This window comes from Kogia breviceps, chromosome X, assembly GCF_026419965.1.
Source record: "Kogia breviceps isolate mKogBre1 chromosome X, mKogBre1 haplotype 1, whole genome shotgun sequence".
Taxonomy (NCBI): domain Eukaryota; kingdom Metazoa; phylum Chordata; class Mammalia; order Artiodactyla; family Physeteridae; genus Kogia; species Kogia breviceps.
The window spans coordinates 87,555,094-87,627,182 of NC_081330.1; positions in this window are offsets into that span (position 1 = coordinate 87,555,094).

A 72,089-nucleotide genomic window follows, 5' to 3' on the forward strand; every position below is an offset into this window, starting at 1 on the left:
ATTGTAATTCAACAATGTATTAAAAGGATCATACACCATCATCAAGTGGGATTTATCCCTGTGTTGTAAAGATGGTTCAATATCTGTTCATCAATGTGATATACCACGTTAATAAATTGAAGAAAAAAATCATATGAACATCTGAATAGATGCAGAAAAAGCTTTTGACAAAATTCAAAATTTTATAATAAAAACTCTTAACAAAGTTGTTATGAAAGGAACATGCCTCAGCATAATAATGGCCATATATTACAAACCCACAGCTAACATCATATTTAATGATGAAAATCTCTAAGATCATAAACAAGACAAGGATGCCCACTCTCACCACTTTTATTCAACACAGTATTGGAAGTCCCAGCCACAGCAGTCAGACCACAAAAAACAAATAGAAATACAATGAATGCAAATTTGAAATGAAGAAGTAAAACAGTCACTGTTTGCATAAGACATGATACTAAACGTAGAAACTCCTAAAGACACAACCAAAAAACTACCAGAAATCATCAGTGAATTCAGTAAAGTTGCTGGATACAAAATTAATATACAGAAATCTGCTGTGTTGCTAAACACTAACAATCAACTATCGGTAAGTGAAATTAAGGAAACCAGCCCTTTTACAATCATATCAAAAAGAATAAAATACCTGGGACTAATTTAGCTGAAGAGGTAAAAGACCTGAACCTGAAAAACTATAAGACACTGATAAAAGGAATTGAAGTTGTCACAAACAGGTTGAAAGATACATTCTGCTCATGAACTGGAACAACTAATATTGTTAAAATGACCGTACTATCCAAGGCAATATACAGATTCAGGACAATCCCTTTCAAAAGGCCAAAGACATTTCCCCTAGAACTAGAACAAATGATTCTAAAATGTGTATGAAAACAAAAGACTACCATTAGGCAAAACAATTGAAAGAAAGAAGAACAAACCTGGAGGTATCACACATGTTTTAATTACAAAACTATAGTAATTAAAATAGTATGGTCTTGGCATAGAAACAGACACATAGATCAGTGGAACAGAATATAGAGCCCAGAAATGAACCCACACTTACATGGGCAATTAAACTATAATGAAGGAGGCAAGAATATACAATAGGGAAAAGACAGCCACTTTCAATAAATGGTGCTGGGAAAACTGGACAACTATGTGCAAAAGAATTAAACTTGACTAATTTTATCGCATCATATACAAACATAAACTCAATATCTATTAAACACTTAAATGTAAGACCTGAAACCATAAAAATTCTAGAAGAAAACATAGGCATTACATTCTTTGACATCAGTCTCAGCAACATTTTGTTGGATATGTCTCCTCAGGCAAGGAAACAAAAGCAAAAATATCCAAACGAACTACATCAAATGAAAAAGCATTTGCAGAGTGAAGGAAGGTATCAGCAAAACAAAAAGGCCATCTACTGACTGGGAGAAGATATTTGAAAATGATATACCCAATAGGGGTTAATATCTAAAATATACAAAGATCTCATACAACTCAACATCAAAAAACCACCAACCTTATTAAAAAATAGGTAGAGGATATGAATAGATATTTTTCCAAAGAAGACTTACAGATAAACATCATACACATGAAAAGATCCTCAACATCACTAATCATCAGGGAAATGCATGTCAAAACCACAATGAGATATCACCTCACACATATCAGAAGGGCAATTATCAAAAAGACAAGAAATAAAAAAATATTGGAGGAGATGTGGAGAAAAGGAAACTCTTGTGTACTGTTGGTGGGAATGTAAATTAGTACAAACATTATGGAGATTCCTCAAAAGATTAAAAATACAATCCAGCAATTCACTCAAATATTTATTCAAAGAAAAGGAAAACACTAATTTGAAAAGATATATGCACACTTATGATCATTACAAACTTATGCCCAAGATATGGAAGAAACCAAAGTACTCATCAATAAATGAATGAATAAAGATGTGATAGATAAACAAACACACACACAGTGGAATGCTATTCAACCATAAAAATAAATAAAATCTCACCATCTGCAAATTTGGTAAAGTAGCAGCATACAAAATTAATGCATAAAAATCACTTGCATTCCTATACACTAATAATGAAAAATCTGAAAATGAAATTAAGAAAACACTCCCGGGCTTCCCTGGTGGTGCAGTGGTTGAGAATCCACCTGCTGATGTAGGGGACACGGGTTCATGCCCTGGTCCAGGAAGATACCACATGGCATGGAGCGGTTGGGCCCATGAGCCATGGCCGCTGAGCCTGTGATCCACAACGGGAGAAGCCACAACAGTGAGAGGTCCACATACCAAAAAAAGAGAAAACACTCTCATTTACGATTGCAACAAAAAGAATAAAATATCTAGAATAAACCTACCTAAGAAGACAAAAGACCTGTATGCAGAAAATTATAGGACACTGAAGAAAGAAATTAAAGATGATACAAATAGATGGAGAGATATACCATGTTCTTGGATTGGAAGAATCAACATTGTGAAAATGACTCTACTACCCAGAGCAATCTACAGATTCAATGCAATCCCTATCAAACAACTACTGGTATTCTTCACAGAACTAGAACAAAAAATTTCACAATTCGTATAGAAACACAAAATAGCCCGAATAGCCAAAGTAATCTTGAGAAAGAAAAACGGAGCTGAAGGATTCAGGCTGCCTGACTTCAGACTATACTACAAAGCTACAGTAATCAAGACAGTATGGCCCTGGTACAAAAACAGAAATATAGATCAATGGAACAGAATAGAAAGCCCAGAGATAAACCCACACACGTATGGTCATCTTATTTTTGATAAAGGAGGCAAGAATATACAGTGGGGAAAAGACAGCCTCTTCAATAAGTGGTGCTGGGGAAAATGGACAGGTACATATAAAAGAAAGAAATTAGAACACTCTCTAACACCATACACAAAAATAAACTCAAAATGGATTAAAGACCTAATGTAAGGCCAGACACCATCAAACTCTTAGAGGAAAACATAGGCAGAACACTCTATGACATATATCACAGCAAGATCCTTTTTGACCCACCTCCTAGAGAAATGGAAATAAAAACAAAAATAAACAAATGGGACATAATGAAACTTAATAGTTTTTGCATAGCAAAGGAAACCATAAACAAAACGAAAAGACAACCCTCACAATGGGAAAAAATATTTGCAAATGAAGCAACTGACAAAGGAGTAATCTCCAAAATTTACAAACAACTCATGCAGCTCAATAGCAAAAAAAACCAAACAACCCAATCCAAAAATGGGCAGAAGACCTAAATAGACATTTCACTGAAGAAGATATACAGATTGCCAACAAACACATGAAAGCATGCTCAACATCATTAATCATTAGAGAAATGTAAATCAAAACTACATTGACATATCTCACACTGGTCAGAATGCCCATCATCAAAAAATATACAAACTATAAATGCTGGAGAGCGTGTGGAGAAAAGGGAGTCCTGTTGCACTGTTGGTGGGAATGTAAATTGATACAGCCACTATGGAGAACAGTATGGAAATTCCTTAAAAATCTAAAAATAGAACTACCATATAATGCAGCAATCCCACTACTCAGGCATATACCCTGAGAAAACCATAATTCAAAAAGAGTCATGAACCAAAATGTTCATTGCAGCTCTATTTACAGTAGCCAGGACATGGAAGCAACCTAAGTGTCCATCATTGGATGAATGGATAAAGAATATGTGACACATATATACAATGGAATATTACTCATAAAAAGGAACATAAGAAGGAACGAAACTGAGTTATTTGTAGTGAGGTGGATGGACCTAGAGACTGTCATACAGAGTGAAGAAATCAGAAAGAGAAAAACAAATACCATATGCTGCCACATATATATGGAATCTAAAAAGGTAAGAGTAAATGGTCAGAAGAACCTAGGGGCAAGACAGGAATAAAGATGCAGACCTACTAGAAAATCGACTTGAGGATATGGGGAGGGGGATGGGTAAGCTGGGACAAAGTGAGAGAGTGGCATGGACATATATACACTACCAAAGGTAAAATAGATAGCTAGTGGGAAGCAGCCACATAGCACAGGGAGATCAGCTCGGTGCTTTGTGACCACCTAGAGTGGTGGGATAGAGAGGGTGGGAGGGAAGGAGATGCAAGAGGGAAGAGATATGGCAATATATGTATATGTATAACTGATTCACTTTGTTTTAAAACAGAAACTGACACCATTTTAAAGCAATTATACTCTAATAAAGATGTTAAAAAAAATCTTGCCATTTACAACAACATGGTTGGACTAAGAGGGTATTATGCTAATTGAAATAAGTCAGACAGAGAAAGACAAATACTCTATATTTTCACTTGTATGTTCAATCTAAAAAACAAATGACCATAGCTAAATCTAATTAAACAGAAACAGAGTCATATATACAGAGAAAAACCTGGTGGTTGTTAAAAATTAAGGGTGCAGAGGAGTGAAAATAAGTGGGGAAGATAATAGGTACAAACTTCCAGTTATAAAACAACTGAGCCATGGGTATGAGACGTACAGTATGGGTAATATAGTCGATAATTATGTAATATCTTTGTGTGGTGACAGATGGTAACTAGACTTATCATGATGAACATTTTGAAATGTATAGAAGTATTGAATCACTATGTTGTATACCAGGAACTAACATTGTTCTGTAGCTCAATTATACTTCATAACAAACAAACAAACTTGTAGAAAAATAGATCTATTTGTGATTACTGGGAGTGGTGCGTGGATAGAGGGTGAATTGAATGAAAGTAGTCAAAGGTAGAAACTTTCACTTATAAGATAAATAAGTACTCTGGATGTAATATACAATATGATAAATATAATTAACATTGCTATACAGATTTACAGAGTAAATCCTGAGTTCTCACACAAGGAAAAATATTTTTTTCTATTTCCTTAATTTTGTATCTATAAGTGATGATGGATGTTCACTAAATGTATTGTGGTAATCATTTCATGATGTATGTAAGTCAAAACTTCATGCTCTATACATTAAAATTATACACTGCTGTATTGTTTGTCAATTATATATCAATCAAACTGGAAGAAAAAAAGAGTAACCCAAAAAATGCCTAAGTACCCTGCTCTCAAGCCCAGTAAAAACAGAACCCCAGGTTTTGCTCTTTCTCTCTCTCTATTCATGACCTTGCTTTGTGGTCCCTGGTGTTCTGGGTACTCTCCAGGATCTGTAAGTAATAGGCCTTGGCTTCTCAAAGTTCCCTGATGGTTGCTGCTGAAGTGTGTCTCTCAGTAATAATAAGAACCATAAGGGCCAGTCCAGCCACAACATTGGCTCCAAATGGGGAAATATCTGTGGGGGATTACCACATATAGTATGGGCCCAGGTCAGTTCTCCCAGGCATTTCTAGTCAATAGCATAATTATTGATAGGCAAGACCAACTCAAAACAGGAGCCAAGAAGACTCCATAGAGAAATAATACACTTCAAGAAATGATGCTGGGAAAACTGTATATTCACATGCAAAAGAATGAAATTGAACCCCTGTTTTGAACAAAAATTGACTTCACAACAATTGACTTGAAATAGAGTAAAGAGAAACACAAGACCCAAAACTGTAAAACTCCTTGATGAAAACACTGGAAAAAAGCTCCTTGACATTGGTCTTGGCAATAATTTTTTGGATACTTCATAAAAAGCATAAGCAACAAAAGCAAAAATAAACAAGTTGGACTGTAGCAAATGAACAGTTTCTCCACAGCAAAAGTAAAAATCAAAAAACGAAAAGGCAACCCATGAAATGGGAGAAAATATTTGCAAACCATATATCTGATAAGGGGTTAATGTCCAAAATTTTAAGTGTCTCATTTAACTCAATGACAAAGAAAGAAAGAAAGAAAGAATCCAATTTAAAATGGTCAAAGGCCCTGAACAATTTCCAAAGGAGATATACAAATGACCAACAGGTACATGAAATGGTGCTCAACATCAATAACTATCAAAGAAATGCAAATCAAAACCACAATGACATATTGCCTTATACCTGTTAGGATGGCTATTATCAAAAAGATCTTTTAAATTTGTATTCAAGAGATGTGACAAGATTCCATTTTTTTTTTTTTTTTTTTTGTGGTATGCAGGCCTCTCACTGTTGTGGCCTCTCCCGTTGCGGGGCACAGGCTCCGGATGCGCAGGCTCAGTGGCCATGGCCCACGGGCCCAGCCGCTCTGCGGCATGTGGGATCTTCCCGGACCGGGGCACAAACCCGTATCCCCTGCATTGTCAGGCGGATTCTCAACCACTGCGCCACCAGGGAAGCCCAAGATTCCATTTTTTAAAGTTGACAATAGGTTACCTAGTATTGTAGCCTCAGTGTGAATAAACTATAAAAATTCACTTCCATCTTGTGTTTCTAAGATGTTTTGTGTGTAAAATATTTGTGTGGTATATTCCTTTTATTACTTCTATAAATAAAACTATATTCCTAAAAACAAATGATAAGAGGTAACAAGAAATTTGAACCCTTGAATGCTGTTGGTGGAAATGCAAAATGGTGCAGCTGCTATGGAAATTATTATGGAGAGTCCTCAAAAAATTAAAAATGGAGCTACTATACAATTCAGCAATCCCACTTCTGAATATTTATCCAAAAGAATTGAAGGCAGAATATCAAATTGATACTAGCATTCCTATGTTCATTTCAACACTATTTGCAATAGCCATGCTGTGAAAACAACTTAATGTCTATTGACCAATGAATATATAAAGAAAATGTGGTCTATATGTACAATGGGATATTATTCAGTCTTAAAAGAGAAAGAAATTCTGCAATATGTGACACATCATAGATTAACCTTATAGACACTATGCTAAATGAAATAAGCAAGTCACAGAAAGACAATACTGCCTGATTCCATGGACTTGAGGACACGGGGAGGGGGAAGGGTAAGCTGGGATGAAGTGAGAGAGTGGCATGGACTTATATATACTACCAAATGTATAATAGACAGCTAGTGGGAAGCAGCTGCATAGCATAGGGAGATCAGTTCAGTGCTTTGTGACCAACTAGAGGTGTGAGATAGTAAGGGTGGGAGGGAGACACAAGAAGGAGGAGATATGGGGATATATGTATATGTATAGCTGATTCACTTTGTTGTAAAGCAGAATCTAACACACCATTGTAAAGCAATTACACTCCAATGAAGATGTTAAAAAATAAAACTGACAAAAACAAAGAAAAAAATCATGGAATCAAAGAGTGGAATGGTTGTTTCTAGGGGCTAGGTGGAGGGGGGAATAGGGAATTGCTGATAATAGGCATTACATTTCAGTCAAGTAAGATGAATAAGCTCTAGAAATCTGCTGAAAAACATTGTACCTATATCAATAATAATATATAGTACACTAAACATATAAGAGGATAGATCTCACATTAAATGATCTTTCCACAATAAGATAAAGTAGAATAAAAGAATAATGTACAAATAAAATAGAACTAAATGAAAATGGAAATACAATATCAAAATTTGTACAATTCAGTGAAAATTAGAGGGAAATTTATAGGTTTGAATGCATATACTAGAAAGAAAGAAAACACTAAAAATCAATAATCTAAGCTTCTACCTAGGAAACTAGAAAAAGAAGAGTAAATTAAATTAAAAGTAAGCAGAAGAAAATAAAAACTAAAAATTAGAGCAAAAATCTACAACATTGAAAATAAGAAACCAATAGAAAAAAATCAGTGAAATGGATCTTGGAAAAGATCAATAAAATCTATAAGCCACTAGCCAACCTAAGTTTAAAAAAAAGATATGGCTAAGTAGTGTATCTTGCACCTGCTATCTGTCACTGGGCATCAGCACCCTGAACACTGATTACTAATCCCAGGGCAGACTCCAAACGCTTCTGCCCATTGAAACAGAGCAGCCAAGGAAAACACAAAACAGTCAATCACTGGTTGGAACAACACTTTACTTTCATAGAGGAGAGACAGAGCAAGATCAGCTCCAATAATGTATGAGGTTCCCATGTGGTTATTGGGTACTCCCCACCCCAGCAGCTGGGGTAGGACACTTGGCTATGTACACTCCTCTCTTGTTGCATGAAAAGAACCCAATGTTTCCCCTGTGGAATCAAAAGTACTGAAAACTGAGGGTATGTCTGAGGGTCATTGATGCACATGTGTGAGCAAAAAAAAGGAACACATATTGAGCATTAAACTGGGAAAAATATTCCCACACAAGATGGTAAACACAGCAGTGGCACAGCTCTTTATCTCTTGATATGTAAGCATTACATGTTCATTTTTATGTGGTCCAGTGCAGTCAAATGATTGTGCACATGAAACTGCCTTCCCATCAGACACAAAATGCTAATACCATGATGAGGAACATCACAAATAGTCTATGACAGGACAATCAAACTAAGACAGAAAGAAAACAAAAAACAAAATGACATGCCCGCTTTGTGGCAAGCCTTTTCCAATGTGCAATGTGCATCTACATTGTACATTAACGAGACCTCCTTAAAGCAGGAGGATAAAATCAAACTTTGAAAAAACGTTGGACCCTTTACTCAGATACCAGCGTTATAATATTATAATTCTATGATTAATATATATTTTTTCATCTCATACAAGGGGTCCCATTGACCAAAGTCTTGTCTGTACATGCATAACTGGAAAAAAACTTTGTTGATTGAACTATGTGCCCAATGCTAACCTGTCAGTATCCTACATAATTTTTATCTCAAAAATGTATAAAAGTGCATCTCTAACTCCTGATCAATGGAGCAGTTCTCAGGACTTCTCAGAATCTGTTTCCCGAGTTATAATCCTCAGTTTGGCTTGAGTAAAATTATCTTTTCTTTCTTCTTAACTTGATTGTTATTTGACTTTTTATTGACAACCAGAAATTAAAGAAGTCACATTGCGATTCCGTGGGCATCAAAAGGATAATAAAGGAATACTGTGAACAACTCTATGGCCATACATTTGATAACCTAGATGAAATGAACTAAACCCTTGAAAGACACAATCTGCAAAAACTCACACAAGAATAAATAGACAAAAATAAGAGGCTTATATCTATTAAAGTAATTGAACCTATAATTAATATAAGTTCAAAAGATAAGGCACTCAGCCCAGAATTTTTCACTGGAGAAGTCCACCTAACATTTAAGAAAGAAGTTATACCAATTATCTAAAATTTCCTTCAGAATATAGAAGCAGAGGTAATAGTTCCTAATTTATTCTCACAAATTTTGATAAGTTGTACTTTCATTTTCATTTAGTTAACAGGAGTTTTTATTTCTTTTGAGATTTGTTATTTGAACCTTTTTTTTTTTTTTTTTTTTTGCGGTACACGGGCCTCTCCCTGTTGTGGCCCCTCGCGTTGCGGAGCACAGGCTCTGGACGCGCAGGCTCAGCGGCCACGGCTCACGGGCCCAGCTGCTCCGCAGTATGTGGGATCTTCCCAGACTGGGGCACGAACCCGCGTCCCCTGCATCGGCAGGCGGACTCTCAACCACTGCGCCACCAGGGAAGCCCCTGAACCATTTTTTTATTTAGATGTGTGTTGTTTAATATGCAAGTATTTTGATTTTTCCCCCCAAATATCGTTCTGTTATTGATTTCTCCTTTAATTCCATTTTGGATTGAAAGCATAGATTATATGATCTCCATTTTTGAAAATTGTTAAGGTGTGTCTTATAATCCAGTATGTGATCTATTTTGATTACTGTTCCATCTGAAAATGAAAAGAATCTATGTTCTGCTATTGATGGATGAATTAATCAATCAATTGACTGATTGTGCTATATTTAAAATCTTTATTGGAGTATAATTGCTTTACAATGCTGTGTTATTTTCTGCTTTAAAACAAAGTGAATCAGTTATACATATACATATTTTCCCATATCTCTTCCCTCTTGCATTTCCCTCCCTCCCACCCTCCCTATCCCACCCCTCTAGGTGGTCACAAAGCACAGAGTTGATCTCCCTGTGCTATGCGGCTGCTTCCCACTAGCTATCTATTTTACGTATGGTAGTGTATTCATGTCCATGCCACTCTCTCACTTTGTCACAGCTTACCCTTCCCCTCCCCATATCCTCAAGTCCATTCTCTAGAAGATCTGTGTCTTTATTACCATCTTAACACTAGGTTCTTCATGATATATATATATATATATATATATATATATATATATATATATATATTTTAGATTCCATATATATGTGTTAGCATACGGTATTTGGCTTTCTTGTTCTGACTTACTTCACCCTGTAGGACAGACTCTAAGTCCATCCACCTCACTACAAATAACACAATTTCATTTACTTTTATGGCTGAGTAATATTCCATTGTATATATGTGCCACATCTTCTTTATCCATTCATCCGATGATGGACACTTAGGTTGCTTCCATGTCCTGGCTATTGTAAATAGAGCTGCAATAAACATTTTGGTACATGACTCTTTTTGAATTATGGTTTTCTCAGGGTATATGCCCAGTAGTGGGATTGCTGGGTCATATGGTCATTCTATTTGTAGTTTTTAAGGAACCTCCATACTGTTGTCCATAGTGGTTGTAATAATTCACATTCCCCCCAGCAGTGCAAGAGTGTTCCCTTTTCTCCACACCTTTTCCAGCATCTATTGTTTCTAGATTTTTTGAGGATGGCCATTCTGAGAGGTGTGAGATGATATCTCATTTTACTTTTGATTTGCATTTCTCTAATGATTAATGATGATGAGCATTCTTTCATGTGTTTGTTGGCAATATGTATATCTTATTTGGAGAAATGTCTATTTAGGTCTTTGGCCCATTTTTGGATTGGGTTGTTTTTTTATTATTGAGCTGCATGAGCTGCTTGTAAATTTTGGAGATAAATCCTTTGTCATTTGCTTCATTTGCAAATATTTTCTCCCATTCTGAGGGTTGTCTTTTGGTCTTGTGTATGGTTTCCTTTGCTGTGCAAAAGCTTTGAAGTTTCATTAGGTCCCGTTTCTATTTTTTTGTTTTTATTTCCATTTCTCTAGGAGGTGGGTCAAAAAGGATCGTGCTGTGATTTATGTCATAGAGGGTTCTGCCTGTATTTTCCTCTAAGAGTTTGATAGTTCCTGGCATTGCATTTAAGTCTTTAATCCATTTTGAGCTAATTTTTGTGTATGGTGTTATGGAGTATTCTAATCTCATACTTCTACATGTACCTGTCCAGTTTTGGCAACACTACATATTGAAGGGGCTGTCTTTTTGCCACTGTATATTCTTCCCTCCTTTGTCAAAGATAAGGTGACCATATGTGTGTGGGTTTATCTCTGGGCTCTCTATCCTGTTCCATTGATCTATATTTCTGTTTTTGTGCCAGTACCATAGTGTATTGATTACTGTAGCTTTGTAGTATTGTCTGAAGTCAGGGATCTCGATTCCTCCAACTCCATTTTTCGTTCTCAAGATTGCTTTGGCTATTTGGGGTCTTTTGTGCTTCCATACAAATTGTGAAATTTTTTGTTCTAGTTCTGTGAAAAATGCCAGTGGTAGTTTGATAGCGATTGCACTGTATCTGTAGATTGCTTTGGGTAGTAGAATCATTTTCACAATGTTGATTCTTCCAATCTGAGAACATGGTATATTTCTCCATCTATTTGTATCATCTTTAATTTCTTTCATCAGTGTCTTATAGTTTTCTGCATACAAGTCTTTTGTCTCCTTAGGTAGGTTTATTCCTAGATATTTTATTCTTTTGTTGCAGTGGTAAATGGGAGTGTTTTCTTAATTTCACTTTCAGATTTTTCATCATTAGTATATAGGAATGCCAGAGATTTCTGTGCATTAATTTTGTATCCTGCTACACTACCAAATTCATTGATTAGCTCTAGTAGATTTCTGGTAGCATCTTTAGGATACTCTGTATAGTGCATAATGTCATCTGCAAACAGTAACAGATTTACTTCTTTTCCGATTTGGATTCCTTTTATTTCTTTTTCTTCTCTGATTGCTGTGGCTAAAACTTCCAGAACTATTTTGAATAAGAGTGGTGAGAGTGGGTAACCTTGTCTTCTTCCTGATGTTATTGCAAATGGTTACAGTTTTTCACCATTGAGGATGATGTTGGCTGTGGTTTTGTCTTATAAGGCCTCCATTTTGTTGAGAAAATTTCCCTCTATGCCCACTTTCTGCAGGGTTTTTATCATAAATGTGTGCTGAATTTTGTCAAAAGCTTTCTCTGCATCTATTGAGATGATCATATGGTTTTTCTCCTTCAATTAGTTTATATGGTGTATCACGTTGATTGATTTGTGTATATTTAAGAATCCTTGCATTCCTGGAATAAAACTCACTTGACCATGATGTATGATGCTTTTAATGTGCTGTTGGATTCTGTTTGCTAGTATTTTTTGAGGATTTTTGAATCTATGTTCATCTGTGATATTGGCCTGTAGCTTTCTTTCTTTGTGACTTCCTAGTCTGGTTTTGGTATCAGGGTGATGGTGGCCTCGCAGAATGACTTTGGGAGTGTTCCTCCCTCACTTATATTTTGGAAGAGTTTGAGAAGGATAGGTGTTAGCTCTTCTCTAAGTGTTTGATAGAATTCACCTGTGAAGCCATCTGGTCCTGAGCTTCTGTTTGTTGGAAGATTTTTAATCACAGTTTCAATTTCAGTGCTTGTGATTAGTCTGTTCCTATTTTCTATTTCTTTCTGTTTCAGTCTTAGCAGGTTGTACATTTCTATGAATTTGTCCATTTTTTCCAGGTTGTCCATTTTATTGGCATACAGTTGCTTGTAGTAATCTCTCATAATCTTTTGCATTTCTGCAGTGTCAGTTGTTACTTCTTTTTCATTTCTAATTCTATTCATTTTGAGTCTTCTGCCTTTTTTTCTTGATAAGTCTGGCTAATAGTTTATCAATTTTCTTTATCCTGTCAAAGAACTAGCTTTTAGTTTTATTGATCTTTGCTATCTTTTCCTTCATTTCTTTTTCATTTATTTCTGATCTGATCTTTATGATTTCTTTCCTTCTGCTAACTTTGGGTGTTTTTGTTCTTCTTTCTCTAATTTCTTTAGTGGAAAGTTTAGGTTGTTTATTCGAGATATTTCCTGTTTCTTAAGGTAGAATTGCATTGCTATAAACTTCCCTCTTAGAACTGTTTTTCTTGCATCCCATAGGTTTTGTGTCATCATGTCTCCATTTTCATTTATTTCTAGGTATTTTTTGATTTCCTCTTTGATTTCTTCAGTGATCACTTTGTCATTAAGTAGTGTATTGTTTAGCCTCCATGTGTTTGAATTTTTACAGATCTTTTCCTTTTATTGATATCTAGTCTCATAGCATTGTGCTCAGAAAGATACGTATATGATTTCAATTTTCTTAAATTTACCAAGGCTTGATATGTGACCCAAGATATGATATATCCTGGAGAATGTTCCATGAGCACTTGAGAAAAATGTGTATTCTGTTATTTTTGGATGGAATGCCATATAAATTTCAATTAAGTCCATCTTGTTTAACGTATCATTTAAAACTTGTGTTTCCTTATTTATTTTCATTTTGGATGATCTGTCCATTGGTGAAAATGAGGTGTTAAAGTCCCCTACCTTGATTGTCTTACTGTCAATGTCCCCTTTTATGGCTGCTAGTATTTGCCTTATGTTTTGATGTGCTCCAATGTTGGGTTCATAAACATTTACAATCATTATATCTCTTCCATGGATCAATCCCTTGATCATTTTGTAGTGTCCTTCTTTGTCTCTTGTGATAGTCTTTATTTTAAAGTCTATTTTGTCTGATAAGAGAATTGCTACACCAGCTTTCTATTGGTTTCCATTTGCATGGAATATCTTTTTCCATCCCCTCACTTTCAGTCTGTATGTGTCCCTAGATCTGAAGTGGCTCTCTTATAGACAGCATATATATGGCCCTTGTTTTTGTATGCACTCAGCCAGTCTATGTCTTTTGGTTGGTGCATTTAATCCATTTACATTGAAAGTTATTATTGATATTTATATTCATTGAAACCATTTTCTTAATTGTTTTTGGTTTGTTATTGTAGGTCTTTTCCTTCTCTTGTGTTTCCTGTCTAGAGAAATTCCATTAGCATTTGTTGTAAAGCTGTTTTGGTGGTTCTGAATTGTCTTAGCGTTTGCTTGTCTGTAAAGGTTTTAATTTCTCCATCAAATCTGAATCAGATCATTGCTGGGTACAGTAATCTTGGTTGTAGGTTTTTCCCTTTCATCACTTTAAATATGTCCTTCCACTCCTTTGTGGCTTGCACAGTTTCTGCTGGAAGATCATCTGTTAATGTTAGGGGAATTCCCTTGCATGTTATTTGTTGTTTTTCCCTTGATGATTTTGATATGTTTTCTTTGCATTTAATTTTGGATAGTTTGATTAATATGTGTCTTGGTGTGTTTATCCTTGGATTTATCCTGTATGGGACTCTCTGTGCTTCCTGGACTTGATTAACTATTTCCTTTCCAATATTAAGGAAGTTTTCAACTATAATCTCTTCAAATATTTTTTCAATCCCTTTCTTTTTCTCTTCTTCTTCTGGGACCCCTCTAATTCGAATGTTGGTGCATTTAATGTTGTCCCAGAGGTCTCTGAGACTGTCCTCAATTCTTTTCATTCTTTTTCTTTATTCTGCTCTTCAGTAATTATTTCCACTATTTTATCTTCCAGGTCAGTTATCCATTCTTCTGTCCCTGTATTCTGCTATTGATCCCTTCTGGAGTATTTTTAATTTCATTTATTGTGTTGTTCATCGTTGCTTCTTTCCTCTTTAGTTTTTTTAAGTCCTGTTAAATGTTTCTTACATTTTCTCTATTTTATTTCCAAGATTTTGGATCATCTTTAGCATCATTATTCTGAATTCTTTTTCAGGTAGACTGCCTATTTCCTCCTCATTTGTTAGGTCTGGTGTGTTTTTATCTTCCTCCTTCATCTGCTGTGTGTTTTTCTGTCTTCTCATTTCACTTATCTTACTGTATTTGGGGTCTCCTTTTTGCAGGTTGCAGGTTCGTAGTTCCCGTTGTTTTTGGTGTGTGTCCCCAGTGGCTAAAGTTGGTTCAGTGGGTTCTTTAGGCTTCCTGGTGGAGCAGAGTAGTGCCTGTGTTCTAGTGGATGCGGCTGGATCTTGTCTTTCTGGTGGTGAGGTCCACATCTGGTGGTGTGTTTTGGGTTGTCTGTGGACTTACTATGATTTTAGGCAGCCTCTCTGCTAATGGGTGGGGTTGTGTTCCTGTCTTGCTAGTTGTTTGGCATAGGGTGTTCAGCACTGCAGCTTGCTGTTTGTTGACTGAAGCTGGGTGTTCATGTTGAGATGGAGATCTCTGGGTGATTTTTGCCATTTGATATTACATGGAGCTGGGAGGTCTCTTGTGGACCAGTGTCCTGAAGTTGGCTCTCCCACCTCAGAGGCACAGCACTGACTCCTGGCTGAAGCACCAAGATCCTTTCATCCACATGGCTCAGTATAAAAGGGAGAAAAAGTAGAAAGAAAGAGAAAAGAGGATAAAATAAAATAGAATAAAATAAAGTAAAATAAATAAAATTATTAAAATAAAAACTTTTTTTATTAAAATAAAAAAATAATTATTAAGAAAAACATTTTTAAGTGAAATAAAAACAAAAATGGATGGACAGAACTCTAGGACAAATTGTGAAAGCAAAGCTATAAAGACAAAATCTCACACAGAAGCATCCACATACACACTCACAAAAAGTCAAAAAGGGGGAAAAATAATAAATATTTCTCTCAAAGTCCACCTCCTCAATTTGGGATGATTCATTATCATATCAAAGTCCACCTCCTCAATTTGGGATGATTCAGGTATTCAACCAATGCACAGTACCTCAAGTTGTTTGTGGAGATTTATTCCACTGCTCCTGAGGCTGCTGGGAGAAATTTCCCTTTCTCTTCTTTATTTGCACAGCTCTGGATGCTCAGCTTTGGATTTGGCCCCGCCTCTTTCTGTAGGTCACCGGAGGGTGCCTCTTCTTTGCTCAGACAGGATGGGGTTAAAGGAGCAGCTCATTCAGGGGATCTGGCTCACTCATACTGGGGGGAGGGAGGGGCATGCATAGCGGGCCAAGCCTGCAGCGGCAGAGGCCAGTGGGATGTTGCACCAGCCTGAGTTGCACTGTGCTTTCTCCCGTGGAAATTTTCCCTGCATCCCGGGACCTTGGCAGTGGAGGGCTGCACAGGTTCCCTGGAAGGGAAGTGTGTATAGTGACCTGTGCTCGCACAGAGGCTTCTTGGTGATGGCAGCAGCAGCCTTAGTGTCCCATGCCCATCTGTGGTGTCCGCGTTGGTAGCCATGGTTTGTTCCCATCTCTGGAGCTCCTTTAAACAGCACTCTTAATCTCCTCTCCTCGTGCACCAGGAAACAGAGGGAAGAAAATGTCTCTTGCCTCTTCAGCAGGTCCAGACTTTTCCCCGGACTCCCTCCCAGCTAGCGGTGGTGCACTGACCCCTTCAAGCTGTGTTCATGCTGCCAGTCCTCTCCCTGTGATCCAACCAAAGCCCAAGCCTCCACTCCCAGCCCCCGTCTGCCCCAGCAGGTGAGCAGACAAGCCTCTCGGGATGGTGAGTGCTGTTCGGCAATGATCCTCTGGGCGGGAATCTCTCCATTTTCCCCTCTGCACTGCTGTTGCTGCTCTCTCCTCTTCTGCTCCAAAGCTCCCCACTCCACAACCCGCAGTCTCTGTCCACAAATGGGCTTCCTAGTGTGTGGAAACCTTTCCTCCTTCCCAGTTCCCTCCTAATGATACAGGTTCTGTCCCTATTCTTTTGTCTGTGTTTATTCTATTTTCTTTTGTCCTACCCAGGTACGTGGGGAATTTCTTGCCTTTTGGGAGGTCTGAGATCTTCTGCCAGCGTTCAGTGGTTGTTCTGTAGGAGTTGTTCCACATGTAGATGTATTTCTGATGTATCTGTGGGGAGGAAGGTGATCTCCATATCTTAATCTTCTGCCATCTTTCCCCCGACTGATGGTGCTATTGAGTTCCACTGTGCTCTTACTGATTTTCTGTCTAATGGATCTTTCCATTTCTGATAGACAATTGTTGACATTTCCAAGTATAATAGTGGATTCATCTGTTTCTCCTCGAAGTTCTATCAGATTTTTTCTTCACGTGTTTTGACACTCTGTTGATTGGAATGTACACATTAAGAATTGTTATGTCCTCTTGGAGAAATGACCTCTTTATCATTACATAATACCCTTCTTTATTCATATGATTTTACCTGTTCTGAAGTCTTCTTTGTCTGAAATTATAGCCACTGTAGTTTCATTTAGAATAGAGTTGGCATGATATACTTTTCTCCATTTCTTTGTCTTTATATGATTTTTATATGTAAATGTGTTTCTTTTTAATTAAAGTATAATTGACATACAATATCATATATGTTTCACATATATATCTAGTGATTCAATACATATATGCATTTCAAGATCATCACCATTATAAGTCTAGTTACTATCCTGTCATCATAAAAAGTTATCATTGACAATATTCCCTATGCTCCCTATGCTGTTCATTACATCCGCATGACCTTTATTTTAGAACTGGATGTTTGTACCTCTTAAACTACTTCAACTATTTCTCCCACTCCTAACCCCCCTTCCTTTCTGGCAACCACCAGTTTTATTTTCTGTATCTGTGAGTGTGTTTCTGTTTTGTTTTGTGTGTTCATTTGTTTCATTTTTTGTTTTTTGGTTTTTTTGTTTTGTTTTGTTTTTAGTTAGGTAAGTAGTAGATTTATTGAGAGAGATATACACTCCACAGATAGAGTGTGGGCCATTGCAGAAGGCGAGAGGCATGGAAGATACACATTCCATAGACAGAACATGGTCCATCTCAAAATGCAAGAGTGACTCCAAAGTATGGGGTGATTAGTTTTTATGGGCTGGGTAATTTCATAGGCTAAAGAGTGGGAGGATTATTACAACTATTTCTAGGAAGGGGTGAGGATTTCCAATAATAGGGACCCGCCCACTTTTTGGCCTTTTATGGTCAGCCTCTGAACTGTCATGGCACCTGTTGGTGTGTCATTTAACATATGTTAATGTATTACAATAATTATATAATGAAACTCAAGGTCTGCTGGAAGTCAAACCTTCTGCCATCTTGGACCTAATCAGTTCCAACCAGTTTTTATCATATCCATAATGACCATGTCATTTTTTCTTTTTTATTATTTTTATTGGAATATAATTTATTTACAAGGTTGTGTTAGTTTCAGTTGTACAGCTAAGTGAATCAGTTATACATCATTTTTAATATTCCAAGTACTGTCTTTCTATGTCTGACTTATTTCAATTGGTGTAATACCTTCTAGGTCCACCCACATGGACACAAATGGCAGTATTTCATTTTTTATGGATGGTTGAATAGCATTTTATTGTGTATATATACAATGGAATGCTATTCATATCTTCTTTATTTATTCATCCATCCATGGACACTCAGGTTGCTTCCATATGTTGACTATGATAAATAAGTTGCAATGAGCATAGGGGTGCATATATCTTTTCAAATTAGTGTTTTCTTTTTTTTCAAATAAATACCCAGGTGTGAATTGCTGGATTTTATGGTAGTTCTATTTCTAATTTTTAAGGAACATTCATACTGTTTTCCATAGTGGCTGAATTAATTTATATTCTCCCCAACAGTGCATGAAGGTTTCCTTTTATTCACATCCTCATCAACACTTGTTATTCCTGTCTTTTTTATAATAGTCATTCTGACAGAGTGAGGTAATTTCTCATTGTGGTTTTGATGTGCATTTCCCTGATGTTTAGTGATAATTGAGCATCTTTAAATGTGCATGATTGTAACATAGGAAGAACAGAACTAACATCATATTGAAACTGCCTCCCCCATTCTTCAGCTTATGTTTTCTATAACTTTAGCCCTGTACATAAAGAGTTAAATATTAGAAAAAAGTTGTTTGTGTTCACATAGCTCATTAAGTTACCTGAAGAAAGTTTCCATCTCACAGTCCTGGGTTAGATATGGTTACTACTTTTTGTAGATAAGTTCACTTTCAGCCCAGAAATCTTGCTAATAAGCAAAAATAAGAATGGTAAAGTAAAAATAACTGCTAACAACTTGAAGCTTTTGCAGAAGCCTTGAGTGCCAGCCTACATGAGAAACCACAAGAACAAGGAAATGCCATGCTTCCCTTGAAGGCCAGGTGGCTGCAAGAATTCTGCACTTGGCTTTTGCCTTTTAATCTTGAACCTTCCCACTTCCCCTTTCCCTTAACATAAAAGAAGGCTGAATTCTATTCTGAGTTAAGATGTTTCTTTAGGACGTTAGTCCACCGGCTTCTCAGTTTGCTGGATTTCTGAATAAAGTCACTATTCCTTGTCCATATAGGCCTACAGTGTGGTGAACAGTATGAGCTTAGGCTCAGTGACATGATGACAATACATATGTCTTCTTTGGAAAAATATCTATTCAGGTCCACTGTACATTTTCTACTCATTATTTTTGTTGTTGACTTTTTCTTATATTAAGATATATAAGTTCTTTTTAAAATTATTTATTTATTTATTTATTTATTTTGCTGTGTTGGGTCTTTGCTGCTGTGTGCAGGCTTTCTCTAGTCTCAGCGAGTGGGGGTTACTCTTTGTTGTGGTGCACAGCCTTCTCACTGTGGTGGCTTTTCTTGTTGAGGACTACGGGGTGTAGGTGTGCAGGCTTCAGTAGTTACAACACACAGGCCCTAGAGCGTGTGGGCTTCAGTAACTGTGGCTCATGAGCTCAGTAGTTGTGTTGCACAGGCTTAGTTGCTCCACGGCATGTGGGATCTTCCCAGGGATCAAACTCGTGTCCCATGCATTGACAGGTGGATTCTAAAACACTGTGCCAACAGTGAAGTCCCAAGATATATAAGTTCTTTATGCATTTTGTATATTACCCTTTACAGGAGATATGATTTACAAAACCATTCAGTAGGTTGCCTTTTTGTTTTGTTGACAGTTTCCTTCACTGTGTAAAACCTTTCTAGTTTGATGTAGCCCCATTTGTTTATTATTTTATTTTTAATAGCATACAATTTTTTAATCTTTTTAAAACTTATATAAGATTCAGGTGTAGAGAATTATAATTCAACATTGATATACATTACAAAGTGATCACCATCACAAGTCTCGTTGCCATCCATCACCATACAGTCAATCCCCTTCACCCATTTCACCCACCTCCCAATCCCCTTCCCCTCTGGTAACCATTAATTTGTTATCTGTATCTATAAGTTGTTTTTATTTTATGTTGTTTGTTCATTTAAAAAAAATTTATTGGGGTAGAATTTATTTACAAAGTTGTGTTAGTTTAAGGTGTACAGCAAAGTGAATCTGTTGTACATATACATATATCCACTGTTTTTTAAGATTCTTTTCCCATTTGGGCCATTATAGAGTATTGAGTAGAGTTCCTATTTGTTTATTTTTGATATTGTTGCCCTAGCCTGAGGAAAAAGGCCCAAAAATATCACTAAGACTAATGTCAAAGAGCTTACTGCCCATGTTTTCTTCTAAGAGTTTTATGGCTTTTGGTCTTGCATTCAAGACTTTTTTAAAATGTATTTTATTAGAGTATAGTTGTTTTACAGTGTTGTGCTAGTTGCTGCTGTACAGCAAAATGAATCAGTTATACATATACTATACATATATCCCCTCTTTTTTAGATTTCCTTCCCATTTAGGTTACCACAGAGCATTGAGTAGAGTTCCCTGTGCTATACAGTAGGTTCTCATTAGTTACCTATTTTATACATAGTAGTGTATATATATATATATATATATATATATATATATATATATATATCAACATATATACATTCAAGTCTTTGCATACATATATGTATTCAAGTCTTTAAACCTTTTTGAATTTTCTTTTGTATATGGTGTAAGATAGTGGAACCATCTCACTCCTTAACAAGTATGTGTCCAGTTTTCCCAATATCATTTGTTGAAGAGAACGTTTTTCTCCATTGTATATTCCTGTCTCTTTTGCCATAGATTAACTGATCATATGTGCATGGGTTTATTTCTGGGCTCTCTATTCTGTTCCATTGATCTGTTTTTGTGCCAATACCACACTGCTATGATTACTTTAGCTTTGAAGTATAGTTTAAAGTCAGGGAGTGTGATACCTCAAGTTTTGTTTCTCTCAATATTGTTTTGGCTGTTCAGGATCTTTTGTGTTTCCATAACAATTTTTGTATTCTTTATTCTAGCTCTGTGGAAAATGTCATTGGTAAATTGATAGGAATTGCATTAAATTTGTAGATTGCTTTGGGAAATATGGACATTTTAACAGTATTAATTCTACTAATCTAGGGGCACAATATATCATTCTATTTATTTGTGTCATCTTCAATGTCTTTCTTTAATGTCATATAGTTTTCAGAATATGTGTCTTGTACCTCTTTCATTAAATTTATTCTAATGAATTTTATTATTTTTTATGCAATTTAAAATGGGATTTTTCTATTATTTTAAGTTTTGGCCTTTTCTTATCTGCTTAAAAAAGTCCCTTTAACATTTCCTGTGAGGCCAGTTCAGTGATTATAAACTCCATTAATTTTTGGTTGTCTGGGAAACTCTATTCCTTTTTTTCAGTTTTGAATGGTAAACTTGCCAGATAGAGCAATCTTGGTTATGTTTCTTTTTTTTTACTTTAAGTCCTTTGAATATATCATACAACTCCCATTGGCCTGCATAGCTTCTGCTGACAAATATGCTGAGAGTCTTATTGGGATTTCCTTATACATAACTAGTTGTTTTTCTCTTCCTGCTTTTAAAATTCTCTCTTTAGCTTTAAATTTGACATTTTTAAATCATACTATGTCTTGGTGTAGATCTCCATGGGTTCATCTTATTTGGGGCTTTCTGGACTTTCTGGACTTCCATGATTATTTCCTCCCCCAGGTTAAGGAAATTTTAAATTATCATTTTATGTTTTTTAATCCTTTATTAATTTTATTTATTTATTTTTGGCTGTGTTGGGTCTTCGTTGTGGTGAGTGGGCTTCTCATTGTGGTGGCCTGTCTTGTTGCAGAGCATGGGCTCTAGGCATGTGGGCTTCAGTAGTTGTGTCATGCAGCCTCAGTAGTTGTGGCTCACAGGCTCAGTAGTGTGGCTCACAGGCTCAGTAGTTGTGGCTTGCTGGCTCTAGAGCACAGGCTCAGTAATTGTGGTGCATGGGCCCAGTTGCTCTGTGACATGTGGGATTTTCCAAGACCAGGGATCAAACCCATGTCCCCTGCATTGGCAGGTGATTCTCAACCACTGTGCCACCAGGGAAGCCCTAACTCATTATTTTTAAAAATAATTTTTCTACCTCGTTTTCTTTTTTCTCCTTCTGGGACGCTTATCATGGGAATCTTAGTACACTTTATGTTGTCCCAGAATTTTCTTAAACTATCTTACTTGTTTAATTTTTATATTTTTGCTTTTCTGATCAGAAGATTTTCACTATCCTGTCTTCCAGATCACCGATCCATTCTGTATCATCTAATCTGTTGTTGATTCCCTCTAGTGTATTCTTCACTTCAGTTATTGTATTTTTCAGCTCGGATTGGTTCTTACTTATATTTTTTAACTCTTTCTTGAAGTTCTCTCTGGGTTTATCTATTTGACTGATTTCAGTGAACACCTTTATGATCATTGCATGGAATTGTTAATCACATGGATTACTTATCCTTATATATGTAGGGTATTTTCTGAGCTGTTGTAGAGTTATTTCCTTTGAAACATATTTCTCTTTTCCCTCATTTGGCTTGGCTCTCTGTGTTTGTTTCGACAAAACTTCTACCTCTTTCACGCATGAAGGAGCAGCCTGTGTAGGTGATGATACTTATCATTCAAAACTTCCCTATCTCTAAGCTTCTCAAATCTTGGTGGTTGTCTATATCACCTGATTTATACTTATATGGTCCTCTTGTTGAGGGTTTGCCAAGATCTGTCAGTGTTCCAAGGGTATGAATTTTATTTAGCACCTAGTTTCAGACTGATTGAAAGCCAGACCCTCAGACAGCAGCTTTTAAAGTATGCAGATAAAACATAGAAAGACAAGATGGTGGAGTAGAAGGAACTTCAGCTGACCTCCTCTCATTGGCACACCAAAATCACAACTAATTGCTGAATAAACATCAATAAAAAAGACTGAAATCTACCAAAAGAGATATTCTACATCCAATGACATAAAGAAGAAACCACAAGATGGTAGGAAGTATGCACTCACAATACAATCAAATCCAATACTCCCCTGGTGGGTGACACACAAAGTTGAGAATAATTATATCACAGAATTACTCCCACAGGAGTGAGAGCTCTGAGACCCATGTCAGGTTCCCATTCTGGGGATCTGGCATCAGTAAGGGAAACCCCCAGATAATTTCTCTTTGAAGGCCAGTGGGGCTTAACTGCAGAACCTCCACAGGACTGGGGGAAACAGACAATCCACACTTAAAGGGTGCACATAGAATCTCACAGGCACCAGGACCCAGGGCAAAGGCAGTAACTTCTCAGGAACAAGTACCAGACCTACCTGCTGGTCATTAAGTGTCTCCTGGGGAAGCAGGAGGCAGCTGTGGTTCACCATGGGGACATAAACACTGATGGTGGAAATATCAGGGAGTATTCATCTACATGAATTCTCACTGGAGGCTGACATCTTGCACCAGTCACTAGCACCAAGACGTGGCCCCACCCACCAGCTTGTAGGTTCCAGTGCTGGGATGCCTCAGGCCAGACAAGCAACAGGGTAGGAGCACAGACCCACCAATCAGCAGACAGGCTACCTAAGTCTTCCTGAGCCCAGAGCCACCTCTAGGCATGTCCTTTGACATGACGTTGCCAACCAGAGGGCCAAGAGCCAGCTCCATCCACTGGTGGGCAAGCAATGGCCTCTCCCACCAGGAAGCCTACACAAGCCTCTAGACCAGCCTCACCAACCAGGGAGAAGACAACAGTAGCAAGAAAAATATGATCCTGAAGCATGCAGAGCGGAGTCTGCAGACACAGAAATTTAGACAAAATGAGAGGCAAAGGATGTTCCAGAAGACAGAACAAGATTAAATCCCAGAAGAACAACTAAGTGAAGTGGAGATAAGGAATCTATCCAAGAAAGAGTTCAGAGTAATAATCATAAGTATGATCCAAGAACTCAGGAAAAGAATGAATGCAGAGAGAAAAGTTAAAAAAAAATTTAAGAGAAAATGTAAACAGCAACCAAACAGAGTTGAAGAGCACAATAAATGAAATGAAAAATACACTATTCATTCTTCTATTGAAGGAATCAATAGCAGAATAAATTAGGCAGAAAAATGGATCAGTGAGCTGGAAGACAGATTGGTGACAATCACTGCCATGGAACAGAATAAAAAGAAAAAAAGAATGAAAAGAAATGAGAAAAGTTTAAGAGACCTCTGGAACAACACCAAACACATTAACATTTGCATGATAGGGGTCCCAGAAGGTAAAGAGAGAAAGAAAGGGACTGATATGAAGAGATATTAGCTGAAAACTTTCCTAACATGGGAAAGTAAACAGTCACCTAAGTCCGAGAAGCACAGAGAGATCCATACAGGATTAACTCAAGGAGGAATATGCCAAAACATATATTAAAGATATAAAGATACAAAATTAAAGATAAAATTAAAATTGACACAAAATTAAAGATAAATTGACACAAAATTAAAGATAAAAAGAAAACATTAATAGCAACAAGGGAAAAGCAACAAATAACATAAAAAGGAACTTGCATAAGCCTCTCAGTTGATTTTTTTTCAGCAGGAACTTCAGGCCTTAAGGGAGTGGCATAATATCTTTAAAGTGACGAAAGGGAAAAAACTCTACTGAGAATATTCTACCCAGAGATTAGCTCAAGATGGAAGAAAAGAAGGTGTGTGCTCAACCCTTTCCAATGAAAACACCTAAATCACAACTAACTGCTGACTGCCCATTAACAACAAAATGTCTGAACCTACCAAGAGAGATAGCCTACGTCCAAAGGCAAAGAAGAACCCACAATGAGATGGTAGGAGGAATGCAATCAAGATAAAATCATATCCCATACCAACTGGGTGGGCATCCCACAAACTGGAAAACAATTATACCACAGAAGTTATCCCACAGGAGAGAAAGTTCTGAGTCTCATGTAAGGATTTCCAGCCTGGGGGTTTGGCAATGGGTAGAGGAGTCCTCAGAGAGTCTGGCATTGAAGGTCAGTGGTGTTTGATTACAGAATTTCTACAGGACTGGGGAAAACAGAAACTCTACTCTTGGAGGGTATACACAAAGCCTTGTGTGCACCAGGACCCAGGGAATAAAAGCAGTGACCCCATAAGAGACTTGTTCAGACCTACTTGCTAGTATTGGAGGGTTTCCTGAAGAGCTGGGGGCAGCTGTGGATCACTGCAAGGACAAAAACACAGGCAACAGCAGTTCTTGAAGTACCCATTGGCGTAAGCCATCCCTGAGGCTGCCATTAGACACACCAACCAGCCTGTAGGTTGCAGTGTTGAGTCACCTGAGGCCAAATAACCAAAAGCATGGGAACACAGCCCATCCATCAGCAGACAAGTGGATTTATGTCTCCTTGAGCATAACTCTGTCCACCAGATGGACAAGATCCAGCTCCAACCACCACTGGGCAGGAATCAACCCCTCCCATTAGGAACCCTGCACAAGCCTCTTAGAGAGCCTCATTCACCAAAAGAACTACAATCCTGCAGCCTGTGGAACATAAACTGCAATCACAGAAAGTTAGTCAAAATTACACAGCAGAGGAATATGTCCCAGACGAAGGAACAAGATGAAACCCCAGAACAACTAAGTAAAGTGGAGATAGTCAACCTATCAGGAAAAGAATTCAGAACAATGTTAGTGAAGATGATCCAAGATCTGGGGGGAAAAAATGGAGGCAAGAATCAAGATACAAGAAATTTTAACAGGGGGGAAAGAGAAGGTAGCAGAACAGTAAGACATGGAGATCACACTTCCTCCACACAAATACATCAGAAATACATCTACACGTGGAACTGCTCCTATAGAACACCCACTGAACACTGGCAGAAGACCTCAGACCTTCCAAAAGGCAAGAAACTCCCCACGTACCTCGGTAGGGCAAAAGAAAAAAGAATAGACACAGACAAATGAATAGCGACTGGACCTGCACCAGTGAGAGGGAGCTGTGAATGAGGAAAGGTTTCCACACACTAGAAGCCCCTTCACAGGCAGAGACTGCAGGTGGCAGAGGGGGAAGCTTCAGAGCCATGGAGGAGAGCATAGTAACAGTGCGGAGGGAAAAGTGGAGAGATTCCCACACAGAGGATCGTTTCCGACCAGCACTCACCAGCCCGAGAGGCTTGTCTGCTCACCTGTTGGGAAGGACGGGGGCTGGGAGCTAAGGCTTGGGCTTCGGTCGAAATGCAGGGAGAGGCCTGGTGGCACGAACACAGCCTGAAAAGGGTTAGTGCACCACAGCTAGCAGGGAGGAAATCCAGGAGAAGCCTGGAGCTGCAAAAGAGGCAAGAGACTTTTTCTTCCCTCTTTGCTTCCTGGTGCACAAGGAGAGGGGATTAAGCATGCCACTTAAAGGAGCTCCAGAGATGGGCATGGAGCTGCCAAAGAGACAAGAGACGTTTTCTTACCTATTTCTTTCCTGGTGCTCGAGGAGAGGGGATTAAGTGCACCACATAAAGGAGCTGCAGAAACGGACGGGAGCCACAACTATCAGCACAGACAACAGAGATGGGCATGAGACGCTAAGACTGCTGCTGCAGCCACAGAGAAGTCTGTGTGCAAGCACAAGTCACTCTCCACACCTCCCCTCCTGGGAGCCTGTGTGGCCTGCCACGGCTGGAGTCCTGAGATTCAGGGACAACTTCCCCAGAAGAACGCATGGTGAGCAACAGACTGGTGAAACGTCATGCTGGCCTCTGCCACTGAAGGCTCAAGACGCATCAGTAACCCTCCCAACCCGCAGCCTGAGTGAGCCAGAGCCCGCGAATCAGCTGCTCCTTTAACCCTGTCCTGTCTGAGCAAAGAGCAGACGTCCTCAGGCGACCTACATGCAGAGGCGGGGTCAAATCCAAAGCTGAACACCTGGAGCTGTGTGAACAAAGAAGAGAAAGAGAAATCTCTCCCAGCAGCCTCAGAAGCAGTGCATTAAAGCTCCACAATCAACTTGATGTACCCTGCATCTGTGGAACACCAGAATAGACACTGAATCATCCCAAATTGAGGAGGTAGACTTTGAGAGCAAGATATATTATTTTCCCCCTTTTTGTCTTTTTGTGATTGTGTATGTGTATGCTTCTGTGTGAGATTTTGTCTGTATAGCTTTGCTTTCACCATTTGTCTTAGGGTTCTGACTGTCCCATCTTTTTTTCTTTATAAAAATTTTCTTCTTAGCAATTCGTATTTATTCTAATAACTTTATTTTATTTTATACTACTTTATTTTATCCTCTTTTTTTCTTTCTTTCCTTCCTTCCTTCTTTCTTTCTTTCTTTCTTTCTTTCTTTCTTTCTTTCTTTCTTTCTTTCTTTCTTTCTTTCTTTCTTTCTTTCTTTCTTTTTTCTCCCTTTTTACTGAGCCATGTGGATTAAACACTCTTGGTGCTCCAACCTGGTGTCAGGGCTGTGATTCTGAGGTGGGAGAACCAACTTCAGGATACTGGTCCACAAGACATCTCCCAGCTCCATGTAATATCAAATGATGAAAATCTCCCAGATATCCAGATCTCAACACCAAGACCAAGCTTCACTCAAGGATCAGCAAGCTACAGTGCTGGACACCCTATGCCAAACAACTAGCAAGACAGGAACACAGCCCCATCCATTAGCAGAGAGGCTGCGTAAAATCATAACAATCCTACAGACACCCCAAAACACACCACCAGTCATGGAACTGCCCACCAGAAAGACAATATACTGCCTCATCCACAAGAACACAGGCACTAGTCCCCTCAACCAGAAAACGTACTCAACCTACTGAACCAACTTTAGCCACTGGGGACAGACACAAAAGCCCATGGAAACTGCGAACCTGCAGCCTGCAAAAAGGAGATCCCAAGCACAGTAAGTTAAGCAAAATGAAAAGACATGAAAACACACAGCAGATAAAGGAGCAAGGTAAAAACCCATCAGACCTAACTAATGAAGAGGAAATAGGCAGTCTACCTGAAAAATAATTCAGAATAAAGATAGTAAAGATGATCCAAAATCTTGGAAATAGAAGACAAAATGCAAGAAATATTTAACAAGGACCTAGAAGAACTAAAGAGGAAACAAACAATGATAAACAACACAATAAATGAAATAAGAAGACTCTAGAAGGGATCAGTAGCAGACTAACTGAGGCAGAAGAATGGATAAGTGACTTGGAAGATAAAATAGTGGAAATAACTACTGCAGAGCAGAATAAAGAAAAAGGAATGAAAAGAACTGTGGACAGTCTCAGATACCTCTGGGACAACATTAAATGCACAAATATTCGAATTATAGGGGTCCCAGAAGAAGAAGAGAAAAAGAGAGGGACTGATAAAATATTTGAAGAGATTATAGTTGAAAACTTCCCTAATATGGGAACAGAAATAGTTAATCAAGTCAGGGAAGCACAGAGAGTCCCATACTGGATAAATCCAAGGAGAAACACGCCAAGACACATATTAATCAAACTATCACAAATTAAATACAAAGAAAAGATATTAAAAGCAGCAAGGGAAAAACAACAAATAACACACAAGGGAATCCCCATAAGGTTAACATCTGATCTTTCAGCAGAAACTCTGCAAGCCAGAAGGGAGTGGCAGGACATACTTAAAGTGATGAAGGAGAAAAACCTACAACCAAGATTACTCTACCCAGCAAGGATCTCATTCAGATTCAATGGAGAAATTAAAACACTTACAGACAAGCAATAGTTAAGAGAATTCAGCACCACCAAACCAGCTTTACAATGAATGCCAAAGGAATTTCACTAGGCAGGAAACACAAGAGAAGGAAAAGACCTATAACAACAAATCCCAAACAATTAAGGAAATGGTAACAGGAACATACATATCGGTAATTACCTTATACATAAATGGATTAAATGTTCCCACCAAAAGACAAAGACTGGCTGAATGGATACTAAAAGAAGACCCATATATATGCTGTCTACAAGAGACCCACTTCAGACCTAGGGACACTTACAGACTGAAAGTGAGGGGATGGAATAAGATATTCCATGCAAATGGAAATCAGAAGAATGCTGGAGTAGCAATTATCATATCAGACAAAATAGACTTTAAAATAAAAACTATTACAAGAGACAAAGAAGGATACTACATAATGATCAAGGGATCGATCCATGAAAAAGATACAACAATTGTAAATATTTATGCACCCAACATAGGAGCACCTCAATACAGAAGGCAAATACTAACAGCCATAAAAGGGGAAATCGACAGTAACACAATCATAGTAGGGGACTATAACACACCACTTTCACCAATGGACATATCATCCAAAATGAAAATAAATAAGGAAACACAAGCTTTAAATGATACATTAAACAAGATGGACTTAATTGATATTTATAGGACATTCCATCCAAAAACAACAGAATACACATTTTTCTCAAGGGCTCATGGAACATCCTCCACGATAGATAGTATCTTGGGTCACAAATCTATCCTTGCTAAATTCAAGAAAATTGAAATCGTATCAAGTGTCTTTTCCAACCACAATGCTATGAGACTAGATATCAGTTACAAGAAAAGATCTGTAAAAAGTACAAACACATGGGGGCTAAACAATACACTACTTAATAAGGAAGTGATCACTGAAGAAATCAAAGAGGAAATCTACAAATACCTAAAAACAAATGACAATGGAGACACGACGATCCAAAACCTATGAGATGCAGCAAAAGCAGTTCTAAGAGGGAAGTTTATAGCAATAAAATCATACCTTAAGAAACAGGAAACATCTTGAATAAACAACCTAAATTTGAACCTAAAGCAATTAGAGAAAGAAGAACAAAAAACCCCTAAATATTGAAGAAGGAAAAAACTCATAAAGATCAGATCAGAAATAAATGAAAAAGAAATGAAGGAAACAATAGCAAAGATCAATAAAACTAAAAGCTGGTTCTTTGAGAAGATAAATAAAATTGATAAACCATTAGCCAGACTCATCAAGAAAAAAAGGGAGAAGACTCAAATCAATGGAATTAAAAATGAAAAAGGAGATGTAACAACTGACACTGCAGAAATAGAAAAGATTATTAGAGATTACTACAAGCAACTGTATGCCAATAAAATGGACAACCTGGAAGAAATGGACAAATTCTTAGAAATGCACAAGCTGCCAAGACTGAACCAGGAAGAAATAGAAAAAAGGAACATTCAAATCACAAGCACTGAAATTGAAACTGTGATTTAAAATCTTCCAACAAACAGAAGCCCAGGACCAGATGGCTTCACAGGTGAATTCTATCAAACATTTAGAGAAGAGCTAACTCCTATCCTTCTCAAACTCTTCCAAAAGATAGCAGAGTGAGGAACACTCCCAAACTCATTCTATGAGGCCACCATCACCCTGATATGGAAACCAGACATAGACGTCACAAAGAAAGAAAAATACAGGCCAATATCACTGATGAACATAGATGCAAAAGTCCTCAGCAAAATATTAGCAAGCAGAATCCAACACACATTTAAAGGATCATACACCATGATTAAATGGGTTTATTTCAGGAATGCAAGGATTCTTCAATATACGGAAATCAATCAACGTGATACACCATATCAACAAACTGAAGGAGAAAAACCATATGATCATTTCAGTAGATGCAGAGAAAGATTTGACAAAATTCAACACCATTTATGATAAAAACCCTGCAGAAATTAGGCATAGAGGGAACTTTGCTCAACATAATAAAGGCCATATATGACAAACCCACAGCCAGCATTGTTCTCAATGGTGAAAAACTGAAACCATTTCCACTAAGATCAGAAACAAGACAAGGTTGCCTACTCTCACCACTCTTATTCCAGATAGTTTTGGAAGTTCTAGCCACAGCAATAAGAGAAGGAAAAGAAATAAAAGGAATCCAAATCGGAAAAGAGGAAGTAAAGCTGTCACTGTTTGCAGATGACATGATACTATACATAGAGAATCCTAAGGATGTTACCAGAAAACTACTAGAGCTAATCAATGAATTTGGCAAAGTAGCAGGATGCAAAATTAATGCACAGAAATCTCTGGCATTCTTATACAGTAATGATGAAAAATCTGTGAAATTAATTAAACACTCCCATTTAACATTGCAACAAAAAGAATAAAATATCCAGGAATAAACCTATCTAAGGAGACAAAAGACTTGTATGCAGAAAACTATAAGACACTGATGAAAGAAATTAAGGATGATACAAATAGGTGGAGAAAAATACCATGTTCTTGGATTGGAAGAATCAACATTGTGAAAATGACTCTACTACCCAAAGCAATCTACAGATTCAAAGCAATCCCTATCAAATTACCACTGGCATTTTTTACAGAACTAGAACAAAAAATTTCACAATTTGTGTGGAAACACAAAAGACCCTGAAAAGACAAAGCAATATTGAGAACAAAAAATGGAGCTGGAGGAATCAGGCTCCCTGTCTTCAGACTATACTACAATGCTACAGTAATCAAGACAGTATGGTACTGGCACAAAAACAGAAATATAGATCAATGGAACAGGATAGATAGCCCAGAGATAAACCCACACACATATGGTCACCTTATCTTTGATAAAGGAGGGAAGGATATATAGTGGAGAAAAGACAGACTCTTCAATAAGTGGTGCTGGAAAAACTGGACAGCTACCTGTAGAAGTATGAAATTGGAACACTCCCTAATACCACACACAAAAATAAACTCAAAATGGGTTAAAGACCTAAATGTAAGGCCAGACACTATCAAACTCTTAGAGGAAAACATAGGCAAAACACTCTATGATATAAATCACAGCAAGATACTTTTTGACCCATCTCCTAGAGAAATGGAAATAAAAACACAAATAAACAAATGGGACCTAATGAAACTTAAAAGCTTTTGCACAGCAAAGGATACCATAAACAAGACCAAAAGACAACCCTCCGAATGGGAGAAAATATTTCCAAATGAAGCAACTTACAAAGGATTAATATCCAAAATTTATTAGCAACTCATGCAGCTCAATAACAAAAAAACAAACAACCCAATCCAAAAATGGGCAGAAGAACTAAATAGACATTTCTCCAAAGAAGATATACAGATTTCCAACAAACACATGAAAGAATGCTCAACATCATTAAACATTATAGAAATGCAAATCAAAACTACAATGAGATATCATCTCACACTGGTCAGATTGGCCATCATCAAAAACTCTAGAAACAGTAAATGCTGGAGACGGTGTGGAGAAAAGGGAACACTCTTGCACTGCTGGTGGGAATGTAAATTGATACAGCCACTATGACGAACAGTATGGAGGTTCCTTATAAATCTACAAATAGAACTACTATACGACCCTGCAATCCCACTACTGGGCATGTACCCTGAAAAAACCATAATTCAAAAAGAGTCATGTACCAAAATGTTCATTGCAGCTCTATTTATGATAACCAGGACATGGAAGCCACCTAAGTGTCCATCAACAGGTGAATGGATAAAGAAGATGTGGCACATATATACAATGGAATATTACTCAGCCATAAAAAGAAACGAAACTGAGTTATTTGTAATGAGGTGGATAGACCTGGAGTCTGTCATACAGAGTGAAGTAAGTCAGAAGGAGAAAAACAAATACCGTATGATAACACATATATATGCAATCTAAGAAAAAAATGTCATGAAGAGATTAGTGATAGGATGGGAATAAAACACAGACCTACTATAGCATGGACTTGAGGATATGGGGAGGGGGAAGGGTAATCTGTGACCAACTGAGAGAGTGGCAGGGACATATATATGCTACCATATGTAAATTAGATAGCTAGTGGGAAGCTGCAGCATAGCACAGGGAGAACACCTCTGTGCTTTGTGACCACGTAGAGGGGTGGGATAGGGAGGGTGGGAGGGAGAGTGATGCAAGAGGGAAGAGATATGGGAACATTTGTATATGTATAACTGGTTCACTGTGTTGTAAAGGAGAAGCTAACACACTTGTAAAACAGTTATACTCCAATAAAGATGTTAAAAATAATTTAAAAAGGACACCACCATGAAAAATTTTGAACCCACAGAGAAAGACAGCAAAAGAAGATGAGAGGAAAAAGGAAACACAAAAGAAACAGAAAACCATAAGATAGCTTTAGTAAGTCCTTGCATAGCATAACTAATTTATTTTTTAATGTTATTTTATTGTATTTTATACAGCAGGTTCTTATTAGTTATCTATTGTATACATATTAGTGTATATATGTCAATCCTAATCTCCTAATTCAATCCAGCACCACCATCACCTCCCCCCGCCCCCGGGTTCCCCCGTTGGTGTCCATATGTTTGTTCTCTACATCTGTGTCTCATTTCTGCCTTGCAAACTGATTCATCTATACCATATTTCTAGATTCCACATATATGTGTTAATATACAATATTTGTTTTTCTTACTTGCTTCACTATGTATGACAGTCTATAAGTCCATCCACGTCTGTATAAATGACCCAATTTCATTCATTTTTATAGCTGAATAATATTCCATTGTATACATGTAGCACTTCTTTATCCATTTGTCTGTCGATGGACATTTAGGTTGATTCTATGACCTGGCTATTGTAAATAGTGCTGAAATGAATATTGGGGTGCATGTGCTATTTGAATTATGGTTTTCTCTAGGTATATGCCCAGTAGTGGGATTGCTGGATCATATGGTAATTCTAATTTTAGTTTCTTAAGGAACTTCCACACTGTTCTCCATAGTGGCTATATCAATTCTGTTGATGCCCATTTTAACCCATATGAGGTGATACTTCTTGAACTTTTGATTTCCATTACTCTAATAATTAGTGATGTTGAGCAGCTTTTCATGTGCCTCTTGGCCATCTGTATGTCTTCTTTGGAAAAATGTTTATTTAGGTCTGCCCATTTATTGACTGGGATTTTTGTTTTTTAAAAAATATTGAGCTGCATGAGCTGTTTATATATTTGGGAGATTAATCCTTTGGCTCTTGATTCATTGGCTAATATTTTCTCCCATTCTAAGGGTAGCCTTTTCATCTTGTTTATAGTTTCCTTTGCTGTGCAAAAGCTTTTAAGTATTATTAAGTCCCACTTGTTTATTTTGCTTTTATTTCCATTACTCTAGGAGGTGGGTCAAAAAAGATCTTTCTGTGATTTATGTCAGAGTATACTTCCTATGTTTTCCTCTAAGAGTTTTATAGTGTCCAGTCTAACATTTAGATCTTTAATCCATTTTGAGTTTATTTTTGTGTATGGTGTTAGGGAGTGTTCTAATTTCATTCCTTTACGTGTAGCTGTCCACTTTTCCCAGCACCACTTATTGAAGAGACTGTCTTTTCTCCATTGTAAGTCCTTGCCTCCTTTGTCATACATTAGTAGACCATAGGTGCATGGGTTTGTCTCTGGGCTTTCTATCCTGTTCCATTGATCCTTATTTCTGTTTCTGTGCCAGTACAATATTGTCTTAATTACTGCAGTTTTGCAGTATAGTCTGAAGTCAGGGAGTCTGATTCCTCCAGCTCCATTGTTTCCCCCAAGCTTCCTTTGGCTATTCGGGATCTTTTGTGTCTCCATACCAATTTTCATATTTTTTGTTGTACTTCTGTAAAAATACCATTGGTAATTTGATAGGGATTGCATTGAATCTGTGGATTGCTTTGAGTAATATAGTTGTTTTCACAATATTTATTCTTCTAATCCAAGAACATGGTATATATCTCTATCTGTTTCTCTCATCTTTGATTTCTTTCATCAGTGTCTTATAGCTTTTGGGGTACAAGTATTTTACCTCCTTAGGGAGGTTTATTACTAGGTATCTCATTCTTTTTGTTGCAGTGGTGAATGGGATTGTTTCCTTGATTTCACTTTCTGATATTTCATTTTTAGTGTATATGAATGCAAGAGATTCCTGTGTATTAATTTTGTATCCTGCAACCTTACCAGATTCACTGATTAGCTGTAGTAGTTTTCTGGTGGCATCTTTAGGATTATCTATGTATAGTATCATGTCATCTGCAAACAGGGAAAGTATTACTTGTTTTCCAATTTGTATTCCTTTTATTTCTTTTTCTATTCTGATTGCCATGGCTAGAATGTCCAAAACTATGTTGAATAGTAGTGGCGAGAGTGAACATCCTTGTCTTTTTCCTGATCTTAGACAAAATGCATTCTTTTTTTCACCACTGAGAATACTTGCTGTGTGTTTGCCATATATGGCCTATATTATGTTGAGGTTGTTTCCCTCTATGCTGACTTTCTGGAGTTTTTATCATAAATTGGTGTTGAATTTTTTCAAAATCTTTTTCTGCCTCTATTGAGATGATAATATGGTTTTTATTCTTCAGTTTGTTAATATAGTGTATCACATTAATTGGTTTGCATATATTGAAGAATCCTTGCATTCCCTGGGATAAAGCTGAGTTGATCATGGTGTATGATACTTTTAATCTGTTGTTGGATTCTGTCTGTTAGTATTGTGTTGAGGATTTTTGCATGTATATTCTTCAGTGATATTGGTCTGTAATAATGTTATTTTTGTAGTATCTTTGTGTGGTTTTGGCATTAGGGTGATGTTAACCTCATAGAATGAGTTTGAGAGTGTTCTTTCCTCCTCAATTTTTTTGGAAGAGTTTGAGAAGGATGGGTGCTAGCTCTTCTCTAAATGTTTGATAGTATTCACCTGTGAAGCCATCTGATCCTAGACTTTTATTTGTTGGAAGGTTTTAATCACAATTTCAATTTCATTACTTGTGATTGGTCTCTTCATATTTCCTATTTGTTCCTGGTTCAGTCATAGAAGGTTATACCTTTCTAAGAATTTATCCATTTCTTCCAAGTTGTCCATTTTATTGGCAGAGAGTTGCTTGCAGTAGTCTCTTAGGATGCTTTGTATTTCTGTGGTGTCCATTGTAACTTCTCCTCTTCCATTTCTAATCTTATTGATTTTGGTCCTCTCCCTCTTTTTCTTGATGAATCTTGCTAAAGTTTTATCAATTTTGTTTATCCTCTCAAAGAACCAGCTTTTACTTTACTGATATTTGCTATTGTTTTCTTTATTTTTATTTTATTTATTTCTGCTCTGATCCTTATGATTTCATTCCTTCACTACTTTGGATTTTGTTCGTTCTTCTTTCTTTAGTTCCTTTAGTTGTATGGTCAGATTGCTTATGTGAGATTTTTCTTGTTTCTTGATGTAAGATTGTATTGCTATAAACTTCCCTCTTAGAACTGCTTTTGCTGATTACCATAGGTTTTTTTTTTTTGCTGATTACCATAGGGTTTTTTTGTTTTGGTTTTTTTTGCTGATGACCCATAGGTTTTGGGTCATCATATTTTCACTGTCATTTGTCTCTAGATATTTTTTGATTTCTTCAGTGATCTCTTGGTTATTTAGTAACATATTGATTAGCCTCTATGTGTTTGTATTTTTTATATATTTTCCCTGTAATTGATTTCTAATCTCATAGTGTTGTGGTCAGAAAAGATGCTTGATATGATTTCAACTTTCTTGAATTTACTGAGGCTTGATTTGTGACCCAAGATGCAATCTATCCTGGAGAATGTTGCATGTGCAGTTGAGAAGAAATTGTAATTTGCTGTTTGCAGATAGAATGTTTTATAGATAACAATTAAATCTATCTTCTCTATTGTGTCATTTAAAGCTGTGTAATGAAAAAGACTAAATACTGAGAGGCGAGAAGATGGTGGAAGAGTAAGACGCGGAGGTCACCTTCCTCCTCACAGATACATCAGAAATACATCTACACGTGGAACTTCTCCTATAGAACACCCACCGAATGCTGGCAGAAGACCTCACACCTCCCAAAAGGCAAGAAACACCTCACATACCTGGGCAGGGCAAAAGAAAAAAAAATAAACAGAGACAAAGAATAGGGACGGGACCTACATCAGTGGGAGGGAGCCGTGAAGGAGGAAAGATTCCCACACACTAGAAGCCCCTTTGCGGGCAGAGACTGCGGGTGGCGGAGGGGGAGCTCCAGAGCCATGGAGGAGAGCATAGCAAAAGAGTGTGGAGGGAAAAGCAGAGAGATTCACACAGAGAATCGGTGCCGACCAGCACTCACAAGCCCAGGAGGCTTGTCTGCTCACCGGGAGGGGCGGGCGTGGGCAGGGAGCCAAGCCTCGGGCTTCAGGCAGATCCGAGGGAAAGGTCTGGATTTGGCAGAGTGAAAACAGCTTGAAGGGGTTAGTGCACCATAGCTAGCCAGGAGGGAGTCCGGTTGAAGTCTGGAGCTGCCGAAGGGGCAAGAAACCTTTTCTTCCCTCTTTGCTTCCTGGTACACGAGGAGAGGGGTTTAAGCGCATTGCTTAAAGGAGATCCAGAAACAGGCGCGGAGCTGCCGAAGAGACAAGAGACTTTTTCTTGCCTCTTTGCTTCCGGGGGTGTGAGGAGAGAGGAATAAGGGCACCTCGTAAAGGAGCTCCAGAAACAGGCGCGAGCCGCGGATGTCGGCAAGGACAGTAGAGACGGGTGTGGGATGCTAGGGTTGCTGCTGCTGCCACCAAGAGGCCTGTGTGCAAGCACAGGTCACTCTCCACACCACCCTTTCCAGGAGCCCATGCAGCCCGCCACTGCCGGGGTCCCGGGATCCAGGGGCAGCTTCCCTGGGAGAACGCACATTATGCCTCGGGCTGGTGCAACGTCACAACGGCATCTGCCACCACGAGCTCACCCCACATCCGTGCCCCTCCCTCCCCACGGCCTGTGCCAGAGCCCCTGAATCAGCTGCTCCTTTAACCCCGTAATGTCTCAGCAAAGGGCAGACGACCTCGGACGACTTACACGCAGAGACGGGGACAAGTCCAAAGCTGAACCACAGGAGCTGTGCGAGCAAAGAGGAGATGGGGAGGTCTCTCCCAGCAGCCTCAGGAGCAGTGGAATAAAGCTCCACAATCAACTTGAAGTCCCCTGCATCTGTGGAAAACCTGAATAGACAGTGAAATATCACAAGTTGAGGAGGTGGACTTTGGGAGCAAGATATACTATTATTTTCCCCCTTTTTCTTTTTGTGAGTGTGTATGTGTGTGCTGCTACAGCATGATCAAGTGGGGTTTATTCCAGGAATGCAAGGATTCTTCAATATATGCAAATCAATCAACGTGAAACACCATATCAACAAACTGAAGGAGAAAAACAATATGATCATCTCAATAGATGCAGAGAAAGCTTTTGAAAAAATTCAACATCCATTTATGATAAAAACCCTACAGAAAGTAGGTATAGAGGGTACTTTCCTCAACATAATAAAGACCATATATGACAAAACCACAGCCAGCATTGTTCTCAATGGTGAAAAACTGAAACCATTTCCACTAAGATCAGGAACAAGACAAGGTTGCCCACTCTCACCACTCTTATTCAACCTAGTTTTGGAAGTTCTAGCCACGGCAATCAGAGAAAAAAAAGAGAAATAAAAGGAATCCAAATCGGAAAAGAAGAAGTAAAGTTGTCACTGCTTGCAGATGACATGATACTATACACAGAGAATCCTAAGGATGCGACCAGAAAACTACTAGAGCTAATCAATGAATTTGGTAAAGTAGCAGGATACAAAATTAATGCACAGAAACCTCAGGCATTGTTATACACTAATGATGAAAAATCTGAGAGTGAAATTAAGAAAACACTCCCATTTAACATTGCAACAAAAGAAAAAAAATATCCAGGAATAAACCTACCTAAGGAGACAAAAGACTTGTATGCAGAAAACTATAAGACACTGATGAAAGAAATTAAAGATGATACAAATAGGTGGAGAAATATACCATGTTCTTGGGTTGGAAGAATCAACATTGTGAAAATGACTCTATTACCCAAAGCGATCTACAGATTCAATGCTATCCCTATCAAATTACCACTGGCATTTTTTACAGAACTAGAACAAAAAATTTCACAATTTGTATGGAAACACAAAAGACCCCAAATAGCCAAAGCAATCTTGAGAACGAAAAATATAGCTGGAGGAATCAGGCTCCCTGTCTTCAGACTATACTACAAGGCTACAGTAATCATGACTGCATGGTACTTGCACAAAAACAGAAATATAGATCAATGGAACAGGATAGATAGCCCAGAGATAAACCCACACACATATGGTCACCTTATCTTTGATAAAGGAGGGAAGGATATATAGTGGAGAAAAGACAGACTCTTCAATAAGTGGTGCTGGGAAAACTTGACAGCTACCTGTAAAAGTATGAAATTAGAACACTCCCTAACACCACACACAAAAATAAACTCAAAATGGGTTAAAGACCTAAATGTAAGGCCAGACACTATCAAACTCTTAGAGGAAAACATAGGCAGAACACTCTATGACATAAACCACAGCAAGATCCTTTTTGACCCATCTCCTAGAGAAATGGAAATAAAAACAAAAATAAACAAATGGGACCTAATGAAACTTAAAAGCTTTTGCACAGCAAAGGATACCATAAACAAGACCAAAAGACAATCCTCAGAATGGGAGAAAATAGTTGCAAATGAAGCAACTGACAAAGGATTAATATCCAAAATTTATAAGCAACACATGCAGCTCAATAACAAAAAAACAAACAACCCAATCCAAAAATGGGCAGAAGAACTAAATAGACATTTCTCCAATGGAGATATACAGATTGCTAAGAAACACATGAAAGAATGCTCAACATCCTTAATCATTAGAGAAATGCAAATCAAAACTACAATGAGATATCATCTCACACTGGTCAGATTGGCCATCATCCAAAACTCTAGAAACAAAAAATGCTGGAGAGGGTGTGGAGAAAAGGGAACACTCTTGCACTGCTGGTGGGAATGTAAATTGATACAGCCACTATGGAGAACAGTATGGAAGTTCCTTCAAAAACTACAAATAGAACTACCATACGACCCTGCATTCCCACTACTGGGCATATACCCCGAGAAAACCATAATTCAAAAAGGGTCATGTACCAAAATGTTCATTGCAGCTCTATTTACGATAGCCAGGACATGGAAACCACCTAAGTGTCCATCAACAGATGAATGGATAAAGAAGATGTGGCTCATATATACAATGGAATATTACTCAGCCATAAAAAGAAATGAAACTGAGTTATTTGTAATGAGGTGGATAGACCTGGAGTCTGTCATACAGAGTGAAGTAAGTCAGAAGGAGAAAAACAAATACTGAATGCTAACTCATATATATGGAATCTAAGATAAAAAATGTCATGAAGAGATTAGTTGTAAGGACGGGAATAAAACAAAGACCTACTAGAGCATGGATTTGAGGATATGGGGAGGGGGAAGGGTAAGATGTGATGAAGTGAGAGAGTGGCAGGGACATATATACACTATCAAATGTAAATTAGTTAGCTAGTGGGAAGCTGCCGCATAGCACAGGGAGATCAGCTCAGTGCTTTGTGACCACGTAGAGGGGTGGGATAGGGAGTGTGGGAGGGAGTTTGATGCAAGAGGGAAGAGATATGGGAACATATGTATATGTATAAGTGATTCACTTTGTTGCAAAGGTGAAACTAACACACTACTGTAAAACAGTTATAGTCCAATAAAGATGTTAAAGAAAAAATTAAATAAAAGACTAAAAAAAAAAGCTGTGTATCCTTATTAATTTTCTGTCAGGATGATCTGCCCATTGGTTTAAGTGAGGTGTTACAATCACCCACTATTACTGTGTTATGGTTGATTTCCTCATTTATAGCTGTTAGCATTTTCCTTATGTATTGAGGTGCTCCTGTGTTGGGTGCATATATATTTATAATTGTTATATCTTCTTCTTGGATTGATCCTTTGATCACTATGTACTGTCCTTCTTTGTCTCTTATAATAGTCTTTATTTTAAAGTCTATATTGTCTGATATGAGAATTGCTACTCCAGCTTTCTTTTGATTTCCATTTGCATGGAATATATTTTTCCATACACTCACTTTCATTCTTTATGTGTCCGTAGGTCTGAAGTGGGTCTCTTGAAGACAGTGTATATGGGTCTGGTTTTTGTATTCATTCATCCAGTCTGTGTTTTTTGGTGGGAGCATCTAATCCACTATGTTCCTATTACCATTTTCTTAATTGTTTTGTATTTGTTATTTTAGTTCTTTCCCTTCTCTTGTGTTTCCTACCTAGAGAAGTTCCTTTAGCATTAGTTGTAAAGCTGGTTTGGTGGTGCTGAATTCTGTTAGCTTTTGCTTGTCTGTAAAGTTTTAAATTTCTCTGTCGAATCTGAATGATATCCCTGCTGGGTAGAGTAATCTTGGTTGTAGTTTCTTCCCTTTCATTACTTTAAATATATTGTTCCTCTCCCTTCTGGCTTGTAGATTTTCTGCTGAGAAATCAGCTGTTAACCTTATGGGAGTTCCCTTGTATGTTATTTGTCATTTTTCCCTTGTTCCTTTTAATAATTTTTCTTAGTCTTTAATTTTTGTCAGTTTGATTACTATATGTCTCAGTGTGTTTCTCTTTGGGTTTATCCGCCTGGCACTCTCTGTGCTTCCTGGACTTGGGTGGCTATTTCCTTTCCAAAGTTAAGGAAGTTTTCAACTATAATCTCTTCAAATATTTTCTTGGGTACTTTCTCTTTCTCTTCTCCTTCTGGGGCCCCTATAATGTGAATGTTGGTTCATTTAATGTTGTCCCAGAGGTCTCTTAGCCTGTCTTCATTTCTTTTTATTCTTTTTTCTTTATTCTGTTCTGTGGCAGTGAATTCCACTATTCTGTCTTCCAGTTTACTTATCCGTTCTTCTGCCTCAGTTATTTTGCTACTGATTCCTTCTAGTGTATTTTTCATTTTAGTTATTGTAAAGTTCATCTCTTTTTTGTTCTTTAATTCTTCTACCTCTTTGTTAAACATTTCTTGCATCTTTTCAGTCTTTGCCTCCATTCTTTTTCTGATGTCCTTGATCATCTCCACTATCACTATTTTGATTCTTTTTCTGGAACTTTGCCTATCTCCACTTCATTTAATTGTTCTTCTGGGGTTTAATCTTGTTCCTTAATCTGGTACATAGTCCTCTGCCTTTTCATTTTGTCTGTCTTTCTTTGAATGTGGTTTTTGTTCCACAGGCTGCAGAATTGTAGTTATTCTTTCTTCTGCTGTCTGCCCTCTGGTGGATGAGGCTTTCTAAGGGGCATTGCACATGCAACCTTCCTGATGGGAGGGACTTGTGGTTGGTAGAGCTGGTGTTGCTCTTGTGGGCAGAGCTCATTAAAACTTTAGTCCACATTTCTGCTGTTTGGTGGGGCTGAGTTCCCTCCCTGTTGGTTGTTTGGCCTGTGGTGACCCAGAACTGGAAGCTACAGGCCCTTTGGTGGGGCTAATGGTGAACTCTGGGAGGGCTCATGTCAAGGAATACTTCCCAGAACTTCTCCTGACAGTGTCCCTGTCCCTGCCATGAGCCACAGACACCCTCTGCCTCTGCCAGAGACCCTGTAACTCCAGAAGCTAGGTCTGGTTCAGTGTCCTATGGGGTCACTGCTCATTTCCCCTGGTTCCTGATGCACACACTACTTTGGGTGTGCCCTCCAAGAGTGGAGTCTCTGTTTTCCCCCGTCCTGTCAAAGTCCTGCAATCAAATCCCGGTAGCCCTCAAAGTCTGATTCTCTGAGATATCCTCCTCTCATTGCTGGAGCTCCAGGTTGGGAAGCCTGACATGGGGTTCAGAACCTTCATTTCAGTGGGTGGACTGCTGTGGTATAATTTTTCTCCAGTTTGTGAGTCACCCACCCAGCAGTTATAGGATTAGAATTTATTGTGATTGTGCCCCTCCTACCATCTCATTGTGCCTCTCCTTTGTCTTTGCTTGTAGGGTATTCTTTTTGGTGAGTTCCAGTATCTTCCTGTAGATGATCGTTCAGCAGTCAGCCATGATTCTGGTTCTCTCACAAGAGGGAGTGAGCACATGTCCTTCTACTCTGCCGCATAACTTCTTTAAATGTAAATGGATTAAATTATACAATCAAAAGGCACAGAGAGGCCAAATGGTTTAAAAAAAAAAAAAAGACATCTATATACTGCCTACAAGAAACTACTAAAACTTTAAGGACACACATAGGCTCAAGGTGAAAGGATGGAAAAAGATTTTACCTGAAAATGGAAAAGAGGAACTGAATAGACACTTTATACCAAAGAAGATATACAAATAGCCAACAGGTACATGAAAGGTGCTCAGCATCACTAATCATCAGGGAAATACACATCAAAACCACAATGAGATATCACCTCACACCTATAAGAATGCCTATCATCAAAAAGACAAGAGGTAAGTGGGTGAGGATATAGAGAAAAGGGAAACCTTGTGCACTGTTGGTGGGAATGAAAATTGGTGCAGTTACTATGAAAAACTGTATGGAGGTTCCTCAAAAAATTAAAACTAGAACTACCATATGACCCAGCACTTCCATTTCTGTGTATATATCGTAAAAATAATGAGAACAAGATCTTAAGGACATATCTGCATTTACATATTCATTGCATCATTATTCACAGTTGCCAAGGTATGGAAACAAATGAAAAAGTCCATCAGTGGATGAATGGGTAAAGATGTAATATAAAATATATATATGTATATATACATACATACATATATATATAATGAAATATCATTCAACCATGAGAAAGAAGGAAATTCTGCCATTTTGGGCAACATGGATGGACCTTGAAAGCATTATGCTAAGTGAAATAAATCATACACAGAGAGACAAATGCTGTATGTTTTCACTCATATGTGGAATCTAAAAAGGCTGTACTCAAAGAAACATAGAGCAGAATGATGGTTGCCTGAGGTTAGAGGGTGGCAGAAATAAGGAGATGGTTGTCAAATTGTACAAAGTTCCAGTTATAAGATGAATGAGTTTTGGGGATCTAGTGTTCAATATGGGTACTATGATTAACAATACTGTATTATATACTTAAAAGTTGTTAAGAAAGTAAATATTAAAAGTTACCACTGCTCCAGAAATGGTACTAATGTGAGGGGATGGAGGTGTTAACTAACTTTATTGTGGCAATCATTTCACAAAATGTACATGTATCAAATCATCATGTTGTCCACCTTAAACTTACATGTGTTATATTTCAGCAATAACTCAATAAAGCTGGGAAATATTTTTAGGAGAAAATAATAGAAGATATACCATTTCAAAACTAGTCAAAGAAAGCTGGAGTAGTTATATTAATATTGGGCAAAATTGACATCTGTCTTAGTCCATTCACACTGCTACAACAAAAATACCAAAGACTGGATGGCCTAAACAACAAACACATATTTCTCACTATTCCCAAGGCTTGGAAGTCCACAATGAAAGCACCAACAGATTTGGTGTCTGGTGAGGGCCTGTTTCCTTCTTCACAGATGAACGTCTTCTCACAGTATCTTCACACAGGGGAAGGTACAAGGGAGCTCTCTGGGGCCTCTTTTATAAGGGCACTGCTACTTTGTGAATTTTTGTGTCCCTCCCGAATTTGTATTTTGAAATTCTAAGGCTCAATGAGATGATATTAAAAGTTAGGTCCTTTCAGAGGTGATTAGTTTATAAGGACAGAGCCTTCAGGAATGGAATTAGTGCCCTTATAAAAGACGCCCAGAGAGATCCCTTATCCCTTCTGCCTTGTGAGGATACAACGAGAAACCAGCTTTTTGCAACCCAGTAGAGGATCCTTACCAGAACTTGATCATGCTGGCACCTTGATCTTGGACTTGCAGTCTTCCAAACTGTGAGAAATAAATTTCTATTGTTTACATTCACCCAGACTATGGTATTTCTGTTGTGTAGCATTAATAGACTAAGACAGGCACTAGTCACTCATAAAGGCTCTCCCCTAACAACCTATTCACTTCCCAAAGGCCCCACCTCTAAATGTCATCAAATTGGGAATTAGATTTAAACATAAATTTGAGGAGGAACACAGTAATTCAGTCTAAAGCATTTTGCACCTGGTCCCCCAAAATTCATGTTCTTCTTACATGCAAAATACATTAATTCCATCTCAAGAGCCCCCAAAATCTTAAATCATTCTGGCATTAGTTTTAACACCTAAGTGCACCTTTTTTTCCCTATTCTACCATCACTGAGCTACCCAGGAGCCCAAGGGGAGAGCAGTGCAACCCCAGACCCTGCCCAAGCTCACATGGCCATTACACTCAGAAGGGATCCCACCAGGCAAAGCCCCATATGCCCCCAGAATCACCCACCAGGAGACTGGGCTATACTACAAGAAGTTCCAAGCTTATCCCTGGATCTTGACCATCATATGGCCAGAGAAATTGAGCACATGGATCAGGCAAAAGGTCAACAGGAAGCAGGTGAGGCTACAGCTGTGATTTCCTTTGGGTCGATGATCCCTACTCAACAGAGACCAGAGCTTCCCCTCGTCTTTCAGCCCTGTTGTCCTGTGAGTTTTCACAGCACCTCAGCAAGTCAAGAAAGGACAACCTGCCAGAACCAAGGATAGAGTGGGAAGAGTCAAGATGGCAGAATAGGAGAACATGGAGGTCATCTCTCCTCACAAGCAAATCAGGAATACATCTACAGAGGGAGATGACTGAGTTTAGCTGCATGAACACAGACTGAAGAGGGCTAGTGAGCCACAGCTGGCTGGAAGGGAGTCCGGGAAAAAGTCTGGAACTTCTAAGAGGCAGGAGACCATTGTTTCATGGTGTGTGAAGAGAGGGGACTCAGAGCACTGCCTAAATGAGCTCCAGAGACAGGTGCAAGCTGCAGCTATCAGCACGGACACCAGAGAATGGCATGAAACACTAAGGCTGCTCTTGCAGCCATGAAGAAGCCCATGTGCAAGCACAGGTAACTATCCACACTTCCCCTCCTGGGAGCCTGTGCAGCTTGCCACTGCCAGGGTCCCGTGATTCAGGGACAACTTCCCCGGGAGAACACATGGCATGTTTTAGGCTGTTGCAACATCATGCCTGCCTCTACCGCACCAGGCTCACCCTGCATTCCGTGCCCCTCATTTCCCCCAGGCTGATTAGGCCAGAGCACCCTAATAAACTGCTACTTTAACCCCATCTTGTCTGGGCAGGGAACAGATGCCCTAGGGCAGCCTACACTCAGAGGATGGGTCAAATCCAAAGCTGAAGCCCAGGAGCTGTGCAAACAAAGAAGAGAAAGGGAAATTTCTCCCAGCAGTCTCAGGAGCAGCAGATTAAACCTCTACAATCAGCATGATGTATCCTGCCTCTCTGGAATACTAGAATAGATAAGGAATCATCCCCAAATTGAGGCAGTCTACTTTGGGAGCAACTGTAGACTTGGGATTTATATCCAGCATCTAATTTGTTTCTGGTTCTATGTTTATCTTAGTTTAGTATTTAGAGCTTATTATCATTGGTGGATATGTTTATTGGTTTGGTTGCTCTCTTCCTTTATATATATATATATATATATATATATATATATATATATATATATATATATATATATATATATTGTTTTCTTCCTTTTCTCTTTTTGTGAGTGTGTATGTGTATGCTTCTTTATGTGATTTTTGTCTGTATAGCTTTGTTTTACACATTTATCCTAGGGCTCTATCTGTCTGTTGCTTTTTTTTTCTAGGTTAGTTTTTATTGCTTGGAATCATTGGTGGATTTCTTTACTGGTTTGGTTGCTCTCTTCTTTCATTCTTTTTTTTTCTTTTTTATCCCTTTTAAATTTCTGTATTTTTAATAATATTTTTTATTTTGTTAACTTTTTATTTTTTATTAATTTTGTTTTTTCTCCCTTTTCTTCTGAGCCATGTGGATGACAGAGTCTTGGTTCTCCAGCTAGGTGTAAGGTCTGAGCCTCTGAGGTGGGAGAGACAAGTTCAGGACATGGGTCCACCAGAGACCTCCCAGCCCCATGTATTATCAAACAGTGAAAGGGCTCCCAGAGATACCCATCTCAATGCTAATACCAGTTTCCACTTCATGAACAGCAAGCTACAGGGATGGACATCCCAAGCCAAATAAATAGCAACAGGAACACAACCTCACTCATTAGCAGAGAGGCTGACTAAAATCATAATAAGTTCATAAACACCCTAAAACACACAAACGGATGCAGTCTTGCCTACAAGAAATACAAGATCCAGTCTCATCCACCAGAGCACAGGCACTAGTCCCCTCCACCAGGAAGCCTACACAACCCACTGAACCAAAATTAGCCACTGGGGGCAGACACCAAAAAAAAAGGGAACTAGTAACCTGCAGCCTGTGAAAAAGAGACCTCAAACACAGTAAGTTAAGCAAAATGGGAAGACAGAGAAATACACAGCAGATGAAGAAGCAAGATAAAAACCCACAAGACCAAACAAATGAGAATGAAATAGGGAGTCAACCTGAAAAAAGAATTCAGAGTAATGATAGTAAAGATGATACAAAATCTTGGAAATAGAATAGAGAAAATACAAGAAATGTTTAACAAGGACATAGAAGAACTAAAAAGCAAACAATAATAAACACAATAAATGAAATTAAAAATACGCTAGAAGGAATCAATAGGAGAATACCTGAGGCAAAAGAACGGATAATTGACCTGGAAGATAAAATAGTGGAAATAAATACCGCAGAGGAGAATAAAGAAAAAAGAATAAAAAGAAATGAGGGCACTCACAGAGACCTCTGGGACGATATTAAACACATGAATATTTGAATTATAGAGGTCCCAGAAGAAGAAGAGAAAAAGAAAGGGACTGAGAAAATACATGAGGAGATTATAGTTGAAAACTACCCTAATATGGGAAAGGGAATAGTCAATCAAGTCCAAAAAAGCAACGAGAGTCCCATACAAGAGAAAACCAAAGAGAAACATGCCAGGGCATATATTAATCAAACTATCAAAAAATAAATACAAAAACAATTAAAAGCATCAAGGGAAAAACAACAAATATCATAAAAGGGAATCCCCATAAGGTTAATAGCTGATTTCTCAGCAGTAACTCTGAAAGCCAGAAAGGTGTGGTAGGACATATTTAAAGAGATGAAAGGGAGAAAACCTGAAACCAAGATTACCCAGCAAGGATCTAATTCATATTTGATGAAGAAATCAAAACCTTTACAGACAAGCAAAAGCTAAGAGAATTCAGCACCCACAAACCACCTTTACAACAAGTACTAAAGGAATTTCTCTAGGCAGGAAACACAAGAAAAGGAAAAGACCTACAATAACAAACCTGAAACAATTAAGAACATGGTAAAAGGAACATACATATGGATAATTACCTAAAATGTAAATGGATTAAATTCTCCAAGCAAAAGACACAAATTGGCTGAATAAACAAACAAAAAAGATACATAAATATGCTGTCTACAAGAGACCAACTTCAGACCTAGGGACAGATACAGACTGAAAGTGAGAGGATGGAAAAAGATATTCCATGGAAATGGAAATCAAAAGAAAGCTGGAGTAGCAATTCTCATATGAGAAAAATACTCTTTAAAATACAGACTGTTACAAGAGACAAAGAAGGACAGTATATAATGATCAAGGGATCAATCTAAGAACAATATATAACAACAGTAAATATTTATGTGCCCACAAAGGATCACCTCAATACATAAGGCAAATACTAACAGCCATTAAAGGGGAAATTGACAGTAACAGAATAATAATGGCGGACTTTAACACCGCACTTTCAAAAATGGACAGATCATCCAAAATGAAAATAAAGAAGGAAACACAAGCTTTAAATGATACAGTAAATAAGACGGACTTGACTGATATTTATAGGACATTCCATCCAAAAGGAACTGAACACACTTTCTTCCCAAGTGCTCATGGAACATTCTGTGGGATAGAGCATATCTTGAGTCAAAAATCAAGCCATTGTAAATTTAAGAAAATTGAAATCTTTTCAAGTATCTTTTCTGACCAAATGCTATGAGACTAGATATAAATTACAGGAAGAAATCTGTAAAAAATACAAACACATGGAGGCTAAAAAATAAATTACTAAATAACCAAGAGATCACTGAAAAACTCAAAGTGGAAATTAAAAAAATACCGAGAAACAAATGATAATGAAAACATGACGACACAAAACCTATGGGATGCAGCAAAAGCAGTTCTAAGAAGGAAGCTTATAGCAATACAATCCTGTCTCCAGAAACAAGAAAAATCTCAAATGAACAACATAAACTTACACCTAAAACAATTAGAGAAAGAAGAAATAACCCCAAGGTTAGCAGAAGGAAATTAATCATAAAAATTAGACAGAAAGAAATGAAGAAGAAATTTTAAAAAACAATAGCAAAGATCAATAAAAGTAAAAGCTGTTATTTGAGAAGACAAAAAAAATTGATAAACCATTAGCCAGACTCACCAAGAAAAAAAGGGAAAAGACTCAAATCAAAAGATTTAGAAATGAAAAAGGAGAAATAAAAAGTGACATGGCACAAATATAAAGTATCATAAGAGATTGCTACAAGAAAGTATATGCCATTAAAATGGACAACCTGGAAGAAATGGACAAATTCTTAGAAAACTACAACCTTCTAAGACTGAACCAGAAAGAAATAGAAAATATAAACAGGCAAATCACAAGAAGTGAAATTGAAACTGTGATTAAAAATCTTCCAACAAACAAAAGACCAGGACCAGAAGGCTTCACAGGTGAATTCTATCAAACACTTAGAGAAGAGCTAACAATTATCTTTCTCTAGCTCTTCCAAAATATAGGAGAGGGTGGAACACACCCAAACTCATTCTACGAGGCCACCATCACAATGATACAAAAACCAAAACTGTGACCAAAAAAGCACACTACAGGCCAGTATCACTGATGAAAATGGATGCAAAAATCCTCAAAAAACTATAAGCAAACAGAATCCAACAGCACAGTAAATGGATCATACACCATCATCAAGTGGTGTTAATCTGAGGATTGCAAGGATTCGTCAATATACGCAAGTCAATCAATGTAAAACACCATATTAACAAATTGAAGGATTAAAACCATATAATCCACTCAATAGATGCAGAAAAGGCTTTTGACAAAATTCAACACCCATTTATGATAAAAAAAAAAAAAAAACCTCCAGAGAGTAGGCATACAGGGAACTTATCTCTACATAATAAAGGCCATATATGACAAACCCACAGCCAACATCATTCTCAATGGTGAAAACTGAAATCAATTCCTCTAAAATCAAGAAGAGGACAAGGGTGCACACTCTCACCACTATTACTCAACACAGTTTTGGAAGTTGTAGCCACAGCAAGCAGAGAAGAAAAAGGAATAAAAGAAACCAAATCAGAAAAGAAGTAGTAAAACTATCACTGTTTGCAGATGACATGATGCTATTCACAAAGAAGTCTAAAGATGCTACCAGAAAACTACTAGAGCTAATCAATGAATTTGGTAAAGTAGCAGGATACAAAATTAATGCAGAGAAATCTCTGGCATTCCTATACACTAATGATGAAAAAGCTGAAGGAGAAATTAAGAAACATTCACATTTACCATTGCAACAAAAAGAATAAAATACCTAGGAATAAACCTACCTAAGAACACAAAAGACCTGTATGACACTGATGAAAGAAATTAAAGAGGATACAAATAGATGGAGAGTTATACCATATTCTTGTATTGGAAGAATCAACACTGTGAAAATGACTATACTACCCAAAGCAATCTACAGCTTCAACGCAATCCATGTCAAATTACCAATGGCATTTTTTACAAAACTAGAAAAAAAATTTTCACAATTTGTGTGGAAACACAAAATACCCTGAAGAGCCAAAGCAATATTGAGAAAGAAAAAAGGGGCTGGAGGAATCAGGCTCCAGACTTCAGACTATACTACAAAGCTAGGGAAATCAAGACAGTATGGTACTGGCACAAAACCAGAAATATAGATCAATAGAACAGGATAGAAAGTCAAGTTTTAATCTCACACACACATGGTAACCTTATCTTTGATAAAGGAGGCAAAAATATACAGTGGAGAAATGACAGCCTATTCAACAAGTTGTGCTTGGAAAACTGGACAGCTACTTTTAAAAGAATGAAATTAGAACACTCCCTAACACCATACACAAAAATAAACTCAAAATGGATGAAAGACCTAGTGTAAGGCCAGACACTATCAAACTCTTAGAGGAAAAAATAGGCAGAACACTCTATGACATAAATCACAGAAAGATCCTTTTTGACCCACCTACTAGAGAAATGGAAATAAAAACACAAGTAAACAAATGGGACCTAATGAAACTTAAAATCTTTTGCACAGCAAAGGAAAACCTAAACAAGATGAAAAGACAACCCTCAGAATGGGAGAAAATTTTTGCAAATGGAACAACTGACAGAGGATTAATCTCCAAAATTTACATTCAACTCATGCCGCTCAATATCAAGAAAACAAAGAACCTAATCCAAAAATGGGCAGAAGATTTAAAGAGGCATTTCTCTATCTAATATATACAGATTGCCAACAAACACATGAAAGGATGCTCATCATCAGTAATCATTATAGAAATGCATATCAAAACTGTGATGAGGTATCACCTCACATCTGTCAGAATGGCCATAATCAAAATTCTACAAACAATAAATGCTGGAGGGGGTGTGAAGGAATGGGAACCCTCTTGCACTGTTGGTGGGAATGTAAATTGATACACCCAATATGGAGGTTCCTTAAAAAAACTGAAAATAGAACTACCATATGACCTAGCAATCCCACTACTGAGCATGTACCCTGATAAAACCATAATTCAAAAAGAGTCATGTACCACAATGTTCATTGCAGCACAATTTACAATTGCCACGACATTGAAGCAGCCTAAGTATCCACTGACAGATAAATGGATAAAGAAGATTTGGTGCATAGGTACAATGGATTATTACTCAGCCATAAAAAGAAAGGAAATTGAACTATTTGTAGTGAGGTGGATGGACCTAGAGCATGTCATGCAGAGTGAAGTACATCAGAAAGAGAAAAATAAATACCACATGCTAACATATATATATGGAATCTAAAAAAAAACCCCAAAAGTTTCTGAAGAACCTAGGGTCAGGACAGGAATAAAGACATAGACTTAGAGAATGGATTTGAGGACACCGGGAGGGGAAAGTGTAACCTGGGACGAAATGAGGGAGTGTCATTGACATATATACACTACCAAATGTAAAATAGATAGCTAGTAGGAAGCAACCACATAACATAGGGAGACCAGCTCGGTGATTTGTGACAACCTAGAGGGGTGGGATAGAGAGGTTAGGAGGGAGATGCAAGAGGGAGGGGTTATGGCATATATGTGTTCGTATAGCTGATTCAATTTGCTTTACAGCAGAAAATAACACAACAATGTAAAGCAATTATACTCCACTAAAGATGTTTAAAAAGTAAAAAATAGAACTACCCATGTGAGCATAGTCAAAACTGACCATCCGCAACATTGTGATCAAATAAGTGTTTGTTGTTATAAGAAAAAAAAAAAACCCACAGATACGTTGAGTCTAAACAATATGTTACTAAATAATCAATGGATCACTGAAGAAATCAAAGAGGAAATCAAAAACTACCTAGAGAAAAATGACAATGAAAACACAAAAAAATGAAACCTATAGGACACAGGAAAAGCAGTTCTAAGAGGGAAGTTTATAGCAATATAATCCTACCTCAAGAAACAAGAAAAATCTCAAATAAACAATCTAACCTTACCCCTAAAGGGGCTAGAGAAAAAAGAACAAGCCAAACCCATAAACAGTAGAAGGAAAGAGGTCATAAATATCAGAGCAGAAATAAATGTAATAGAGTTGAAGAAAACAATAGCAAAGATCAATAAAACTAAAAGCTGGTTCTTTCAGAAGATAAGCAAAATTGACAAACTTTTAGCCAGATTCATCTAGAAAAAAAGGGAGAAGTCTCAAATCAATAAAAGTAGAAATGAAAAAGGAGAAGTTACAATGGACACCACCGAAATTCAGAGGATCATAAGAGACTACTATTAACAACTATGTGGCAATAAAGTGGACAACCTAGAAAAAATGGATAAATCCTTAGAAAGATAAAACTTTCCAAGGCTGAACCAGGAAGAAATACCAAATATGAACAGACTAATCACAAATACTGAAATTGAAATTCTGCTTAAAAATCTTCCAACAAACAAAAGTGCAGGGCCACATGGCTTCATAGGCGAATTCTATCAAACATTTAAAGAGTTAATACCTACCTTTCAGAAACTCTTCCCCAAAAAATTGCAGAGGAAGGAATACTCCCAAGTTCATTCTATGAGGCCACCATCACCCTGATACCAAAAGCACACGAAGATACCACAAAAAGAAGAAAATTACAGGCCAATATCTCTGATGAACATAGATGCAAAAATCCTCAACAAAATACTAGCAAACAGAATCCAACAACATATTAAAAGGATCATACATCCCAATCAAGTGGGACTTATCCCAGGGATACAATGATTCTTCAATATACATAAATCAATCAATGTAATACACCACACTAACAAACTAAAGAATAAAAACCATATTATCACCTCAATAGATGCAGAAATAGTTTTGACATAATTTAACACCGATTCATGACAAAAACTCTACAGAAGGTGGGCTCAGAGGGAACCTACCTCAACATAATAAAGGCTGTATATGACAAAACTACAGCTAACGTCATACCCAATGGTGAAAAGCTGAAAGCATTTCCTCTAAGATCAGGAATAAGACAAGGATATCCACTCTCTCCACTTTTGTTCAATATAGTTTAATAAGTCCTAGCCATGGCTACCAGAGAAGAAAAAGAAATAAAAGGAATCCAGATTGGACAAGAAAAAGTAAAACTGTCACTGTTTGAATATGACATGATACTATACGCAGAAAATCCTAAATATGCTATCAGAAAACTATTAGTGTTCATCAATGAATTTGGTAAAGTTGCAGGATACAAAATTAATACACAGAAATCACTTGCATTCTTATACACTAACAATGAAAGATCATAAATAGAAATCAAAGAAACAACCCCACTTACCATCACATCAAAAATAATAAAATACCTAGGAATAAACCTACCTAAGGAGGCAAAAGACATGTACTCAGGAAACTATAAGATACTGATGAAAGAAATCAAAGATGATGCAAACAGATGGAGAGATATACCATGTTCTTGGATTGGAAGAATTAATATTGTCAAAATGACTATACTACACAAAGCAATCTGCAGATTCAATGCAATCCTTGACAATTACCAATAGCATTTTTCACAGAATTAGAGCAAAATTATTTACATTTTGTATGGAAACACAAAAGACCCTGAATAGTGAAAGTAAACTTGAGAAAGAAGAACAGAGCTAGAGGGATCAGGTTCCCTGACTTCATACTATACTACAAAGCTACAGTCATCACAAGTGTATGGTATTGGCACAAAAACAAATATAGATCAATGGAACAGAACAGAAAATCAGAGATAAACCCATTCACATATGCCCGCCTGATCTATGACAAAGGAGGCAAGAATATACAATGGAGGAAAGAGTCTCTTTACTAAGTGCTGCTGGGAAAACTGGACAGCTACATGTAAAAGAATGAAATTAGAACACTCCCTAACACCATACACACAAAAAAATCCCTCAAAATGGATTAAAGACTTACATGTAAGGCCGGATGCTATAAAACTCTTAGAGGAAAACATAAGTACTCTTTGACATAAATCATAGCATGATCTTTATCGATCCACCACCTAGAGTAATGAAAATAAGAACAAAAATATACAAATGGGACCAAATTGAACTTAAAAGCTTTTGCACAACAAAGGAAACCATAAACAAAATTAAAAGACCCCTTAGAATGGGAGAAAATATTTGCAAACAAAGCAACTGACAAGGGACTAACTTCCAAAATATACAAACAGCTCATGAAGCTCAATATCAAATAAAACAAACAACCCACTCAAAAAATGGGCAGAAGACCCAAAGAGACATTTCTCCAAAGAAGACATACAGATGGCCAACAAACATATGAAAAAATGCTCAACATCAGTAATTATGAGAGAAATGCAAATTAGAACTACAATGAGGTATCACCTCACACCAGTCAGAATGGCCATCATCAAAATGTCTACAAATGATAAATGTTGGGGAGGGTGTGGAGAAAAGGGAACCCTCCTACACTGTTGGTGGGAATATAAATTGGTACAGCCACTATGGAGAACAGTATGAAGGTTCCTTAAAAACTAAAAATAGAATTACCATATGACCCAGCAATTCCACTCCTAGGTATATATCCATAGAAAACCAGAATTTGAAAAGATGCATGAACCTCGATGGATAATGGGCAATGTAGGGGCCTCCTTTGTACACCAGGCCCCTTCCCCACCTGCCCCCTTGAGAAGCACTGGGTCCTAATATACCCTCCCCAAGGGACCTGTACCCTCCTCAGTCTCCCCCTTTTTCTGAGGTTGACCGAGGGGACAGTGCCACCATCTCATCCCAGGGGCACCATCTCATAGGGGCCACAGGAATGGGCATTTCTGACAGAAATGAGGGCCTGAGAAGGAGGAAGGAAGGGAGTGGGGAGGACATGTGTTTCCCTATCTAGTAGTTTCCTATTAATGATGTAACAAATTTACAACAAACTCAGTGACTTAAAACAACACAAATGTATTATCTTTCAGTTCTGGAGTTCAGAAGTCTCACAAGGTGTCCTCAGGGCTGTGTTTCTTCTGGGCCTTCTGGAGGCTCTCAGGGAGAAATCATTCCCTTGCCTTTTCCAGCGTCTAGAGGTGGCCTGCAGTCCTTGGCCCCTTTCTTCCATCTTTAAAGCTCAGCAATAGCCAGTCACATCTTTTCTCACATCAAATCACTCTCTTTCTTTCCTGCCTTCGTCTTTCACTTACAAGGACCCTCGTGATTACAGTGGGCCCAACCAGATAATCCAGGACAATCTCCCCATCTCAAAATGCTTAAATTTAATCATATCTGCAAAGCCCCTGTTACCATGTAACGTGGCATATTCCAGGTCCTGTGGTTTAGGACATGGACATCATTCAGGAGCCATTATTCTGCCTATCAAACACACCCTCTTTCACCAGGCCTCTATGGTGACTGCCAGTGACCCCACCCTGGAGCCACAGAGGTGGACAGATGGGGCTTACCTTTGAAGGGAGCAAGGTGCCCACCCCACGGGGGAGTAGAGCATGTCAACAGTTAATTAAGACTGAGTGATTCTTGTAATAATAAAAATAACTATACCATCAGCATTAACCTCGCAGTTACTCTGTGCCAGACCCTGGCTGATCATTTTACATGAACGGTGCTTTTCTCACACCAACTGCACCATGTAAATTCAACTTTTATCACCAGTGTACAGGTGGGCAAACTGAAACCCTGAGTGTCCATGTTTTCATCAGCCCTGAGCCCAGTCCTTTGCAGAGGCCTTCCTGATCTTCCTCTCCCTCCTTCTCCTCATTACTAGGCCCAGTATCTTGATCTCACAGTGACCTCTGCTCTCTGTTCTGAGCTCTCAGCCCTCAGCCTGGCTGTTACTGGACCACATCCTACAACCTCCCCACTTCCCGTCTGGATGTCTGTGGTGCAGGGTGAGCCCAGGTCCAAACCTGAGCATCCTGCTAAGTTAAATCAGCATTTTCCTTTCATTCATGGAATCCTGACTGAAGCCTTGGCCCCATGGGAGGTTTTGGTGTCACCAGGCACAGCTCAGCCACGCACTGTCCATGTTACAACGATACCTGCCTTTGCCAGCAGGGGCATCTCATCTCCAAGTCTGGGAAGGTTTCAAAAAAGACAGAGGAGTGACAGAGGCTTTAACATTCACACCTGAGAGGGTCACAGGCCTCTGGGTGCGTGAGCCCCCAGCCTGGGTGTCCCTTGGAGGCTCCCTCTCTGTGTGTGGACAGCTGGGGGTACCTAGGGTCAGCTCTGCCTGTTCCTCCTGGAGGACCCTGGTCTAAGTTCAGGGTCTTCTGTAAATGCCTTCCTCTCCCTCCTGCTCTACTGCCTCCTACCAGAGGCTCATTTCCAGGGCTAAAGGAAGTTGTCATAGTTTTAATCTTCTTTTTCTCATTGAAAGTTTGCATCATATGCTTTTTTCCACCAAGACAGACTGGCTCTGCAGCCTGGATACTGGGGCAGGTTCGGCTATAGCCGGAAGGCACAGCCACAGATGCTGAAGACACTGGGGGAAGCCCCAATAGAGCCTGGGGTTTAGGAAAAGGCCCCCAAGTCCCCATTCAGATCCTGGCCAGCTGCCAGCTCTACCTCCACCCAGTCCCCTCCCTGGGCCTGAATGCTGGTCTAGAACCCCTGGCTGGGGTGAGTGGAGCTCCAGGGCTGCTTGTCTGGGGAGACACAGGCCTGGAGGGAGAAGCAGCAGAAAAGCTCCCTGTGGCTTGAGGGGATGCACTGCTGCAGGGCGAGGACAAAACCTACAACCTGCCTGCTGACCTTCTGTGGGGCTGCAGGCTCAGCCCCTGACCTCTCTGGGCCTGTCTCCTCACCTAAACAGCAGGCAGTATTACACTCCCAGTGTAATGCAGGTGGTGCTCATGAATGAAGGGTGATCTGTAGAGATGAGAGAGCAGATTTGCCCAAGAGCAGGAAGAGAAGGGGGTCAGAACTGGTGGGGCAGGACTGAAGTGGCTGCCTCAGGCCTGGCCCAGGGCTGCCTTCCTGGAAATGTTCAGGGCAGGCAGGAAAGTGCAGAAGCTCTGAGATCAGAACCCTGGACCAGGACCCGTTGAGGCCCTCTCTGGAGTGCTCTGGGGCAGCCAGCAGCCTGTGTCACAGGCTCCTTCCTGTTTGTCCTCATCTCTGCCCTCGGGAGCCCCAAGATGAGCTCAGTGAGCTCCCTGCCCCAAAGGTTACTGGGACCCATCTGCAGCCTCAGGGACATGAGCCATCACCACAACAGACCCTGGTGAGCACTTGTGTAGCTTATCCAAACAGTGGCTCACAGATTTTGAAGTGATTTTGATGATGTGCCATCATCTATTATAGCCAGAGTGTATTCAGTCATTCCCAATTGAGTGGTTAGGTAGTGTTTGATTTACTTTCTTGCCATCTTATACTAGCTGTGGTGAGCATTCTTGCACATGCATGTAAACCTGGGAGATATATAGGAATGTTCATGTAGTAAAACTATTTTTAGTAGTAAAAAACCTGGAAACAAGCCAATTATACATCAATAGGAAATGCATAAATAAATTGTGTTATATGGATACCATGGAATACTACACAATTATGAGATGGAATGAACTAAACCACACAGACAAAATGTTAAGTGAAAGAAGTCAGACACGAGAGGACATAACTTAGGATTCCCTTTATATGTAGCTCAAAAGAAAACAGAACTACTCTTTAGGCATACGTACTCCTGTGTTAAAACAGTCTTACAGAAAGCAAGGATTCTCACCTGCTTGATTGACAAAGTCTTAAAAATTTATTTAAAAAAGAATCATACAGGGATTTCCCTGGTGGTGCAGTGGTTAAGAATCCACCTGCCAACGCAGGGGACAGGGGTTCGAGCCCTAGGCCAGGATGATCCCACGTGCCACGGAGCAACTAAGCCCGTGCGCCACAACTGCTGAGCCTGCACTCTAGAGCCAATGCTCCACAACAAGAGAAGCCACGGCAGTGAGAAGCCCGTGCACCACAACGAAGAGTATCCCCCACTTGCTGCAACTAGAGAAAGCCCGCACAGCAACGAAAACCCAACGCAGCCAAAAATAAATAAATAAATAAATACATTAACTTAAAAAGATCATACAGTAAAATTGACCTTGGGGGTTCTGCGAGTTTTAACCCATGTGTGGATTCATGTAAACACCACCGCATTCAGGATACATGACTGTCCCATCACCCCACAGAACTCTCTTGTGCTGTGCCTTCATAGTCACACCTTCACCCACAAATATGACCAATTGATATTTTACAAAAGTGTATCTATCCCTTTGCCAAAACTACACTGTCCTGATTATCGTAGCTTTATAGTAATTCTTAAAATCCATGTTAGTCCTCCAATTTTGTTCCTCCTTTTCAAAATTATTTTGACAGTTGTAGTTCCTTTGTTTTTTCACATACATTTTATTCTTTATTTTTTATTAATTAAAAAAAAAATTTGTCTGTGCTGCTCGGCTTGCAGGACCTTAGTTCCCCAATCAAGAATTGAACCTGGGCCCTCAGCAGTGAAAGAGCAGAGTCCTAACCACTGGAAAGCCAGGGAATGTCCTCCATATACATTTTAGAATTAATTATTCTGTATTTACAAAAAAATTCCTACTGGGATTTTGATTGGAATTGCATTAAATCTAAAGATCAATTCAGGGACAATTGACGTCTTAACTACATTGAATCTGTCAACCCATGAACACTATATTCATTTATTTAGGTCTTCTTTTATTTCTTTCATCATCTACTTGTAGTTTTGAACATCCACAGATCCTGTACTTGTTTTGTTAGATTTTTTGAGGAGCTGTTGTAAAATAGTATTGCGTGTGTGTTTTTAAATTTTGGTTTTGATTGTCTACTGCTAGTATAAAGAAATAAGCTTTATTTTTGTGTGTTGAACTTATATTCTGCAATGTTGCTAAATTTACTTATTAGCTCTAATATTTTAAAAATTAATTAATTTATTTATTTTTGGCTGCATTGGGTCTTCGTTGCTGCATGGGCTTTCTCTAGTTGTGGCAAGTGGGGACTGCTCTTCGTTGCAGTGTGTGGGCTTCTCACTGCAGTGGCTTCTCTTGTTGTGGAGCATGGGCTCTGGGCTAACGGGCTTCAGTAGTTGTGGATCGTGGGCTCTAGGCGTGCAGGCTCAATAGTTGTGGTGCACAGGCTTAGTTGCTCTGTGGCATGTGGGATCATCCTGGGCCAGGGCTTGCACCCATGTCCCATGCATTAGCAGGCGGATTCTCAACCACTGCACCACCAGGGAAGCCCTCTTCTTATTATTTTTAATCTCTATAACTCATTCACTTCTGGTTTTGTGAACGAAAAATTATATATGTTTTCTATAAGAATTATAGATGTTTTAGTATTTTCCCACAGGTCCTTGTTTTAGTATTTTCCCACAGGTCTGTTTATTTTTTTCTCTTTTTTTTTTCAGAAATGTTCAGATTGACTAATTTCTATTGATCTATCTTCAAGTTCACTATTTTCTCATCCCCATTCTGCTATTGAACCCATGCAGTAAGATTTTTATTTGGTTATCATATTTTTCACTTCTGAAATTTCCATCTGTTTCCTGAAATACTCCCTCTCTATCTCTCTCTCTCTCTTTGCCAAGACTTCCTGTCTTTACATTTACTTCAGAAGTGTTCATGACTGATTTGCTTAAGAAGTTTTTTTAACAACAGCTACTTTAAAGACATTGCCAGATAATCCTGGCATCTTAGTCTTTTCTGCATTGTTGTCTATTGATTGTCTTTCCCATGTGAGCTCAGATTTTCCTGTTTTTTCATATTTTGAGCAATTTTTTCACTTAAAAATTTTAATACAATTTTTAAGGTTATTTTCCATGTATAGTTATTACAAAATATTGGTCATATTCCCTGTGTTGTAAAATACATTCTTGAGCCTATCTTGTGCCCTACAGTTTGTACTTCCCACTCCTCCACCCCTATATTGCCCCCTCCCCCCACTGGTAACCACTAGTTTGTTCTCTGTATCTGTGAGTCTGCTCTTTTTTTGTTGTATTCACTAGTTCATTGCATTTTTTAGATTCCACATATGAGAGGTATCATACAGTATTTTTCTCTTTCTGACTTATTTCACTTAGCATAATGCTCTCCAAGTCCATCCATGTTGTTGCATTCCTTTTTATGGCTAATCAGTATTCCACTGTATATATAGCTCACCTCTTCTTTATCCATTCATCTGTTGGGGGACACTTTGGTTTCTTCCATGTCTTGGCAATTACACACAATGCTGCTATGAACACTGGTGTGCATGTATCTTTTCCAATTAATGTTTTTGTTTCTTTTGGATATATACTCAGGAGTGGAATTGCTGGGTCATACGGTAGTTCTATTGTTAGTTTTTTGAGTATTCTGAGTAATTTTGAATCATATGTTGGACATTTTGAATATTAGGTTCTGAGGCCTGGTCTTATGCAAATCCTATGGAGTATACTGTCATTTCGGTTTTAGCAGGCATTCTACCTGGTTTCACAGGCAGCCACCACAGCCCTTGTCATAGTGGGGGCTGGGATAATGGAAAATGGTGGGCCACAAAGGGGAGACGGGCAGTTGAAAGTTGGGAGAGGCTTGGGGGAGTTACTTGAGGTATCTGAACCATGGAGGGACCAGAACTGCAGATGAGTACAGATGCGGGAGTTCTCTGTGGGGTCCCGTGGAGGGTGGGGAAACCAGCCTATGCAGCACACACGAGATGCAGTGCTCATGCTCAGGGCTGCGTGCTTTCCTGTTGGTCCGTGTGCAGCATGTGCAATGTGGTCTGTGTGCGGAGCTGTGGACATCACGTCTTAGCATCTCTGTTCTTTCTGCCTGGCTGAGACTCACCAGGTAGGTCCACAAATCTGTCCTGCTTGGAGTTTAAGTGTGTGTGTGTGTGTGTGTGTGTGTGTGTGTGTGTGTGAAGGGGAGCCCAGTGGGCTTCATGCGGATCAGGCAATGTGATCTATGGTCTCTGAGGAGGAAGGTCCTCGAGGTCGTCATCCTTCTCTGGTCTTCTGTCACAGCCAACGTAGCTCTCGGTCCTGGTGGCAGCAAAGGGAAGGCGGTGGGTGGCGGACCTCAAGGGGGTCAGATGAAGGTAGAGCAAGTCATGGGGGCATTATATGCAGTATCTGGGTCCTGGAGTCCCTGGAACTGCAGACAGAGCACAGAATGTGGAGTCTGCAGTGGGGCCCGGGGCATGAGGGCGGGGCGGGAGGTAAAGGAAAGGCCTAGAAAACCTAAGACAGCTGTGGGGTTGTAACTTCCATCCCGAGATTTGTAGTGCCTGGAACAGGGTGCTAAGGAAGGAGAGCGCCTCATAACAGTCTTTATTGCAGCCGCTCAATTCTGCAAGTGCAAAAATAGCCGTAGACAGTGGGTGAAGGAGTGAGTGTGGCTTTGTGTTCCAATAAAATTTTATTGGGTGGAGGGAAGGGCTTGGCAAATGAGAGCGTGATGAAAGCAAGTCACTCAAGTTTTAAATTTCCAGTAGTATTTCACTAAATGTCTTCATAATGGTGAATCAAGTTGTGAATCCAAAACTCATCAGAAATGTGTTCTTGTCTTTTACCATGTGTTTTAAGGTGATTTTTCTGTCAGCTTGGCCATGACATAAACAATTGCTTTTGCAAGTTGCCAGATTTGGTGTGATTGGAAAGCACACACAATTAAATTACCTTGAGACTTATTTTGAAAATGTGTTCAATATTACAAAAATAGCCTACATCATCATTTGGCCATGGAAGCATTCAAATATATTTATCGTCCTAAGTGCATTTTCCAAATGACAATGTTCTGTTTGCAGTGGGAAATATGAGATGTAGAATAAAGTCAACATACAGACCTAAAGAAAGAGGTTATGATCAAGGCTATCCCAGGGCAGTTGGGCCTGTGGTTGTAAGTGTTTTAACATTTGATGTTTTTTATTAGTAGAAATTAATTTTTGTGAAAATGTTGTTGAACTAATATAGATACAGTGATAAAGGTCTTCCATGTGATAAGGAACATTGATCCAGGAGGATTACATTCTGGTGTTGCCTGGAAGAATGCTGTTATGCTCATGGGGAATTTGACTGATGACTACCTTCTCATGCTTATTAACAGATTGCACACAGCCATCCCGACATAGATTAAAATAGCTTTCAATGTCCTTGTGGGTAACTGTTTTCTTGGAGTAGCCTCTCCGTGGGAAGAGTAACTTTATTAAGAATAAGTATGCTGGGAGCTCGAGGCTTTTTAGGGCATGAGCCACCTCATCTCCTTGCATGGCCTTGCAATACAACTTTGTTCCAAAAAAAAAAGAATACGTGTACTGAATAGTATTGGAAAAATGTCTTTAGATATACTTATGATCAAATGTATCTTTGCATTTTGTATATTTATATTGTTGACATGTATTAGTGACAAAACTTTTCATTTGCACACACACACGCATAGTTCCAGCAGCCCCGTGATAAGCAACCTCAACAAGAGAAGCCACTTACTAAAAGTCAGGACATCACACCTGGTCAAGAGAAAAAGGATGAAGGAGCATCTTCAGTTCAAGGTTAAGGGAAAGGGAAGAAGAATGCCTGTTGGGTGTGCATATGTGTGTGTGTATGTGATGTCTCATGCATTATGATATACCAGTAAGAGAAGGAAAGAAAACAATAGAAATGGATCTCAAACATGGCTTGAAAATTGGCTGCAGAAGTGAAGAGAGTATAATTTGCAGCTTAGGGCAATCCCTCACTATAATAAATTTTCCCCATTTTATGGATGAGAAAATTGAGGCTAAAGGATTGGGTTTATCAAAGAGCACCTGAATTTTGAATACAAAATGTGTATTTCACTCCAAAGCTTGGGTCTTCCTACCATGAATGTTGCTGTAAAAAAGGTGAATGATTTTGCTCAAAACTCATATGTCTGTACTGTAATGTAGCTCAGTATTGCCCCAGTTCAATGTAGTAGGATAAAGGCTCCAGAAATGAGTCATGCTTGATGGCCATTGTTTCTGTAATTGATATTTTTACATGGAAAGTTTGATAAAAGCTGGATAGTTCAGGATACTGGCATACAGGTAGCTGGTTTAGTATGATATTTTTTAAGTGGTTTTTAAAAGGTGATTAAATCCTTCTATAGTTAGGAAAATCAAAAGAATAATTATTCTAAGATTAACATGAAACACACATTATTTCTCCTGGATATATATAGTATTTTGAAGCAAAACCTTTACATAACTCAGGCCACTTTTAAAGGTTTGTAGAATATGACTGGCAACAATGCCCTTTCATTTCTTTCTACCCTACTTCCTTTATTCTCATTGTATACTTGACTGTTATTCATAAATAATTTTGCTGTTATTTTTGGTACTTTGTTTTACATAGGATTTGCTTATGGAAAATTACATATAGGACCTTTAGACCTAAACATAACCTTTGTTTATTTTAACAAAATAAGTTTCTGGCTACCCCAATAGACGGTGGGTGTCACAACTATAAGATTTGTCATGGGCCTGCAAATCCACTGAGCTAACCCTTCAGAAAATTACATTTTAATTGTAATTGAAATCCTATACATGGTGTAGACTTCAGGCTTTGTAAATAGCTGATGCTCGCTGCTTCTAGTACACTATAGCAAAATATAGAAATTATACATTTATTATGGTTTATGCATACATCATTTAAAATAAAGGTTTCATAATACAGGAAAACAAATATGTAAAATCCATTCCTAGTTCCTGCTAATGATGCAAAAATTACCCCTTACTGAACTGTACACTTAAAAATGGTTAAGACAGTAAGTTTTATTTATTTATTTATTTTTATTTATTTATTTTTTAACATCTTAATTGGAGTATAATTGCTTTACAATGATGTGTTAGTTTCTGCTTTATAACAAAGTGAATCAGTTACACATATACATATGTCCCCATATATCTTCCCTCTTGCATTTCCTTCCCTCCCACCCTCCATATCCCACCCCTCTAGGTGGTCACAAAGCACTGAGCTGACCTCCCTGTGCTATGTGGCTGCTTCCCACAAGATAGCTATTTTACGTTTGGTAGTGTATATATATCCATGCCACTCTCTCACTTTGTCCCAGCTTACCCTTCCCCCTCCCCATATCCTCAAGTCCATTCTCTAGTAGGTTGGCATCTTTATTTCTGCCTTGACCCTAGGTTCTTCTGATCATTTCTTTTCTTGGTTTAGATTCCATATATATGTGTTAGCATACGCTATTTGTTTTTCTCTTTCTGACTTACTTCACTCTGTATGACAGACTCTAGGTCCATACACCTCACTACAAATAACTCAGTTTTGCTCCTTTTGATGGCCAAGTAATAGTCCATTGTATATATGTGCCACAACTTCTTTATCAATTCATCAGTTGATGGACACTTAGGTTGCTTCCATGTCCTGGCTATTGTAAATAGAGCTGCAATGAACATTTTGGTACATGACTCTTTTTGAATTATGGTTTTCTCAGGGTATATGCCAAGTAGTGGGATTGCTGGATAGTATGGTAGTTCTATTTTTAGTTTTTAAGGGACCTCCATACTGTTCTCCATAGTGGCTGTGTAATTTACATTCCCAGCAACAGTGCAAGAGGGTTCCCTTTTCTCCACACCCTCTCCAGCATTTATTGTTTCTAGATATTTTGATGATGGCCATTCTGACTGGTGTGAGATGATATCTGATTGTAGGTTTGACTTGCATCTCTCTAATGATTAATGACGTTTGAGCATTATTTCATGTGTTTGTTGGCAATCTGTATATCTTCTTTGGAGAAATGTCTATTTAGGTCTTCTGCCCATTTTTGGATTGGGTTGTTTTTTAATATTGAGCTGCATGAGCTGCTTGTACATTCTGGAGATTAATCCTTTGTCAGTTGCTTCACCCCACTACTGGACATATACCCTGAGAAAACCATAATTCAAAAAGAGTCATGTACCACAGTGTTCACTGCAGCACTATTTACAAGAGCCAGGACATGGAAGCAACCAAAGCATCCATCAACAGATGAATGGATAAAGAAGATGTGGCCCATATATACAATGGAATATTACTCAGCCATAAAAAGAAACGAAATTGAGTTATTTGTAGTGAGGTGGATGGACCTAGAGTCTGTCATACAGTGTGAAGTAAGTCAGAAAGAGAAAAACAAATACCATATGCTAACACATATATATGGAATCTAAAAAACAAAGAAACGAAATGGTCATGAGGAACATAGGGTCAAGACAGGAATAAAGATGCAGACCTACTAGAAAATGGACTTGAGGATATGGGAAGGGGAAGGGTACGCTGGCACTAAGTGAGAGAGTGGCATGGACATATATACACTATCTATCAAATGTAAAATAAATAGCTAGTGGGAAGTGGCCGCATAGCAGGGAGAACAGTTCGGTGTTTTGTGACCACCTAGAGGGGTGGGATAAGGAGGGTGGGAGGGAGGGAGATGCAAGAGGGAAGAGATATGGGGATATATGTATATGTATAACTGATTCACTTTGTTATAAAGCAGAAACTAATACATCATTGTAAAGCAATTATACTCCAATTAAGATGTTAAAAATATAGTGACTTCAAATCAGATATTTAAAAAGTATTTTCAATTCTCAGTTTTACTTAATCTGGTTCTGTTGCATAGAATACAAAGATAAGGTGGTTTATGTGATTTTGTTTATCATAAATCATCAAATCCTGACCTGAGTCAAATTACATTTGAATTGAGTTTTCATCACTACTAAGAAAATGAACTAACACTTTGCTTGACGTTTGTTTTTCTGTTGGAGTTCTGAATGACTGTCCTCAGATTCTGTTGAATTCTGAATTCTCTGGCTCTTAAAGAACAATTGCATTTTATTTTTTCTTCCAGTTTTATTGATGTATAATTGACAAAAATGTGAATAATTGCATTTTAAATCCTTTCCTGAATGAAGCCTCAGATGACTGAATAATAAAATATCAAGAGACAGTCTAGTTTCTAGTTTTTGTGGCTGATCAAGTAGAGAGAGTGCATGTAGTCAGTGATGCTCAAGGTGACTGTTAGTAAGATAACTATGCTGAGCATGCTCCCTGTCCCCACTGTCAGTCTTAGTGAGCTACTGTTCCTAATAAAATGTGGAGAGCATGATATAATCACCTCTAACCATGTCAAATGCATGAAAATTTTGCACCTTGAGGCATCAAATTGGTAAGATTGAATTTCAAAGACCATAACTGAAGTACCTCCTGAGTAATCAATTTAAGTGTGTTTTACATGCGTGTTTTCCAAATTACTGACAAGTAATCACACAGCTTCTGAATTTAAAGGAAGCACTTGATGTTTAGAGAAGAAATTACCCTGCATTAGTCTTCTAAGTATTTTCACTTTACATTCCTGGTCCATTCCAGACTCTACATTAAAAGATAGTTTTCAGGCTACTCTCAGGAACCTATTGAACATGGCTAAAATGTACTCATAGGAAGATCATAGCCTTAAATATATATGCTATTAAAAAAGATAATAAAAGTACATGAGTATCCAATATAAAAAAATAATAAAAAGGCAACAAAATAAATCTAAGGGAAAAGGAAGGGGATTCATAATAAAAGACAGGTATGAGTCATTAGGAAAAGGAAAAATAATACAACTAATAAATCAATGAGATTGCTCTTTTAGAAAGTATTTGTGAGTAGAAGATCCACTAATTTAAACAATCTTGCACAAAACAGACCAAAGTCTAAGTATACACAGTACAAAGGAACATTACTCAGCCATAAAAAGAAACGAAATTGAGTTATTTGTAGTGAAGTGGATGGACCTAGAGTCTGTCCTACAGAGTGAAGTAAGTCAGAAAGAGAAAAGTAAATACTGTGTGCTAACAGATATATATGGAATCTAAAAAAAAATGGTCTTGAATAATAACCAGCAAGACAGGAATAAAGACACAGACCTACTAGAGAATGGACTTGAGGACATGGAGAGGGGTACGGGTAAGCTGGGAAAAAGTGAGAGATTGGTAGTGTATATATGGACATATATACACAACCAAATGTAAAATAGATAGCTAGTGGGAAGCAGCTCATAGCACAGGGAGATCAGCTCGGTGCTTTGTGACCACGTAGAGGGGTGGGATAGGGAGCGTGGGAAGGAGGGAGATGCAGGATGGAAGAGATATGGGGATATATGTATATGTATAACTGATTCACTTTGTTATAAAGCACAAACTAACACAACATTGTAAAGGAAGTCAATAAAAATATAAATAAATAAATAAATAAATATACAGTGAAAAAAAGACACTAACAGATATTGACTATATTATCTATCTAGATATTTGGCTTTCCAGGTTTTTTTTCCTTTCTCTCCACCCTGCTTCTGTCCTTTTTATTCTTCCAAACTGTGAGACATGGTACTATTTTCCTTCACAATGTGATGTTACTTTTGATGGTAATGGCTTAAAACTAGTGTAACCGTATAATTTATTATACAAACTGGAATGCTTTTAGGTGTGTAGAGAGTCACTATCCATAATTATAGCAGGAGTATGGATGAAAACAGGGACAAACGGTTAACCTACTACTATGTAAGGGCTAAACTGGCTCATAGAAAGTTTTGTACTTTTCCACAATAGAGCCAAAAAAAATGCAATACTACCCTTCTTCTTTTCCTATTTGGATTCATTTTATTTCTTTTCCTTCTCTGATTGCTGTGGCTAGAACTTCCAAAACTATCTTGAATAAGAGTGGTGAGAGTGGGCAACCTTGCCTTGTTCCTGATCTTAGTGAAAAAGGTTTCAGTTTTTCAACATTCAGAACGGTGCTGGCTGTGGGTTTGTCATATATGGCCTTTATTATGTTGAGGAAATTTCCCTCTTTGCCTACTTTCTGCAGGGTTTTTATCATAAATGGGTGTTGAATTTTGTCAAAAGCTTTCTATGCATGTATTCAGATGATCATGTGGTTTTTCTCCTTCAGTTTCTTGATTCGGTGTATCACGTTGATTAAATTGCATATATTGATGAATCCTTGCATTCCTGGAATAAACCCTACTTAATCATGGTGTATGAGCCCTTTATTGTGCTGTTGGATTCTGTTTGCTAGTATTTTGTTGAGGATTTTTGCATCTATGTTCATCACTGATATTGGCCTGTGCTTTTCTTTCCTTGTGATGTCTTTGTCTGGTTTTGATAACAGGGTTGTGGTGACCTCATAGAATGAGTTTGGGAGTGTTCCTCACTCTAGATATCTTTGGAAGAGTTTGAGAAGGATAGGTGTTAGCTGTTCTCTAAATGTTTGATAGAGTTTGCCTGTGAAGCAATCTGGTCCTGGGCTTTAGTTTGTTGGAAGATTTTTCATCACAGTTTCAATTTCAGTGCTTGTCATTGGTCTATTCATATTTTCTATTTCTTCCCGGTTCAGTCTTGGTAGCCTTGTGCATTTCTGAGAATCTGTCCATTTCTTCCAGGTTGTCCATTTTATTGGCATACAGTTGCTTGTAATCTCTAATAATCTTCTGTATTTCTGCACTGTCAGTTGTTATGTCTCCTTTTTCATTTCTAATTCTATTGATTTGAGTCTTCTCCCTTTTTTTTTTTGATGAGTCTGGCTAATGGTTTATCAATTTTGTTTAGCCTATCACAGAACCAGCTTTTAGTTTTATTGATCTTTGCTATCATTTCCTTCATTTTTCTTCATTTATTTCTGATCTGATCTTTATGATTTCTTTCCTTCTGCTAAATTCTAGATTTTTTTTCTTCTTTCTCAAATTGCTTTAGGTGCAAATTTATGTTGTTTATTCAAGATGTTTCCTGTTTCTTAAGGTAGGATTGTATTGCTATAAACTTCCATCTTAGAACTGCTTTTGCTGCATCCCATAGGTTTTGGGTATCTGTGTCTCCATTGTCATTTGTTTCTAAGAATTTTTTAATTTCCTCTTTGATTTCTTCAGTGATCACTTCATTATTAATTAGTGTATTGTTTAGCATTCTTGTGTTTGTATTTTTTACAGATCTTTTCCTGTAATTGATAACTATCCTCATAGCATCATGGGCGAAAAGATACTTGATAAGATTTCAATTTTATTAAATTTACCAAGGGTAGATTTGTGACCCAAGATATGATTTATCTTGGAGAATGTTCCATGAGGACTTGAGAAAAATGTGTATTCTGTTGTTTTGGGATGGAATGTCCTATAAATATCAATTAAGTCCATCGTGTTTAAGGTATCAATTAAAACTTGTGTTTCCTTATTTATTTTCATTTTGGATGATCTGTCCATTGGTGAAAGAGGGGTGTTAAAAGTCCCCTACTATGATTGTGTAACTGTTGATTTCTCCTTTTATGGCTGTTAGTATTGACCTTATGTTTTGAGGTGCTCCTATGTTGAGTGCATAAATATTTACAATTGTTATATCTTATTCATGGATCGATCCCTTGATCATTATGTACTGTCCTTCTTTGTTTCTTGTAATAGTTTTTATTTCCAAGTCTTTTTTGTCTGATATGAGAATTGCTACTCCAGCTTTCTTCTGATTTCCATTTGTATGGAATATCTTTTTCTATCCCTCACTTTCAGTCTGTAGGTGTCCCTAGGTCTGAAGTGGGTCTCTTGTAGACAGCATATATATGGGTCTTGTTTTTGTATCCATTCAGCCAGTCTTTGTCTTTTGGAGGGAGCATTTAATCCATTTACATTTAAGGTAATTATCGATATGTATGTTCCTATTACCATTTACCTAATTGTTTTGGGTTTATTCTTGTAGGTCTTTTCCTTCTCTTGTGTTTCCTGCCTAGAGAAGTTCCTTTAGCATTTGTTGTAAAGCTGGTTTGGTGGTTCTGAACTCTCTCAGCTTTTTCTTGTCTGTAAAGGTTTTAATTTCTCCATCAAATCTGAATGAGATCCTAGCTGGGTAGAGTAACCTTGGTTGTAGGTTTTTCTCCTTCATCACTTTAAATATGTACTGCCACTCCCTTCTGGCTTGCAGAGTTTCTGCTGAAAGATCAGATGTTAACCTTATGGGGATTCCCTTGTGTGTTATTTGTTGTTTTTCCCTTGCTGCTTTTAATATGTTTTCTTTGTATTTAATTTTTGACAGTTTGATTATTATGTGTCTTGGCGTGTTTATCCTTTGGTTTATCCTGTATGGGATTCTCTGTGCTTCCTGGACTTGATTGACTATTTCCTTTCCTATATTAGGGAAGTTTTCAAGTATAATCTCTTCAAATATTTTCTCAGTCCCTTTCTTTTTCTCATCTTCTTCTGGGACCCCTATAATTCGAATGTTGTTGTGTTTAATGTTGTCCCAGAGGTCTCTGAGACTGTCCTCAGTTCTTTTCATTCCTTTTTCTTTATTCTGCTCTGCAGTAGTTATTTCCACTATTTTATCTTCCACGTCACTTATCCGTTCTTCTGTCTCAGTTATTCTGCTATTGATTCCATCTAGAGTATTTTTCATTTCATTTATTGTGTTGCTAATAGTTGCTTGCTTCCTCTTTATTTCTTCTAGGTTCTTGTCAACTCTTTCTTGCAATTTGTCTATTCTATTTCCAAGATTTTGGATCATCTTTACTATCATTATTCTAAATTGTTTTTCAGGTAGACTGCCTATTTCCTCTTCATTTGTTAGGTCTGGTGGAGTTTTACCTTGCTCCTTCATCTGCTGTGTGTTTTTCTGTCTTCTCATTTTGCTTATCTTACTGTGTTTGGGGTCTCCTTTTTGCCGGCTGCACGTTTGTAGTTCCCGTTGTTTTTGGTGGCTGTCCCCAGTGGCTAAGGTTGGTTCAGTGGGTTGAGTAGGTTTCCTGGTTGGGGGAACTAGTGCCTATGTTCTGATGGATGAGGCTGGATCTTGTCTTTCTGGTGGGCAGGTCCACGTCTGGTGGTGTGTTTGGGGATGTCTGTATCTTTATTATGATTTTAGGCAGCCTCTCTGCTAATGGATGGGGCTGTAGTCCTGTCTTGCTAGTTGTTTGGCATAGGGTGTATAGCACCGTATCTTGCTGGTCGTTGAGTGATGCTGGGTCTTGGTGTTGACATGGAGATCTCTGGGAGATTTTCGCCATTTGATATTACATGGAGATGGGAGATCTCTTGTGCACCATTGTCCTGAAGTTGATTCTCCCACCTCAGAGACAGCCCTGACGCCTGGCTGGAGCACCAAGAACCTTTAATCCACATGGTTCCGAATAAAAGGGAGAAAAATAGAAAGGAAAGAAGGGAAGGAAGGAAGGAAGCAAGCAAGCAAGAAAAGAAGGAAGGAAGGAAGCAAGGAAGAAAGC